Source organism: Mixophyes fleayi, chromosome 2 (genome assembly GCF_038048845.1).
Source record: "Mixophyes fleayi isolate aMixFle1 chromosome 2, aMixFle1.hap1, whole genome shotgun sequence".
NCBI lineage: Eukaryota > Metazoa > Chordata > Amphibia > Anura > Limnodynastidae > Mixophyes > Mixophyes fleayi.
In genome coordinates this window covers 64,229,964-64,300,718 of record NC_134403.1, presented here as the reverse complement: position 1 = coordinate 64,300,718, position 70,755 = coordinate 64,229,964, and the positions used below count along the sequence as shown (strand labels likewise).

The following is a 70,755-nucleotide window of genomic DNA, read 5'->3' as shown; positions in this document are numbered from 1 at the left end:
CTAAATCTGACTGTTAACCTTTCAACTTGCACCACAGGCTAATCCTGACTTTTAATTTGCACCACAGGCTAATCCTGAAATTATATTGTTGCACAGGCTGAGACTGAATTTAGAACACATATTTCCACAGGGAAAGATAATTACAATTACCTAGTCACACCTAACTACACAGGGCCTTATGCGCACTAGTGCTGCATGGGCTTAGTGCCTGATATGTGCTATGGGTCTTGTGCCCAACATGCCTAGCGGGGGTATAGTGAGCAAAGTATGAGGATAATAGTTATCTGCTCCACGCAGGAAACCAACCTTCTTTCTGGCGTTTCCGTCTCTTTTTGACCCTCCACCCAATTGTGCCTCTTCTCCCTTTCGGCGCTTCTCTTTTCTCCTCTTCTTTTTTTATCCTTTCTTTCTTTTCTTCTTCTTTTGCCTTCTGTCTTCTTTCCAGCGTCATTCCCCTGGAGCCCCATCCTAGTGCATCTCCGTCTTTACTCTGAACTCTCGGCACACGTGATGACTATAAAATAGTCATCGCGGAGGCGCAAAACAGTGATGCAGTGATCAATGATTGACTTGTGGCGGCACCCATAAATCCAAAGGCTGGTAGTGAGCCCTGATTGGCTCACCCTTACAGATAGTGATTGGCTGGCAGCAAAAAATTTCCTATCAGCTGTCACCAGCGCTGGGACCTGCAAGACCAAAAAAGAACTTACCTGCATCCAGCAGTCGATCAGGTGGGTATTATTCTGCTTCATCCTTCACCCACTTCTCAGGCTCCGGGGGGCACCCATTTTACATTTATTTGAAATACATTTATCTGGATGTTATTAATGCCTACTGTACATAAAATGCATTTTTACAGTTGGCGTTAATTGCAAACACATATTCTGGCAAGCATACATGTCGGTCAACACTATCCATCTGCACTCACACCTAACCTGTAGCTGGTGTAAGTGATATGGCTAAAAATCATGTTCCTGAGAAATGCCCTGAGCTTCAATTGGACAAATGTGTCTGCACTCCGCCTTGGCACGTCCTTACTGTGCATAAGCTGTTGGAAGTGTCATTTGCATTAAAGCTAGAATTTTGTGCACTTGCGTAGACTGGCGTAAAGTCCATTTCTGAGCATGTGCAGAGCAATTTCATGCAAAATACAGCACGCAATGGGACTCACGTTCTTTGATGAATCAGGCTGACAATGTCTAAAATTGTCCCACAATAACAAGAGTTTGGCTGCTGTTTAGATTATAAAACAGGTATATACATTTTAGTGGACTTCAAAGCAAAATACTGAACCTTTTCTATAAGAGAATTCTGGTGCAGGAAGAGTTATGCATCAAATTAGAGCAATACTTAGGGCAAATCGAGCTTTGCAGCAGATCAGGACATTTCATAGAGGTGCAAGTTTTTGTGAAACTTTTCTTGAGTTCTGTGTTTGCTTTACCATATTGTGGAATCCCATTTTGCTTTGTAATTGTAACACTGTATGTCGCAGGATGAATAGAACTTGCAATACTTAATCTATTCTGCTGTGTGTTTGGGTTAGGCTAGGACTGGGAGCATTTTTTGGCCAAATTATATGCAGTGAAATGTGTAACATTTTGCGTCCAAATGCAGAAAAAGGCAAACATTTCACAGAACTTGATTGTCACCAGCTACTATAGGATGTTTCAAGAAGTTTGCCTCAATTAACTTTTTGCATAGACTTTATGTCAGCATCCAGGCAACCGGTGTCAGACTGGGGCATGAAGGGCCCACCCAGGAAACCAATGACTGGGGCCCACCTAATACCATGTAGTGCTGCAAAGGGGGTGTTGGGGGCATATCAAATGCTTTGCAGAGAAGAATACATGAATGTCTAACCAGACTATGGGACTTAAGTAGAGTTGGATGCAAGTCCAACTGAACAGTGCAAAAATCACTATTAGCCAAGGATCAGATTTCATTCAGACTGAGACAGATCTCCTTCTTGCACCTCTCTGCGCTTAGAGACCGGGAAACGTGGAAGGTAGTGGGCGTGTCTAGCAATGTAAAGTCGTGTTCATGCACTTTACATGCTATGCTGAGTTGAAAGCAGCTGCAGACAGGTCTCTAGGAGATGTAATTTGTGTGTGTGCTTTCTGCTGGTGAAACAGAACTATTAAAAAAAAAAAAAAAATTAACAAAAAAGGTGTGCACCCCCTCCCAAACAGCTTAAACAACCCTATTGCTGTCTGGTGAGAAAAAACACAATCTTATTTTTTTTTTTTTCATTCATTTACTAATGCAGTAATCTTTATTACAAAGCTGCTCTGACTAGTACACTTAAGTGTATCATGCACACTGGCCCATAAGGTAGATAAAGAGGTGTGTTTGTAGAATTTGCATAGTATTCTGAGTTGCAGGGATCTAAAGATCCATTTGACTTGGAATACTGTGCAAATTATGAATTGTAATTTACATTTACGAGTTACGTGTAGATTGTGTCTGACTCTTAAATCAGGCCCTGTGTATGCAAAATCTTGGCAAATGCAAGGAATAGCAAAAGGGACAACAAAAACAACATATGCTTTTTATATGTTGTTTATGTGCCTATAGATGATTTTAATGTGTAAAAGTCAGGTGGCGTTATATAAAGAGTTATAAGAAACCAAAAGAGAGCGCTAAGCTTAAAACCAGATATTAGCACTTTATTTAAATATTCAATTGATACATAAAAAATCCTTAATATATAAAAAGACAAATGTGTATTCGTGTAATCTATTAAGTCATATCATTGGTGCTTATCACATTGTCACATTCGAGCTTCAGGGGACTTGGATTATTGAATGAAAACCCTCAGGATAAAGTCAACAACATCCATGGGGAAATTTCCTATGATTAATGTGGGATATCAGATTCAAAATACTCCGTGGCTGTACCACCCTTTTATTACAGATGCGTGTGTATCAGATCTTCATTAGAGAAAAAACACAGAAAGAAATAATTTCCAAAAATACAGTTGGCCATTTCTTCAGTCTGAAGAATGAGATATAATGAACATCCGTCCCTCGATCAATCCGGTAATAAGAAGCTTGAAGCAGCTGGAGGTGCTATTGGGTAATTAACCCCCGGGGATAGTGAGCCACCGGTTTCCACCAAATTAGCCGCTAATAGGTGACGTGTTTCTCGGCTGATAAGGAACCGTTTCACCAGAGGCATACCGAATAGTTCATATCGAAACATTGTTTATAGCACCTAGTCAAGGTCACATGATCTATATCCCCCAATAGTCTTTCCGACGATCACATGTTCCTTGGCTGCCAAAGAAACTAGGTCTCCATTCATCTGTCAAGAAAGTATGGCCCACATCAGCCTCGGTCTGGCCTGACGTGCAGCCGGGCTATCAACCGATAGGCCCGACCCGTTAAAGCTCTGCCCCCTCCGCTGTTAGGGCAGAGCTTATGTGGAACACCTGACTGGCGATGTCAGCGGCGGCAGTGTCGGCAACAAACACACTACCAGGTGCAGAGAGCTGTGCCTGGGCTCTCTGCACTTGCGCGGTAGTGGGTTTTTCATTTCAGCAGGGGAGGAGGAGTTTCTATTGCGGCCCCCCAGAGGAGCAGGATGCCAGAGCTTTTCACAGTCACAGGTAAGTGACTAAGTGCGCTCCCAAGCCAACCTGTTTTTTTTTTTTAAACAGAAAAGAGCATTTCAGAGTGAGAAGAGGCAGAAGCAGCATGGCAGAGTGAGAAGGGGCAGAGGCAGCATGGCAGAGTGTAAATGGGGGGGCCAGGTCAGCATTGCAGAGTGTGAAGGGGGTCCAAGTCAGCATGGCAGAGTGTGAAGAGGGCCAAGTCAGCATGGCAGAGTGTGACGGGGGGCCAGGTCAGCATGGCAGTGTGTGAAGGGGGGCCAAAGCAGCATGGCACAGGGTGATGAAAGAGGACCATGAGAAGGGGGGAACAAAAGCAGCATGGTGGGCGCAGTGTGATCATTAGTAGGCGCAGCATGGTGATTAAGGTGCACAGTAGTGTGTGTGATGGCACAGCGGGCTTGTGGCAATGTAATGTGTGTGTGGTAGATGGTGGCTAAGGATTAATTGTGGGTCCTATTTATTTAACGCCGGGGCTGGTTGGAATTTTCTAAATGTACCCATTATTTTTTCCAAATAGGGCCCCCAACATTCCAGGATCCAGACAAGCCGCAACTAAAGAAACCAGCAGCCACAGGTGGTAAAAGTGACAAGAACAGGTTGGACAGTCTGTCAAATGTTCTGAGTCTAGTGCAGGCTTGGCTAACCTGTGGCACTCCAGGTGTTGTGAAACTACAAGTCCCAGCATACCCTTCCAGCAATAAGTTGCTATATATTGGCAAAGCATGCTGGGGCTTTGTAGTTTCACAACACCTGGAGTGCCAAAGGTTAGCCAAGCCTGGTCTAGTGGGACAATCCCGATTTTTGGTGACTGTTCTGCCCAATCTAATGGGCAGGTGAAGACTGTGTATTCTTTATAAACACACTGCATTCTTTATATACTACACTATGGTGCTAGCTGTCCTTCGTGGGCTGACCACTCCCCCTCTAGTGTCTGGTCTCGCCTCTATGATGGCTGGCCACACCCCCTCTGGTGGGCCCCTAGCATTGCAGTCCCCCAGTGGGCCCTTCATGCCCCAGTCCGACACTGGCCCACATAAAATTAGTGCTGCCACTATCATGGTTACCAGTAAAAATGGATTGGGACTCATATATATGTTTAGACCAAATTGTAGGATTGAGGATTGTAAACTGAAATATTCACATTCCATATGATGTTAGAGGAATAACATCCCGTTTGTATATAACCTTCTTAACATCCACCTTGGATTTTATTCATAGCCAAGGTTGGGTGTATTGACATATATTGCTCGCAAGCTTATGTAGATAGCACATAAGATCCAAAGCACCATAACAACACATAAATTGTTAGCAACTCTTTATCACATATAAAAAAATCAGGTATTATAAAATTATCACATATAAAAAAATACTAGTAAGATATTGACAAATAAAAAATATTTATACGTTGTCAACAAGTAATTGACTTACTAATATCTCTTTAAAAAATATTAAAAAAAAAGACAAAAAACAACCGGTCAGATATCAACGATAATATTGAATGTAAAATAAATTCCCATAATTGCTTCCATACAAATAAAATATTTCATTAATATGTCTAGATTTAAACCAAAATTAAGGAAAATTCACATAAAAAAAAGTGGGGAAAGGCAACCATAAAAAAAGTAAAGAATCACTCCCAGAAATAATCATCATAGCTAGCTAAACCATCATATTTGATAGAGCAACTTATACAGAAACCCCACAAAATAAGAAGCTAGTTAATAGTGGGAATCAAAAACTAATTGCCCCATAATGTTCATAATGTGACAAAATAAGGGAAATGAGAAAGACACAAATGGGAAACAATTTTTTGTTGTATATATGATCTTTTGTAGAGACTATAATCATCAAAATACAGTCAGAAGTTATTCAACTATATATTATTATTTAAACACTGTGGTATCAATGTTCTACATCTGAATATCCAGTAGGCCTAGCGTTCACACAAGAAGTAGAACCTATCACCTCCTCTCTTGGTGATCCCAATCTGTTCTTTGGTCCTCACCTTCAGATCTGCTAGCTGACTCCCTTAACATGGGTTGACATGTGCAGATCAATGGTGTGTTCTAACATTCTTCAATATGTTGCAACGATGTTTCTGGAATCGTACTCCCACAGATTGTATGTCCCACGTACTGGATACCACATTTGCAACTAATCAAAAGGTGGATTGACAATCCAAAGACTTTTCAATTGGAAACCTTTCACCTGATATAAATTAAGTAAAATCTGTACACTTGTGATCTGCAAATCCACAGGTAGTGCATTTTTATTTTCCACATCTAAAAACCCATTGGATCTCCCTAACCATCTCTCGATACTTGGTTTGGCAGTAAAAGAAATAGCTGACGTGTTAGTGTTCTTGAAAAAACTGGGTGCTAATTTTTCCTTTAAACTCGTAGATCTCCTGAACACTGTGATGATACATTTCTTAACCAAGGGACAAATATATTCATTCAATTCTAGCAAGGCAGCATTTCTTTCACAATACATTTAATCTCACCAGCATGACTATTGTATTGGGTTGTACAAACCATTGATTTGTCCTCATCCCTCCGTCTGGGAAGATGGGCAAACATATTGTGTCTATCCAACTCTTCCACTTCCTTGTAAGCCCTATCCAAAATGTGTTGGGGATAGCCCTGTTCCTGAAATGACTTGTATAGTTTACCAGAATGCAATTTGCAATCCTTTACAAGGATTCTTCTTAATTTGGAGGAATTTCCCTTTTGGAATATTATCCCACCAAGCCCTGCAATGACTGCTCTTACAATGCAGAAAAAGCAAGGTATCAACATCCTTAGAGTAGTTTTCTGTTACTATAGCTCCTTGAATTATCTTTAAAGTAATATCCAAATAATTGATGGTTACTGGATGAAAGTTGCTAGTGATCCTTAAATCGAACTCATTGGAATTTAAGTGAGAAAGAAGTAGTGAAATAGATTGAGGATCACCATCCCTAACGAAAAAAAAGGTCATCAATATACCTACAATAGAGGATCAGGTACGACCCAAACCAGGAATGCTATATGTACTGCTCCTTAAGAGCCCCATATATATATATTTTCATAGCTTGGGGCGAACCTGGTCCCCATGGCCGTGCCCAGTACCTGTAAATAAATTGTGAGTCAAATAAAAAATAATTGTGATGCAGAATGTTATGAATAGATGATAGTATGATCAATATCCTTCTGTTTTTCCAAACAGGTCTAATTTGTGAGGTATATTAGAATACAGTGCTTCCACATCACATGTGAGAAAGTGAAAAGTAGGTTTCCAATTGATACCTTGAATCAATTTAAAAAAAATGATAGTGTCCTAAACAAAAACCAAAACGTCTCTTTGGAAATCACCCCCTCTAGAAGGGCCACATCAAGAATGTGTCTAAGCTTTTGCTGATAGGTAAATGTAGGATCCCTATCTAGTTTTGTATAAAATGCTTGTTCATTAATTGTCTCATAGCTTCCATATAATGGTCTGACCTATCTTGGACCACTACACTCCTGCCCTTATTAGCCGATTTGATTATAATAGTGGCTTCTGTCATTAGATTTTTGAAAGCCTTCCTCTCTTGGGGAGTTAAATTATCTCTATTTTTCCATAGTGCTTTTGTAAAAGCTATCTATATATGAACCCTTGAATTGCAAGTGATAAAAATTGGATTTTAATTTAAATTTCCTAAAGGATGTAGAGGAGTTGATATCATACAAATTGATCACTGATGGGGATTCTATGTTCCTACTTTCAGCCCTCAAAGATTCTAAATGTGCCAGAGCTAATTGCTCATTCTCACCTAATATAATGGGGGAAACATCTTGCTTATACCCCATTCATACTGCACCAAAATCCCGGTTTTTACCCGGGTCGAGCTGTGTACATACATTTTTTGGAACTGAAGGTGACCTCTCAGTTTTCTTTATTCTTTATTAAAAGGGGAAAGAGTAAAATGTAGTAATTGGGTTTGGATTGTGAGAAAATTAAGAACATCAACCAGAATAGAGCTACAAGTACACTAAATTTGGAATATAAGTAGTATATAAAGGTCATCAACAATTAAAGGTCAATTAGCCAGTCCCTGCAGCTGTATAATGCTCATTCTTCAGCCACAGAGGGGTCACAAAGAAGAAAGCTTAATGTACATGTCAAGTTGCTGCCTCGTTTTATTACCATAGAGTAAAATTAAATTCTAAGCACCAATAGTTATTATCCCTGCACATTTAAATCCCAATATCTTGGTACACACCTTCTTACCATACCTTTTTGTAAATGTTGTGCAGGAATCCGAATGATAAGTTCAGTCGCTGAGTGATGAAGAAAGGTACTTAGATCCCAAATACTATACACATTATTATATTGATTGCGTGAATCATCACATCCCCAGATTATGAGACATATAAATGCTGTGTTCCAGCATTAACCAGTCACCTTTCAATGACATCACCATTTTTCAGCCAATGAAAACTGCTCTGGTGATGACTCCCACAAATTGCCAGGGCACAGACTTGTGCAGTATGAATGGGGTCAACCCGGGAAATTCCCGGGTCCGAGGTGCAGTATGAATGGTGTTTCTGAGCTGGGACGCTCCGAGACCCTGCAAAAACCCGGCTTCAAAAACCCGGGATATTGCAGGGGCGGCAGTATGAAAGTGGTATTAGTTTTCCTAATAGCTTTGCATGCAAAATAACGTTTTCGACTAAGAGTTCTAACGTATCTATTGAGATCTACAAATAAATTAGACAAATTCGGTTTAGCCACTGGGGCAAACTTGAGCCTCTTTTGTAAGAGTTTCAATTCGAACTGAGACAGTTTTTTTTAGGACAAATTAAATTCTCCCCGATTGATACCAGCGCATGTTTTTTAGTTGATTGGAGGGTCCCTCCTCTGGATCCTCTAATTCATCTTCTCTTAATCTTTTAGATGTATATAAATTTATTCCTTGGACCCTTTGTGAGTACGACGGGGGATAGTGGCCCCTCCCTAAAAAAGAAGAATTACAGGAGGTAGACAGAGCCATGTCCTTATTCAAGGGGGCAGAGTTTGCCAATTTAAACATGGCTTCCCTTCCATTGTAATCATTAGTCTCATGGTTCTCAAACAAGGATTTTCTATTTCTCACCAATTTAGTCTCAAAATCAGAAACATAACCCTTTCCCCCATTCTTCTTTCTCTTGGAACAGGTTCTTTATCAAAATGTTTCCCCCCTAAATCTCAACGGGAGCCTGATCTATGTGGGGAGGCAGGGGCAAATCTATTTCTCTCCAAATAATGATGTCCTCTTTGTCCAGACTCATGGCGAGTATATCTATAATTAGACCTATCTCTCCCTTTAGATTGATTCCTAGAATATCTATTGTATGTCCTAGCTACGTCCTTATTATAGTCCCCACAATCTCTCATTAGTTTGTTGTCTTTGCGTGCTATCCATCACTCTCTTTAAAGAGGAATTCCACATTCACAGAACTTTATTTTCCATACAGATTTGTTTATTTTCATTTGCCTTGGGTATGACAACAGATAAGCTCTGTGAATTATATACATTTATATCTACATAACAAATCTGTTGTTGTATTGAACGGCACCAAAAATAAAAAAATTGCCTGGACAATAAAATTCTCTGGCATTCCGCCTTTAAAATCAATTTAGACTGTTTATGTTAAACAGTTAAAGTACAGTGGTTAGCTACAATGATTATAGTTTATTTATATTATTATAAGAGTGATACTGAAATAAATAAATGACATTATTACAATTTAATCATTTATAATTATTAGAAATTCATTTAGGAACTTTTGGGTCTGTTTGCGCTATAAGTATCCATAATTTGGTGCCATTTGTAGCCCCCTGAATGTATGTGTTTAATTCAGAGCCAAAGTGTTCGTAGTTATAAATAAAATGAGAGGAGTTTTAGGCTAAATGACCAGAGATATATATTATATATCAATGGGAAGAGCAATATCATGGGACATCAACATTGGATATCCTGGGTATAATGGTGAATCAGGCAGCTTTGGATGAAAGTGTGCACAATCCACCATTGTACCTCATCTGACCACAAGGAGACACATAGCATTTCTATTTGAATGATATGAATTTTGCAGCAACTAATGCTCCATTAAATACTGTTGCAGGCAGCTGTCAAAAGCTTAGTAAAATACAGTGATGAACCTCAAAGTGGCACCCATGTATGTCTGCTAGGTCTATGCTAGAAGCTAACATAGCTTTGTTTGTATTTGAATTTGTCTGGTTTGTCATTGCTAGAAGCACTAGAAGGGGTACGTTTTCCTGCACTTTGGGAGAACTTACTGAAATGAAAGTTCTCATAGTTGAAGGAAGAAAAAAATTATAGTAAAGAAGTGTGTATCCGTGTGTGAGGCTTACACCTACGACTTTCACCTTGGACCGATGATTTAATAAAATCCATTCAAGATATAAGCCTGACAGTAAGTCTAGCAGTTTATATGTAGCTGCAGCAAATTATATTATCTGTGTATGTGAATTCTTGTTATACCATTCCTACTGAATTAATGTATGTCAGTAAATAACTTCATCTAAAGAACGTTCCATAATAGGTTGAATACCATTTGATATGAATGTAATGATGACAAGCATTCTCTGACATTATCACTAACTCTAACTTGTACTCTGCAATATTTGTCATTAAAAGGTATCTGGTAATTTTCCAAAGAATTGTGTCACTTACTGTCATATGAATAGCAGTTTATTGAGGAGCAGTATAAGGTAACAGATAAACACAATACGAGGCCATAACACACATGAAGCTGCTTAAGAGAAATATACAGCATGAAGTAGAGTAACAAAGCAGATGTCTAACAGTGATGACATAATACTATAATTAATGGCATTTTGCATATTCAATGTTTTCACTTCAGCAGTGATGCTTATGACCGGAATGGTGGATGCTTTTGTGAACATGGCTGTGGCTTCTCCCACTGCTTGAGCTGAATCCTCCTAGAGAATGATGATGATGATGTCCACCTTGGGACTTTCCTCCCGAGTGGTGTTTCCCTCCAGTGCTATCGTGCAGGACAGCTAAGTGACACAGAGGTTTGTTAGTATATAACAATCTGCAAAACACCTTGAACTAATTGTATGCATTTTAAAAATACGTATTATTTTGTTTCACTTACAGATGTTCACAGAGCCATCCGAAGCCAATCTGAAAAACACCATAAGCATTTACATATTTACTGTGTAAGCACACAATAGTGTCCTAAACTTTTTAAGACTGCAGAATATTGTTGTGTATTATTGAATTGTTATGTAAAATCTTATAGTATATCTACTACATTCACCTGCATTCTTCACCCTCCAGCATCTTCCTATACGTAGCAATCTCAATGTCCAGAGCCAGTTTAACATTCATCAGCTCCTGGTAATCTCTCAGTTGGCGAGCCATGTCCTGCTTGGCCTTCTGTAGAGCAGCCTCCAGCTCACACAGTTTGTTATTGGCGTCTCTGACAGCAGCTTCTCCACGTTCTTCAGCGTTACGTATAGCAGCTTCCAGTGCAGCACGCTGGGTAAACATTATACATTTATGTATAAGGGAAAAAGTAGACCAATCTGGCATGTCTATTTCATCAGTGATTGATAATTATTTAAAAGCACATTAAGGAAGCCCTTAATACAACACTTATAGCACCTCCACCACTTGGAATTCAACACTAGTTGACACCCTGGAAAGTGTTCTCTATGTCTCATGTCTGTCAGTTCACCATTGTCGCCTCTGTCCCTGTTTGGCCTTATGCTAAATTGTTTTTATTTGCCATGCAATTTGTTCTGTTAATTGTATCCATTCATTTATTATGCTGCTTATCTGTACCCATTGTACTTATATCTATGAACGTATGTAATTTTGTTGTATGTTTAACCTCCATATGTTCGGCGTTATGGAACCCTTCTGGTGGCTTATAAATAAAACATAATAAATAATAATAATAATAATAATAATAATAATAATAATAATAATAATAGTTTACATCTCTGACTAATGTGCAATATCCACTTTTTCAAGTTTTGCAACCAAAAAATAAGCATGAGTTCTCTGTACAAATCCCAATTCAGTATGTATACTATACCTAAGCTTTTCCTTTTACATGAGATTTACCTGAGATTTAGCACACTCAATCTCTCCTTTAAGTCTCTGAACTGCTCTGTTAAGTTCAGTGATCTCATTTCTGCTGTTCTGTAGATCATTCTCGTTTCTTCCAGTTGCCATGCGCAGATCCTCAAACTGTAGTTGAAAGAATGACAAAATGTAATTTAATATTAATCAGCTTTTGGTCTACACTGACATACATATTATATTGTATAAAGTACCTTCCTGCGTGTCAGACTCACCCTTGACTGGTACATGGCCTTAGCCTCAGCTCTGCTCCTATTAGCAATGTCTTCGTATTGAGCTCTGACCTCAGCGATGATGCTGTTTATGTCCAGGTCTCGGCTGTTATCCATGGAGACGACCACCGAGGTGTCTGAGATCTGAGCCTGGAGCTGACTGATCTCCTGCATAGTAGACAAAAAAACAATTATTGAATTTCTTTTGGTATTGGCTAATTTAAAACAAAGAAACAAAATAAACTGTTTCAAAGGGTAATATAACAGTGTGCCAAAATGTAAATGACTTACCATATCATACAGAGTCCTCAGGAAATTGATCTCATCAGTGAGGGAGCTGGCCCTTGCTTGCAGCTCGGCCTTGTTCTTAAAAGCAGCATCAACATCCTACAATAAGAAGGAAGGTAGAATGTTCGTGTCTTAACAATTTAGATTGTAACCTTCTAGCAATAACAGAAACATGGCTCACGCAATCAGACACTGCCTCACCTGCAGCCCTTTCACATGGTGTTCTCCATTTCAACCATACCCCCAGACCTGGAGGCAGACAAGAAGGTGGGGTTGGGCTACTTTTCTCCCCACAGTGCACGTTAACAGCTCTACCAAATGTCCCATCACTCACGTTCACATCATTTGAAGTACATACTGTTAGGATTTTTAACCCATTCTCTATGTGTGTTGCTGTCCTCTATCACCCCCCTGGACCACAACAACAATTTGTTGAACACTTCTAAGCATGGCTCCCTCACTTCTTATCCTCTGACATCCCCACCATCATCATGGGTAATTTCAACATCCTATTGCTAACCAACGTTGAAACGCTGCTTCCAAACTACTATTTAACATCCCAACTCGACCTCTCCCAGTGGATTGAATCCGCTTCTTACCAGGATGGCCACTGTCTTGTTCTTGCTTTCTCTAGACTATGATCAGTACCTCATTTTCACCAAACCCTAGCAACTGCCCTTGATCAACTGGCTCCAGCGACTCTACATACTCCGCATAGACTTCGTTGTCAACCGTGGCACACTAAAGAAACACAAAATCTACAAAATCTTTCTCATAAAGCAGAACATAACTGGCGTAAATCTTTTTTTATCTCTAATGATTTCATCACATATACTGGTATCTACCACTCCTTTAGGAATGCTCTGGACACTGCAAAACAAACATACTTCCAGTCTCTCATCTATGCTCAAGCTTTTTCCATCCCAAACCAGCTAACTTCCATCAGTGCCCAGGATCTTGCTTCCTATTTCAAGGACAAAATAGATAAGATCAGACTTGAAATGGTATAATCTCCCTCGACAAGCAATCAGCTTAATTTCTTTGCAGCACCCTCTGACACTCTCTCTTCATTTGATCCCACAAATGAAGAGGACGTTTCTACTCTCTTTTCATCTTCCTACTCTACCGGCTGTCCTCTTGATCCCATACCCTTACAAATTGGTAGGTCACTGTCTTCTGTGCTCATTCCACCTCTAACTAAAATCTGTAATCTCTCTCTCTCTCTCTACTGCTATTTTTCCATCACTATTTAAGCAAGCAGTGATTACTCCTATTTTGAAAGAACAAAATTCTGACCCAAACTCTCTCTCAAATTACTGTCCCATCTCTCAGCTCCCAAGCCCCTCCAAGCATCTCGAGAGAATTTCCTACACTCGCTTCACACACTTTCTTACAGCAAACAACCTACTGGATTCTCTTCAGTAAGGCTTTTGTTCTTAACACTTCACAGAGACTGTGCTGACCAAGGTTGTCAATGATTTGATCACAGCAAAAAACTGAAGGCCTTTATTCTCTTTTAATTCTCCTGGATCTCTCTGCTGCATTTGACACTGTTGACCACTCTCTCCTTATACAAATGCTACAATCCCTAGGTCTTGAAAGCACTGTCCTATCCTGGTTCTCATCCTACCTATCTAATGACTCTTCCAGTGTTAATTTCTCTGGATCCACCTCTGCTCCCCCTTCTTTATCAGTTGGAGTACCACAAGGCTCAGTCCTAGGCCCTCTGCTATTCTCTATCTACACCACTTCTCTTGGAAAATTAAGAAGCTCTTTTGGATTTCAGTATCATCTCTATGTGGATGATATACAAATCTATCTTTCCTCTCCTGATCTCTCACCATCTGTGATGTCTCGTGTTGCTCACTGTCTTTCTGCCATTTCATCTTGAATGTCTTCTCACCAATTGAAACTCAATCTTTCAAAAACTGAATTAATAATTTCCCCAACCAAAAACAAAGTCAGTTTCCTGCCTGACTTTTCTATTTCTGTTGATAACATGATCATAAATCCCACCCCGCAAGCTCACTGCCTAGGTGTAATCCTTGGCTCACAACTATCGTTTATTCCCCACATTGACTCTATATCTAAATCATGGTACATACATCTAAAGAATATTTCCAGAATACTCACACAGCTCACACAAGTCACTGCAAAAGCCTTAATTCATACACTCATCATCTCCTGCATCGACAATTGTAATTTCGTCCTTATTGGTCTTCCCAAAATCAGACTAGAACCCATACAATCTATTTTGCATGCAGCGGCTAGATTGATTTTCCTTGCAAACCATTCTTCCTCTGCTGAACCACTCTGTTAGTCCTTACATTGGTTGCCTGTTTTTCAATGAATCCAATATAATATTCTTCTACAAACATACAAGGCCACCAACAAAATTGCACCAACATACATCTCCTCACTTGTCTCAAAATATCTCCCAAGTTCACATCTCCGCTCTGCACAAGATCTGCGACTCTCTTCCACTCTCATCACATCCTCCCATTCCCGGTTACAGGACTTTTATCGGGCTGCACCCACTTCGTGGAATTCCCTCCCTTGCACAGTGAGACTTTCCTCTAGTCTTCAAACCTTCAAGCATTCTCAAAAAACCCACCTCTTCAGACAAGCTTATGATATTCCTCAACTAGCATCTTAATATTCCTAGGTTACCCTATTACCAATCTCTACAGCTAACACAAGACAACAAACCTCTGACCAACATTGCCGTGTGACTGATCACACAGTCCACTCAATACTTTTTACCTTTTGCATTCTAGCTGGTCCAATGTGCAATATGATGGAGCACATGCCCTTGTGTTTCAAACTCCCATTGTCCCATATATTGTAAGCTTGCGAGCAGGGTTCTCTTACCTCTCTCTCTGTATGTACTACCCAATATTGTTTTATTAATGTTTGTTTCCAATTGTAAAGCGCTACGGAATTTGCTGGCGCTATATAAATAAATGATGATGATGATTAGTAAGTTACATTCCAGAAGCTGATACTGTACATACCCTCTTTAGTAAGACAAACTCATTCTCTGCCGCTGTGCGTCGGTTCATTTCTTCTTCATATCTGTGAGTCACAACCAAATTATGTGAACATGTTTAGTTAGTTAGTAAACTAGTTAGTTAGATATTAAATCTATTACATTGTGTTACAACATTTGTGGATTTCTGGCCTTATTATTGCAGTACACTGATTACTCATCATTGATTAATATTGACTGTGACTGGCAAAGCTACAGAAACGATCACATAGAAGCACTGAATATCCTGTTTTTGCTTATTGTTAAGCTGCTAATATTTGGGTTAGATGCAAGCACATTTTTCTCTTAATTTTAGTTATAAAGATGCTTAATAAGTCTTCACGCTAGAGCTGGTTTTCTGTTACTTCTGGAATTTCAGCATAATTATTTATAAGAGGTAATTCTTGTGCCTTGTAATGAATTCATGATAACCATACACATCTTACTTTCTCCTAAATTCTTCCATTGTACCCTCTGTGCTGTTCCTTTCCGCTTCGAGACGAGTGCTCTCACATTCCAGGTTTTCCAGCTGTCTCCTGAGGTTGCTGATAAAAGTTTCAAACAGAGGTTCAATCTGAAATCTGGCTGTATTTTGGTCTTGTAGAAGAGACCACTTGGTCTCCAGCATCTTGTTCTGTTGTTCCAGAAATCTCACCTATAGACAAAACATAAAAACAGAAAGTTATAACAATAAAATATATTAAAAAGGTTAAGACTATGTGCATGATTTTGACCATAACTATTTTGTTCTGCTTGTACTAACCAAACATTTACTAACATTGCTTAAAAGGAACCTTGCGCTAGAAAGATAAATGAGGAACTGTAAATTTGCTCCTGTGAACAGTGTTTGTAGATAACTCACACTGTGCCCAAATATCTAATTCAGAGCACATTTGGACTTCATAGTTTAATGAGGTACATATACCTTAACCAAAGTTCATTAAAATTCACTACAGCTGATATGCCCCAATTGATATGATCAAATTATTCAAGCCAGATTAAACTCGGTCAAATTAACCAACCTTGAACTTTTGGTCAATCCAATGTCATAAATATAAAAATTATGCTAGTAAGATAATTCCTTCACAGTATACAATGCAGTACAATAATATTTCCAGATTAGAGTCACATTAAGACTTTAGACATTATTTGAACTGTAAGCTTCTGTCTCTACCTATTTTTTCCTGCTGAAACAAACCACACATTTACAAACATTGCTGAAAGAGGTGTATCTGCACCCAGACATTTGTTTTCATTGTCAAACTTGCAGTAGACATAAAACAACTTAAATGAGATCTTTGTGTTCCTTCAAGAGACACATTTTACACAATGTCTACACTCAGAATTGAAATCGGCATTTTATTCTTTGTCTTTATCTATGCATGTGATGTGAAAAGAAAGAGCAATATTGCTTGTGGTCCACGTCAACCTTTGGACGTTCCATGAAGATAAAGTGGGAAAATTTGTAATCCTTATTGGTAAACTAAATAATCAGGACCAACAACACTTCCATTAAAATTGGGAGTGATGCTGCCTCAAGTAGCAAAATGGGAGGTGATTTTGGCTGTTGAATTTAATACTGTTTTAAGTAGCACATTGTATAGATCGTCCCTGTGGCTCATTCAAGTGACAGGACTGATGGTAAGAGATTAAAACCATTAGTAAACAACATTAAAATTTGTCTCTTATATGACACCTTGGTTGTAATGTATCAAGCTGCAATTTTTCAGGCGATTGTAAGTAAAACAACGTACATCTCTGGTGATTTTAACCTCCAAAATTAAAATTATGTGGTCTGTAATATTTTATAACTATATTAAGGTTCAATATTATTTGAATGCTAACGAGGCCCCTAATTATGATGGTACAACACTTAATATTTCATTATAGGGAAACTATTTATACTTTATAATTTAGAATAAGTTCATATAACTGTTTTACCTTAGGCAGAATCTAAATGTAAGGACTGAACTTGATGTTCAGGTGACATGGGAGTCCTGATTTTTATTTTCAATGTATATAAGCCCTACTACTTACAAATTTGTGTGAATAATTGTTGGTCATCTACACATAGATACAGAGGGCAAGTAAAATGGTGCGTAGTCAAAAATCAGAAAATTTTAAATGATTTAAGAGTAAAGGATTTAAACATGTACAATTTGGAGTAGAGAGTGGGGTGATATGATTGAAGTTATTAAATATATAAATGGTTTTAACAAGGTAAAGGAAGACAAATTCTTATTAGAACTAGAGATAAACACAAAACAAATAAGAAGGGTAACATGATTAGGAAAAATATGAGGAGGAATTACTTTAGAGAAAGGATGGTCGTGGAAAAGGCTAATACCATATGGGAATTTCAACATGTGTGGGATTGACATATGGCTATCTCAAGTCTAAAAAGGTACAGGTAGATGGGTCGAAAGGTTCTACTTCTTATCTGAAAAATCTATGTTTCTATCTTTCTATGTTAACAGATTAAAGAATAACCTTATAGTAAAAGAGACAAAACAGTATTTAGATGACGGTTATGGTCGTCTTCTTCAAGGACCAATTTATGAACTTTTGATTTTGACAACAGCTCAAATAAATCATTATAATTAAAATCTCTGTTGCTTTTGTACTGTATTTCTAACTAAAGATCTGGGATTAGTGTGGCCTTAATTAATAGACTTAAAAAAACAGTAGAAGATGTGAGACCATGAATGGTAATTTTTATGTTATCATTGATAAAGCTTTGTATATAAAATTTGACATGACACATAGAGGCTCAATACAGGATAGGTATAAACATTTCTCACAACTAAGTTTGCAAACTTTCTCGTTTTCTAGTAAAATAAAAAACCTTAGCTTTAGACAAAGTAAATCTGTACGTAATTTATTTTGATTTCAACTCTATTATTGTGAACAGCGCTGCAGATTGTATGAAGCATAAAAAATGTCACCTTGTCGATGAAAGAGGCAAACTTGTTGTTGAGGCCTTTGATCTGATTCTTCTCATCTGTCCTAACTCTCTGGATGTTGGGGTCAACCTCCAAGTTAAGAGGTGCCAGGAGACCCTGGTTCACAGTAACAGAGGTGATTCCTCCAGAGCAAGATGATCTCCCAAAACCACCAGTGCCAAAGCCAGATCCATGTCCACTTTTTCCTACATGAAAACTTCCATGTGAAATTTTATGTCCTTTTGATCCAATATTGTGGGCACTTGAACTGCTAAAGCAATGCTGAGCCTTGTGACCATGTCCTGCATGTTTAGAAGAGTTTGAGAAGATGGTGTGGGATCTGGAATGTTTAGGTAAAGCAACAGAACAAGAGCTAAAGCCCTTGTGTCCAGAGGAGGAGAGGATGGAGTGATGAGACATGATGGTTCTTCTCCTGGAGGTGATCTACAGAGGATGTAAAGTCAAGTTGGCTGTTTCCCTGTAAAGATCTTACATGCTGCTTTTATACTTGAATAGGTTATTAACAATCAAATAAAATGTGCTCATAAGTATTGTTTCGTAGCATCATCTACTTGAATTTATAGTGGGCAGACCAGAAACACGCCTGCATTATCAAAGCTATAATACATATGTTATTAGCTGCTCTCAATTAAATGAATAATGTTCTTAAATGTTCAAGACAAACTGTAGACTAAGGAAAAACTAGCACAATGAAATCTCCAAACCTTAAAAATTGATTTACCTTTCAAAAATCCTCTGCAGCATATAGAGGGTGGAGTTCTAGCGCGTCAATACCTCTTGTTTTCGATCAAGACAGTGCAATTATTTTTGGATTTGGCCCCAACACTGACTGTAGTTTAATATCTGGTACGCAGCTATCTGGACTGCGTAGTGGAGTGGCCCCAGTACCCAATTTGGTACCGGGGCCACAATACCTCCTCCAACTGGTCTCAATTCCCCTGCACATATGGCTGCTCCTACCTCCTCCAACTGGTCTGAATTCCACTGCACAGATGGCAGACACTGGATGCACGTCTAACACCAACATAGCTGTTAAGGCCACAGTTATCCGCTTTGCCATAGGATGACTACTGTCGTACTTTGTGCTCATGGCAAACGACTGTTGGACGGTCACATAATGCCAAAAAAAGAGGTGCAAGATAGAATTGTCCTTGGGCCCTCCCACCCACCCTTATGTTGTTGAAATAGGACATGCACACTTTAACAAACCAATCATTTCAGCGAAAGGGCCTACCAAACAACTGTGGCTGAAATGATTGGTTTGTTTGGGCCCCCACACCAAAAAAGCTATTCATCTCTCCCTGTACAAACTAAACTGGCTCTACTAAGGCAAGATGTCGTCCTCATCCTCTGATTCCTCTCCCCCTTCAGTGTGTACTTCCTCATCCTCACACATTATCAATTCGTCCCCGCTGGACTCCACAACCACAGGTCCCTCTGTAGTATCTGGAGGCCAGTGCTGTACTTGATTGAGGAATTGATAATTCATTTTTATGAACATCATTTTTTCAACATTCTGCGGAAGCAACCTCCTTCGCCGCTCACTGACCAGGTTACCCGCTGCACTAAAAACCCTTTCAGAGTAAACACTGGAGTGGGGACAACTCAGGTAACTTGAGACTGCACAAACAATGAACGTAGTAATAGAAATGGCAGTTCCTCTTTTTAGGGGACTGCAGAAACAATGAACGTAGTAATAAAAATGGCAGTTCCTCTTTTTTGGGACTGCACAAACAATGAGCGTAGTAATAGAAATGGCAGTTCCTCTTTTTTGGAACTACAAAAACAATGAACGTAGTAATAGAAATGGCAGTTCCTCTTTTTTGGAACTGCAGAAACAATGAACGTAGTAATAGAAATGGCAGTTCCTCTTTTTTGGAACTACAGAAACAATGAACGTTGTAATAGAAATGGCAGTTCCTCTTTTTTGGAACTACAGAAACAATGAACGTAGCAATAGAAATGACAGTTCCTCTTTTTTGGAACTACAGAAACAATGAACGTAGTAATAGAAATGGCAGTTCCTCTTTTTTGGGACTGCAAGAATATATTGCTCTATAATATTTTTTATACTTTTTCAATTATTTTTTAAAAAAATGTTTTGGGGTATTTTTTTGGTATTTTTTTTAACATTTTTAAATGATTTTTGGCTAATTAACAGATTGCTATGGACTTATCAGAAACAAATACAGGACAAAAGCACCACTGGACTCAGCAGCACAGACACTGGCCAAAACACCACTGGAATCAGCAGGACAGGGCACTGGAAAAAGTACTACTGGACTCAGCAGGACAAAGCACCACTTGACTAAAGTAATCAGCAGGACAGAGCACTTGACAAAGTATTAATGGACTCAGCAGGACAAAGCACCACTTCACTAAAGTAATCAGCAGGACAGAGCACATCAACCTCCCTCTTCAGTAACCACAGGGAGAATGAAGATGGCGGCTGCGAGCAGGACATTTATGAGATCCGAGTCTCGCGAGATCCGACGCGAGACTTGGATGCATTCCTTGGGCGGCCAGAAGTACCCGAACAGTGCTCGGATCCCGTCGGATCCGCACTGTTCGGGTGGGCTCGGATTAGTGAAATCCGAGCCCGCTCATCTATACTTATAAGCTGCCCAAAGTGGAGGTACTCTGTGTCCATGGGATGACAGGACCCTTTTACCTATTGCTATAGATCAACAGTCACAGTAGTAGCCCCAAAACTGCCATACCCTCTAATACTGGGCAGATATTTCCGCTGTTCAAGCAGATCTTCCAGGAGCGAATCCAGTCGGACACAACGGGAATTGAAGCACCGGCCATAGGTCCAGCCTCGATGCAGAAGCTTCAGGGATGAGGAATGTTCAGGAAAATACACTTCCGCCAGTTTAGTTGTTGGAGAATAGACACGTGCCAATGCAGAACCAATTCATGCCATCATTTGTTGGCGAGACCTCAGGTAAAGCGGTCACGCCTCTCAACGGGGACTCACATTGGTCAGGGTTGTCTAACTTATTTCCACTAAGTTTTTTTGGCCAAGACAAACTTGGAGATGTTACCTTAGCTAATGTCTATAAAAATATAGTTGAGATTGAGAAATGTGATTTTGCTAAGCTGACGTCATCTTGTTGCCTTATAGCCATTTTGTTCTGTTATAGCTTAAATACAATTAGATGCACCTGTTTTGTAGGAGTAATTCATTATTTGCAAAGCTAAGCTTATAACCTTGAACATACCAGACATGAGATAAGCCATCCCCCCTCCTGGGGAGTTCTAGTGGGGAATGAGAGAATTTACTAACATCTGTGTGAAGGGAACATGAGTGGTTAAAACCTTTTGGGGCGTAGTTTTCTGCAATACGTGATTTTTGCTATATAGATAGGAACTTGTAACTAAAAAAACAGAGTTTATTTGTACACTCAAACCATGCAGTGTATTTAATTCTCTCCAGCTGATGAGCTCTTAACTGATAATCTGACACTTACAGGTGAACAATCTGATATAGATTCGACAAGATAAATGGGGTAGAGAAGGCTGATAAGCCTGGCGAAGGTTTTGCCTATTATATGGTAAAGCATGATTTGTTGAATAGATTGGCTATAATACAAGGTAGAATTTTAGAGAAATTGTTAGTACCACAAATCCATACACCACCTGTACTCATAGCTGCTCATACACATTTGTGTGGGGGACATTTGGGGGAAGACTAAACATGGGAGCGTATCTTGCTCAGGTTCTATTGGCCGGGAGTATGCAAGGCAATAAAAACATTTTGCCCCGCTAGCTTCCACCCCCATGGTCCACACCCCATTTGAACATATTGGGATGGATTTGGTAGGCCCATTAGAGAAATCAGTCTATGAGGAAATATGAGAGAGGCACAGGAATATGCATGAGACACAGGCGAGACAAAAGAAGAACTACGATAAGTCAGCTGTAATTAGAGCTTTCCAGCCAGGTAACAAGGTTCTTGTCCTGGTACCCACACAAGAGAGTATGCTCTTCACACTTTGGCATCTACCATATGAAGTGATTGACGCTGTGGGGCCTGTTAATTATAAAGTCAGACAGGAAGGCAGAATAACACCCATCCAGACATATCATGTCAACTTGCTGAAACCATGGCATGATAGGGAGGAGTCACAAGCTGCGTTAGTAAACACAGTTGTGCAGGAAACCAAAGTTCCCATAAGGGATCATCTGTCGCTAGTGCGTAGACAACAGATTGAGGAAATGGTTCAGAGGAACCTTGACGTACTTTCTGAGGTACATGAACGTACCACGCTCATAGAATACGACATAGTTACACCTCCAGGGGTGGTGGTGAGAGTAAGACCATACCACATTCCTGAAGCTAGACGTGTAGCAGTGAAATAAGAGACTAAAAAGATGTTGGTCCTCGATGTCATTGAGGAATCCAATAGAAACTGGAATAGTTCTATTGTGTTAGTGGTTAATTCGAAAGGGAGTATTTTTGTTTGTGTAATGGTTTTAGAAAATTAAACTAAGTTTCCCAGTTTGACACTTACCCAATGCTCAGAATTGATGAGCTGGTGGAAACCTTGGCCAATAGTCGGTACCTTACCATGTTGGATCTAACCAAAGGCTACTGTACTGGCAGACAGCCTTTTCAAACCCAGATGAGTTACTCCAGTATAAGGTACTGCCTTTCGGGCTACATAGGGCTACCGCCCCCTTCCAAAGGGCCATGAATTAGCTCTTAAAACAACACCAGGGGATAAATGTATCAAGCTGAGAGTTTTCCAGCGGGTTTGAAAAACCAATCAGATTCTAGCTGTCATTTATTTAGTACATTCTACAAAATGATAGCTAGAATCTGATTGGTTGCTATAGGCAACATCTCCACTTTTCAAACCCGCTGGAAAACTCTCAGCTTGATACATTTACTCCCAGGAGTATGCAGCTGCATACTTAGATGACATAGTCATCCAATTTGTGGAAGTCAAATAATTGGATGAAGTCAGCTAAATGAATTAATTTTGGTTTCCCGTGCGATTGCGATCAGTACTCCATGTGCAGTGACGCAAGTGCACGGATTCATAACACACACACTTACATTCACACTTACACTTGTAAATAGTACACATTTTTCTAAAAGTTCCAATGTACACTCGATTGTTTAATAAATTAATTAAAGGTTATTTATAGGATAATATTATTGTAAAGGTGTTTATGGTTCAGATCCTCTAAAATGCAAAGAGTTTGGTCTCATATTAAAGTATATTTCACCAGCAGTAACCCAGTTTCAACAGCTTAGTGATCGTATTCAGCGGTTGCTAGTTATGGGCAATATGACATTAATACTCAAAAGCATTCTTCTTATGGGTCAGTTTGAAACGGTTCTTCGGCGGGAAGACACGTAGGCAACGTAGGCAACAGTTTGAGTGAGTTGCCCCTTCCTTTAGGAAAAGCTCAAATGAACTGACTTATGACCTGCAGTCTACTGGGATATCGTTAATCCTGGATCAATAAAGAACTCTCTTAATGTTTTCTGTGTATATTTTGTGACATCATCAGTGTTTATTCTAAAATTAATATAAAAGCAGCCTCTGATACGAGAAGACTTTCTCTTTGCCAACATTAGGATTGAAGGGCTGTTTATGGATCCAGGACTGCACAGCGCATGTATCCGTTGTATTTTGTACTATTATTGTGTTCTGCTAAATTTTGCTATAAAATCTCTTTTGTTCTTTTGGAACCACATTAATCGCATTGGACAAGATTTAGTTATAGCGACAACACGAACATAGCAATTACTGGATTGGGAGACACATCTACCCAAAGTGGAGGCAGTATTAGCCTTACTCAGGTAGGCAGATCTAACCTCCAATCCTGAGAACTGTGCATTGGCCATGTATACTTGGGGTATGTTGTGGTACAAGGTCAGGTCAAATCTCAAGTTGACAAAGTAAAGGCTGTCGGAGATTGGTAAAAACCTGTGCGGAAAGACCCAGCTGAGAACTTTCCTGGGTCAAGTTAGGTACTATCGTCGGTTTATGCCTAAATTTGCCACTAGGGCTGCTGCTCTTACCGAGCTCCTAAAAAAAAGTCTTATTCAGACAAGTTAGTCTGGTTGGAAGCACCAGAAGCTGCCTGCCGGGATCTTCGAGTGGCTTTGTGTTCAGCACCAATACCCCAAGCACCGGACTTCAGCAGGAGATTGTATCTCCAAATGGATGCCTCTATTTGGGTTCTGTGCTCTCACAGAGGTTTGATGGGACAGAGAAACCCATCCTTTACTTCTGCCTAGGGGAAAGAAATACTCCACGGTGGTACAGCAGTGCCTAGTAATCAAATGTGCCACCAAAGCTCTCAGGTACTGTCTGCTGGGTAGAGAATTCACCTCGATCATAGACCATGCACCACTGAAGTGGATATGTAGGAACAAGGAGGTGAATGCCCGGGTAACTAAGTGGTTCTTAGCACTCCAACCCTACCATTTCACAGTGAATCATAGGCCATGGAGTCTACACAAATATGCAGATGCCCTTTCTCACCTAAATGCGCTCTCCGCAGTGTCAATGCCACCGAGGTTGGCGACGCTAAGAGGAGGGGTTTGTGGCAAGGAGGCTTATTTGTCACACCTCTTGTGATGAAATGAGTTTGATAACACCTTAACCAGCCTGTCCCTCCTTTCTCACAAAATGGGGACTAAAGCATGTACTTTTTATAGCACTTGCTTTTGTTCCCCAGCTGAACAGAGTACAACTACAGTGTCTAATTATATGTGGATAAGGGGACATTGTAGCTCATTGTAAATATGTATATTATTTATTGTATATTGTTAATATTGCAGTGAAGCTGTTATTAATTGTTCTTAATGTAAAACCAGGTGGGTTATGGGTAAGGATGAAATTCCAGAATACAGATGAAGGAACTGTAGCTACATTCATTCTACCCTTCTGTCTCTACAGGAAGCAAAGAACAGCTGGGGACCCTGTGACATCACAAAGTAGTGCAAGGGGTTAATTTTAGGAGGGGCTGACTGCTACTCTATCTTTGGAAGTGTTGGAGACCAATCAGTATCCATTGTTCTCCCTAGGACTAGTTCAGACATTTTGTCTGCAACAAAGCAGGGGGCTTCTGTGGAAGCACAGCTCATCTCCACTCCCCCATTCAACCCCCTGATCCAGAACCATCCAATATTTAAAGAGGGAGAGAGCCAGGGGTTTGCCCAGGAAAGGGAAAACACATCCCCCCAGTGTGTGTGTGGGGTGGTGGTGTTTTGATTCCTGGAATGTGCAAGATCTGGTGTAGAGTTGCCATTCTCTACCAGTGAATTACATCGGCAGACCCATGGGCTGTCAAGTGCGGACAGCCAGGTGACTGTAACTCCTTAAGTTAGTGGTGTAAGGGATAGATAATGTGGTGAACCTGCCTGGCATTTATTTACTGTGTATATAATATTCTTGTAATTGTTTTTGTGAATGTATTGTTTTACTTTCTAACTGCATTTTCCTGAGAGACTATACGAACCTTAAAAGGTAGGCTTCCCTGGCTTAGTAAGCAACCCCTGGGTGGCCAGTCAGCGTGAAGTGGGTAGAATTGGGCCAGAAAACCCAGTATCTTCACACCTCTCCTATAGGGATATAGGTAAAAACAAAATTAGTCTGCAGGAGCAGGCTACAAACTGGGTTAGTATTCCATGGGCTCCACTTTCAGCATATACACACACAGGTGTTCCACATGTGTGTAATTGAAGTGCTATTGCTTTGTAGTGCTGGGGTGGAGGATAAAAACACTGTTTGCATTTGTGGGCAGGGCCACTGATGCTAGTTAGTGAGGGAACTACTGTTTAGCCAGACGTAGAGTTGTGGGAGAATTGTGATGCTTTACTGTAAATGTCTGCTGTAACCACCGCTGAAACTGTTTAAGCCATCCTGACAACTTGCAATAAACAGTGAAATGGTTCAGCCAAGATGTGTGAGACTCCAGTGAATGTCGTGCTTTATCACATTAAATAACAAATCTGTTCTTGTATTGAATGGCATAAAAAATAAAAACAATTTGCCTGGACAATAAAATTCTCTGACATTCCCCTTTAACATCAATTTAATCTGTTTGTGTTAAAGTCAGTTAAAGTACAGTGGTGAACTGCAATTATTATAGTTTATTTTATTATAAGCGTGATATATAAATAAATAAATTACATTATTACAATTTAATAATTTATAATTATTAGAAATTCATTTAGGAATTTCTGGGTCGGTTTGCGCTATAAGAATCCAAAAGTTAGGTGCCAATTTTACCCTCTGAATGGATGTGTTTAACTGAAAGCCAAAGTGTGCGTAGTTATAAATAAAATGAGAGGAGTTTTAGGTCAAGTGACCAGAGCTATATATAAATGGGAAGAGCAATATCATGGGACAACAACATTAGATATCCTGGGTATAATGGTGAATGAGGCAGTTTTGGATGCAAGGGTGCATGATCCACCATTGTACATCATCTGACCACATGGAGACACATAGCATTTCTTTTTGCATATGAATGTTGCAGCTTTATTAAATGCTTTATTAAATACTGCTGCAGCTTCTGTCAAAAGCTTGGTAAAATTCAGTGATGAGCCTCAAAGTGGCACCCATGTATCTCTGTTGGGTCAATACTAGAAGCTAACCCAGGTTTGTTTGTATTTTAAATTGTCTGGATTGTCATTAATAGGAGCACTAGTAGGGGTACATTCTCCTGCACTGTACGAGAACTTACTGACATGAAAGTTCTCATAGTTGAAGGAAAAAAAATGATAGCAAAGAAAGTATATTCCTGTGTGAGGCAAACACCTATGACCTTGGCCTTGGATCAATGATTTAATAAAGTTCATTCAAAATATATGTCTGACAGTAAGTCTAGCAGTTTATATGTAGCTGCAACAAATTATATTATCTGTGTATGTGAATTCTTGTTATACCATTCATACAGAATTAATGTATGTCAGTAAATAACTTCATCATATAAAGTACGTTCCATAATAGGTAGAATATTGTTTTATACGAATGTAATGTTGACAAGAATTCTCTGAAATTAACATTAACTCTAACTTGTAACTTGTACTCTGCAATATTTGTTATTAAAACGTATTTGGTAATTTTCCCAATAATTGTGTCACTCACTAACATGTGAATAGCAGTTTATTGAGGAGCAGTATAAGGTAACAGATAAACACACTACAAGGCCATAACACACATGAAGCTGCTTAAGAGAGATATACAGCATGAAGTAGAGTAACAAAGCAGATGTCTAGCAGTGATGACATAATACTATAATTAATGGCATTTTGCATATCCAATGTTTTCACTTCAGCAGTGATGCTCATGACCGGAATGGTGGATGCTTTTGTGAACATGGCTGTGGCTTCTCCCACTGCTTGAGCTGAATCCTCCTAGAGAATGATGATGATGATGTCCTCCTTGGGACATTCCTCCTGAGTGGTGTTTCCCTCCAGTGCTAGCGTGCAGGACAGCTAAGTGACACAAGAGTTTGTTAGTATATAACAATCTGCAATACACCTTGAACTAATTGTATGCATTTTAAAAATAAAGATTAGTTTGTTTGACTTACAGATGTTCACAGAGCCATCCGACGCCAATCTGAAAAAAACATAATGGTTTACATATTTATTAATAAGATTTACTATGTAAGCACACAATAATGTTCTAAACTTTTAAGACAGGAGAATATTGTTGTGTATTATTGAATTGTTATGTAAAACCTTATAGTATATCTACTGGATTCACCTGCACTCTTCACCCTCCAGCATCTTCCTATATGTAGCAATCTCAATATCCAGAGCCAGTTTAACATTCATCAGTTCCTGGTAATCTCTCAGTTGGCGAGCCATGTCCTGCTTGGCCTTCTGTAGAGCAGCCTCCAGCTCAGACAGTTTGTTATTGGCATCTCTGACAGCAGCTTCTCCACGTTCTTCAGCATTACGTATAGCAGCTTCCAGTGCAGCGCGCTGGGAAAACATTATACATTCATGTATACAGGAAAAAAGTAGACCAATCTGGCATGTCTATTTCATCACTGAATGAAAAAATATTTTAGCAGCACATTAAGGGAGCCCATAATACAACACTTACAGCACCTCCACCACTTGGAATTCAACACTAGTTGACACCCTGGAAAGTGTTCCATATGTCTCATGTCTGTCAGTTCGCCATTCTCGCCTCTGTCCCTGTTTGGTCTTATGCTGAATTGTTTTTATTTGCCATGCAATTTGTTCTGTCAATTGTATCAATCCATTTATTGTTCTGCTTATCTGTACCCATTGTTCTTAGCTCTATGAACTTATGTACTACTGTAATATTGTTATATCTTCCACCTTCCTTTGAACGGTGGTATGGAAGCCTTTTGGCAGCTTATAAATAAAAGATAATAACAATAACATTATTAACAATAATAATAAAAAGGCTTTGCATCTCTGACTAATACCCCATTCATACTGCACAAAAATCCCGGGTTTTTGCCGGGGCGAGCTCAAACGACCCGGGTCTTGGTGCAGAATGAATGGTACAAGTCAAAAATTCCGGGTCTAAAAACCCGGGTGTTCAACCCGGAATTTATCGAGGGGTAATTCCTGAGTCGGACCCGGGTTGCCTGCACTATGAATGGTGCAACCCGGGTTTTTCAACCCAGGTTGCACAGAAAACAAGCTGATTGGCTGTCTGACCTGTAATGCTCACAATATTTACATTAACTGCATACATAAAACCAGGAAAAAAAAACTCGAGAGGAAAACAACAGTATGGACTGAAACAACTACTTCTATCATCCACACTATAAGAAACAAGCGAAAGAGAAAGGTCGCACATACTTTACATAGGTGACTAAAGTAAAGTACGGAGCGGTGAGCAGTACAGAACGGAATTGGTGGAAACACTGAAGAAATGTCTGATTGTTTACAAATGATACAATGGAACAATAAAAATTAAAATATCTTATAAGATACACTCACACATCTTTATGGACAAAACAGCAGAAAAGCAGACTATTAGAAAAAAAAAATGTTTTCAGCCAATGAAAACTGCTCTGGTGATGACTCCTACAAATTGCCAGGGCACAGACTTGTGCAGTATGAATGGGGTCAACCCGGGAAATTCCCGGGTCCGAGGTGCAGTATGAATGGTGTTTATGAGCTGGGACGCTCCGAGCCCCGGCAAAAACCCGGCTTGAAAAACCCGGGATATTGCCGGGGTGGCAGTATGAAAGCAGTATAATGTGCAATATCCACTTTTTCGAGTTTTTCAATAAAAAATAAGCATGAGGTCTCTGTACAAATCCAAATTCAGTATGTGCACTATACCTAATCTTTTCCTTTTACATGAGATTTACCTGAGATTTAGCACACTCAATCTCTCCTTTAAGTCTCTGAACTGCTCTGTTAAGTTCAGCAATCTCATTTCTGCTGTTCTGTAGATCATTCTCGTTTCTTCCAGTTGCCATGCGCAGATCCTCAAACTGTAGTTGAAAGACAGATAAAATGTAATTTAATAATAATCAGCTTTTGGTCTACACTGAGATACATATTATATTGTATAAAGTACCTTCCTGTGTGTCAGACTCACCCTTGACTGGTACATGGCCTCAGCCTCAGCTCTGCTCCTGTTAGCAATGTCCTCGTATTGAGCTCTGACCTCAGCAATGATGCTGTTTATGTCCAGGTCTCGGCTGTTATCCATGGACACGACCACCGAGGTGTCTGAGATCTGAGCCTGGAGCTGACTGATCTCCTGCATAGTAGACAAATAAACAATTATTGGATTTCTTTTGGTATTGGCTAATTTAAATAAAAAAAATAAAAAATAAACTGTTTCAGTTAAAGTGTAATATAACATTGTGCCAAAATGTAAATGACTTACCATATCATACAGAGTCCTCAGGAAATTGATCTCATCAGTGAGGGAGCTGGCCTTAGCTTGCAGGTCGGCCTTGTTCATAAAAGCAGCATCAACATCCTACAATAAGAATGAAGGTAGAATGTTCAATTTAAATTGTAACTTAGTAAGTACCATTCCAGATGCTGATACTGTACATACCCTCTTTAGTAAGACAAACTCATTCTCTGCCGCTGTGCGTCGGTTCATTTCTTCTTCATATCTGTGAGCCACAAGCAAAAGATGTGAACAAGTTTTAGCTAGTTAGTAATCTAGTAAATTAGATATTATATCTATGACGTTGTGTTACAACGTTTGTAGATATCTGTCCTTATTAATGCAGTACAATGAATACTCATCATTGATTAAGATTGACTGTGGCTGACAAAGCTACAGAAACGATCACATAAATGCACTGAGTATGCTGCTTTTGCTAATTTTTAAGCTGCTACTGTTTGCAAAGACATTTTTCTCTTAATTTTAGTTATAAATATGCTTAATATATTTTCATGCTAGAGCTGGTTTTCTGTTACTTCTGGAACTTCAGCATAATTTTTTATAAGAGGTAATTCTTGTGCCTTGCAATGAATTCATGATAACCATACATTTCTTACTTTCTCCTAAATTCTTCCATTGCGCCCTCTGTGCTGTTCCGTTCTGCATCCAGACGAGCGCTCTCACATTCCAGGTTTTCCAGCTGCCTCCTGAGGTTGCTGATAAAAGTTTCAAATAGAGGTTCAATCTGATATCTGGCTGTATTTTGGTCTTGGAGAAGATCCCACTTGGTCTCCAGCATCTTATTCTGCTGTTCCAGAAATCTCACCTATAGACAAAACATAAAAACAGAAAGTTAAGAAGGTTAAGACTATGTGCATGATTTTGACTATTCTATTTCCTTCTGCTTGAACTAACCACACATTTACTAACATTGCTGAAGAAAGATCCTTGCGCTAGAAAGATAAATGGGGAACTGTAAATTTGCACCTGTGAACAGTGTTTGTAGATAACTCACATTGTGCCCAAATATCTAATTCAGAGCACATATGAGGTTGATAGGTTTATGAGGTGCATGTACCTTAGCCTAAGTTCATTATAATTCACCACAGCTGATATGTCCCATTAGAGATGATCAAATTATTCAAGCTAGATTAAATTTGGTCGAACACACCCAGTTCGGTGACGTTGATGTTTTGGTTAAACCAATCTCAAAAATGTAAAGATTATGCTAGTAAGGTCATTCCTTCACAGTATACATTGTAGTACAATAATATTTCCAGATTACGGTCACATTAAGACTTTAGACATTATTTGAACTGGAAGCTCCTGTCTCTAGCTATTTTTTCCTGCTGAAACAAACCACACATTTACAAACATTGCTGAAAGAGATGTATCTGCAACCAGAATTTGCTTTCATTGTCAATCTTGCAGTAGACATAAAACAACCTAAATGAGATCTTTGTGTTCCTTTAGGAAACACATTTTATACAATGTCTACACCCAGAATTGAAATCCAAATTGTATTCTTTGTCTTTATCTATGCATGAGATGTGACAAAAACGAGCAATATTGCTTGCAGATAACACTACATTTCCTTTTGGACATTCCATGAAGATAAAGGGGGAAAATTTGTAATCCTTATTGGTAAACTAAATAATCAGGATCAACAACACTTCTCTTAAAATTGGGAGTCATGATGCCCCAAGTAAAAAAAAAATGGGATGTGATTGTGGCTGTTGAATTTAATACTATTTTGAGTAGTACATTGTATAGATCGTCCCCGTGGCTCATTCAACTGACAGGACTGATTGTAAGAGATCCAAAGCATTAGTAAACAACATTAAAATTCATCTCTTATATGACACCTGGGGTGAAATATATCAAGCTGACATTTTTTTTGGTGATTTTGAGTCAAACAACGAACATCTCTGGTGATTTTAACCTCCAAAATTAAAATGATGGAGTCTATATTATTTTATAATTAAATTAAGAGACAATTTTATTTGAATGCTAATGGGGAACCTAATTATGATTAGAAATGAGCGGGCTTGACTTCCGCTAATCCGAGCCCACCCGAATAGTGCGGATCCGAACGGGATCCGAACACTGTTCGGATATTTCCGGCGGGCAAAAAAATGAAAACGAGGCTCTGTCGTCCAAGTCTCGCGTCGAATCTCGCGAGGGGTGGGAGGGAGGGCCCAGAACAATTCCATCTTGTACCTCTTTTTTTGGCATTATGTGCTCAAGCTACCTCGGTGCAACCTTTTGGCCTAAAAACAATATTGTGAGGTGTTCAGAATAGACTGGAAAATAGTGGAAATGATTGTTATTGAATGTTATTGAGGTTAATAATAGCGTAGGAGTGAAAAAAAAACACAAAACTGGTTTTTAGCACTTTTTATGTTTTTTTCAAAATAAATCCGAATCCAAAACCTTAAATCCGAACCAAAACTTTTCGTCAGGTGTTTTGCGAAACAAATCCGAACCCAAAACCTCAAGCAAATCCGAATCCAAAACACAAATCACGAGACACCAAAAGTGGCCGGTGCACATCCCTAATTATGATGGCAACACTTATAATTTCATGATAGGGAAACTATTTATAGTGGATAAGTTAGAATAGGTTCATATAATTGTTTTACCTGAGGCAGAATCTAAACCTAAGGACTGAACTTGATGTTCAGGTAACATGGGAGTCCTGATTTTCCTTTTCAATGTATGTAAGCCCTACCACTTACACCTTTGTGTGAAGAATTGTTGGGCATCTGCACATAGATACAGAGGGCAAGTAAAATGGTGCATGGTCTAAAATCAGAAAATATTAAATGATCTAAGAGTAAAGGATTTAAACATGTACAGTTTGGAGTAGAGAGTGGGGTGATATGATTGAAGTTTTTAAATATATAAATGGTTTTAACAAGGTAAAGGAATATTAATTCTACAGAGGAAGAAAAGTATTAGAACTAAAGACAAACACTAAATAAATCTGAAGGGTAACATGATTAGGGAAAATTTGAGGAGAAGTTACCTCACAGAAAGGTTAGTGGTGGAAGAGGATAATACCGTATGGGAATTTAAACATGTGTAGGATTGACATAAGACCATCTCAAGTTTAAAAAAGCTAAGGAGCAAATAGTATTTGAGGTGATCATGGATAAAAAGAGGCAGACTAGATGGGCTGAAAGGTTCTTACCTGCTGTTAAAATCTATGTTTCTATCTTTCTATATTAACAGATTAAAGGATAACCTTATAATAAAATAGACAAAACAGTATTGAGATGACTCTTGTGGCCGTCTTCTCAAGAGCTAATTTATGAAGTAGTGATTTTGACAACAGTTCAAATAAATCTTTATAATTAATATCTCTGTTGCTTATGTACTGCATTCATAAGTAGAGACCTGGGATTAGTGTGGCCTTAATTAATAAACTTAAAATAACAGCAGAAGATGTGAGACCATGAGTTGCAATTTTTATGTTATTATTGAACCCTATATAGAAATCTTTAGAGTAGCTCAGGCTCCTCTAAAGCTTTGTATATAGGATTTGACATAACACCTAGAGGTTCAATACATGATAGATTTCTCACAGCTAAGCAACGTTTTACCATTTCATTGCAAACTTGCTTATTCTCTAATAAAATACAAAATCTTAGCTATAGATAAAGTAAATCTCTGTGTAATTTATTTTTATTACAACTCTGTTATTGTTAACAGCCCTGCAGATTATATGAAGCACAAAAATGTCACCTTGTCGATGAAAGAGGCAAACTTGTTGTTGAGGCCTTTGATCTGATTCTTCTCATCTGTCCTAACTCTCTGGATGTTGGGGTCAACCTCCAAGTTAAGAGGTGCCAGGAGACCCTGGTTCACAGTAACAGAGGTGATTCCTCCAGAACAAGATGATCTCCCAAAACCACCAGTACCAAAGCCAGATCCATGTCCACTTTTTCCTACATGAAAACTTCCATGTGAAATTTTATGTCCTTTTGATCCAATATTGTGGGCACTTGAACTTGTAAAGCAATGCTGAGCCTTGTGACCATGTCCTGCATGTTTAGAAGCGTGTGAGAAGATGCTGTGTGAGCTGGAATGTTTAGGTAAAGCAACAGAACAAGAGCTAAAGCCCTTGTGTCCAGAGGAAGAGAGGATGGAGTGATGAGACATGATGGTTCTTCTCCTGGAGGTGATCTACAGAGGATGTAAAGTCAAGTTAGCTGTTTCCCTGTAAAGATCTTACATGCTGCTTTTATACTTGAATAGGTTATTAACAGTCAAATAAAATGTGCTCATAAGTATTGTTTTCGTAGCATCATCTACTTGAATTTATAGTGGGCAGACCAGAAACACGCCTGCATTATCAAAGCTATAATACATATGTTATACGCTGCTCTCAATTAAATGAATAATGTTCTTAATTGTTCCAGACAAACTGTAGACTAAGGAAAAACTATCACAATGAAATCTCCAAACCTTAAAAATGTATTTACCTTTCAAAAATATCAGATGTAAAAATAAATAATAATATCACGCGCCAGGTGTTCGGGCAGTGCACCCGACACCCGGCAGACTTACCTTTCCTCGGCGCTCCGCTTCCTGCTGGGCGCCGCCATCTTGGATCCGGATCTGCGCATGCGCAGTCCCGGCGACTACACTGATTGTTCTGCTTCCTCCTCATTGGTCCTTCTCCTTGGCGGCAAAGTTTAAAAGGCACCTCCTCTCTTTCTTCAGTGCCTGTTCTTTGAGTCACCTCCTGGTGATAGAAGTGGCTTCCTGTTACCTTCCAGCTATTTACCTCCATTCTGGACTGCAGACATCTCCTCTACATTTGTCTTCAGAGCTGACGCTCACTCTCCCGAACTTTTCACCACATAGTGGTCTGCAGAGCTGATGCTCACTCTACTGGACTCTCCGCCACATAGTGGTCTGCAGAGCTGACGCTCATCTTCGGACATCTCCTCTACATTTGTCTTCAGAGCTGACGCTCACTCTGCCGAACTTTTCACCACATAGTGATCTGCAGAGCTGACGCTCACTCTACTGGACTCTCCGCCACATAGTGGTCTGCAGAGCTGACGCTCATCTTCAGACATCTCCTTTACATTTGTCTTCAGAGCTGACGCTCACTCTCCCGAACTTTTCACCACATAGTGGTCTGCAGAGCTGACGCTCACTCTACTGGACTCTCCGCCACATAGTGGTCTGCAGAGCTGACTCTCATCTCTGGACAACTCCTCTACATTTGCCTTCAGAACTGACGCTCATTCCCCCGAACTTTACACCACATAGTGGTCTGCAGGGCTGACGCTCACTCTACTGGACTCTTAACCACATAGTGGTCTGCAGAGCTGATGCTCACTCTACTGGACTCTCCGCCACATAGTGGCCTGCAGAGCTGACGCTCATCTCCGGACAACTCCTCTATAATTGTCTTCAGAGCTGACGCTCATTCTCCTGAACCCTACACCACTTAGTGGTCTGCAGAGTTACACCGAACTGCATCATCTTCATTGCCATTACTTATCGTATTGACCGCCCTTCCTACGGTACTACTGCCTGTAGTCTTCCCAGGGACCTCCGTACAGTGCTCCAGTAGGGACCGCGACCTGCGAGGTAGACGCAGCTAAGCCCATACCGCTTTGCGGCGGTTCCTGGTGAATACCGTCTCCTCGTTAGACTCTGCGCCCTATTGGAGTAGTGCTAAACTGTTCGTATCCCTTGGTCTTGCTACATCTGCCGAGTCTCCACGTAAGAACCGTGACAAATAAAGGGAAAAATGTTACTAATGTTTTAACTTTTCCTAAACTTTACATGTGCATAAAACGTCAATGTCTTTCTCAAATGTGGAACTGTACTTATTAGGAGCCGGCGAAAAAAGGGCCAAATAAAATCACACTGGCAGTATTCAGCTTCTTCTTTGTTTTAGTTTGGCATAAAATTGATAAAACTAAATTTGTGCTCCACATGTTTTTGTTTATTAACTTTTTATGTAGCAAATATGAAATACAGAGCCTGATTCATCAAGGAACGCAAAAGTGAACACAATTTGCTCTTATTAAAAAGGACAGAAATTTTACACACGTTTGCCTGTGTTCAAGTACAAGACACAACACACTGCTGAATACGAACAATGCATATGTGCAATATAAAGTGTCATCAGGACGCATATAATAAATATATTAAATACATTTACACCTATTAATACTATAATTATTAATATTTTTATGTAACTAATTCAGGGAATGTACAAACACACAAAAAGGTTTTACCTTCGTCACGACTGGTCCACCTACCACTCGTATGGATCCCTCAGCATGGCTCCACACCTTTTCAGTCTAGGAAGAAACCACAACACATTACTGAAGGGTATGGATACAATGTGGTAGGAAGTGGGTGTATGAGTTGACGGCCAGGAGCAGAGACTCTGCACTCTACCCCTATCTTCAACACCTCGATTTGCTCTGGGCCTGGGCATGGGACTATGGCTATTCGGGACAGGGAAGTATTCTGCCCAAATATTCCACTCACCGATGTACTGGTGAGGACCCCCACCAAGAGAGAAAGATGAAATGGAAAGATGATTCTCACTGGGTAATTGTAACCTCCTCCTGATGGTCGACTGCATTCCCGGGATTGGCATCTCGACGCAGAACGCCACAAGACAGCCCACCTACAATGCTGTCTACCGGTCTAGTATGTTCTTTCCATACTAGTGCTAGCTGCAATAACACAAAACACAGCCCTAGTCCTAAAAACCAAACTATGTGTCAAGATGCCTCCCATTTTCCCCAACATAAAAAACATTTATTAGTAGGTAAAGAATGTCTACTGTACATAAAATGCATTTTTACAGATTGCAAACACATGTCCTAGCATGCATAAACGACCATCATCACAAGTAATCGACACTTACACTCGATCTGTAGCTGGTACAAGTGATACAGCAGAAATAAATGTATCTTTGAGATGCCCAAAGCTTCAATCGGATGTTGCTGTGTGTGCTAGAACTTGCCACGCCTTTACTGTACATTGACTATATGTATATGCCCATTCCCCTCCCTGTTCTGCCTCTGAAATCATAGGCTGTAGTAAGTGTCCTTTGCGCTTGAAGAGGATTTAGATGTTGCTGTGTTCACTAACGTATCGCCTGATTCTTGGCATGATTCATTTTACACAAAATACAACACGTATCAGCATTTGTGTTACTTAATGAATCAGGCCCTTTATATTTGTCACTGCATGCATTGGAGCTGCATAGATTTCTAGATTATTGCACTCCCTAATTTTAAACTTTAAAATGTTAAATCTAAAAAGCAAGCTTATTTAATATGAAAATTATTATCACCAGAGATGTGTGGTTCTGGTTCTATTAAATCTGACCTTTATGCGTTTTACCAGTTCAAATTGACACTTGAATTTAATTGGAATTTCCTGCTCATCTGAGATCTGAAAGCCGAAACATCACTTTCCTATGAAATCTGCATATACCATTCCCTCATGTTAATGGTCATCATTCTGAGTTGGGAAGCGGGTGGGAGAAGGTCTAGAGCTTGGATCAATCTGAGCCTGCAGCAGACAACAATGCAACCAACTTCAAATAATAATATTAATAATTAGTGAATATTAAATTATTTAATTTGCTTCCCTATTAGACTGGGGTTCACTCTCTCGATCTCTCTCTGGTAGGCAGATGTATAATGCTACTGTACAATGAAAAGTGGTACCAGTACTAAAAATAATTGTACTACTTATACTTCAGTTAGTGGAAACTGTTTATTACTCTGTAGCCTGCCATGTTTAATAATTAAATAATACCTCTAAGGCATAGTTAAAGCATTAGTTAAGCAAAATACTAAAATACGTTTATGATGTTTGTGTGTGTATGTGTGTGCCAGTGGCAGAGCAAAATTGTTAATCCATTTCATGGCAAAATTTGTAAATTGAACAAAACATCAGCTCTTTCAAGCCTTAAAAGAAAGCATAATGGTAATTGGGTCTGATTTATTAAGGAAAATTAAGATAAAGTAAGTAAGGAAAAAACACGTTGCATTGAAGGGGGAGGTAAATTTAAAATGTAGGGACAGATTTATAGTTGGGGTAGGGCATGTCCTAGATCAACTTTAAACTTCAGTGTACAAATAAGCTATCAAATATGTGTGTGCTATATGAAAAAGTAGACAGTATTTTCATTATGTGCAAAATAATGAAATAGTGCCTGATTCATTACTGATCTCATCTGCCATTTTTTGAGGTTCTTAAGAAAATATTCTCTGAGCATAAGCAGAAACGGGAGATAAGTAGGAAAATCTGCTATCTAAGTTAAGAATTTCTTAAATTAAGATGAAAATCCTTCTTAACTACACTTAAGAAGTTCTCCCAACATTTAAGAAAAGGGTATTGAGAAAGGGAGGGCAATTGGCGGAGAATGGGAGAAGATTATACTGACTTAAGAAGAGTAGGCGTTAACCTCCAGATAAGTAGAAATGCTTAGAGTTTTTCTTAACTTCTTGCTTACACTTAAGGAAGCTCTGCGTCATGTTTAAGTCCAAAACAGCTATAGCAGCAGTGCTGAATAACATCACTAAACTGTTCAAAAAGCATCGTTCTTAATACATTTTACTCAATTTTTTTTTCTTTAATTTCATTTTATATTAATATCAAACATTAAACATTGTACTATTTTTTAAAAACAACCATGGTGGATGCACAGTTGTAATATATTGCAATGTAAAGAGGTTGATTTGTAATATGTAATAGTTAGCTTATACCTTTTTTGATATTTTTAAAAAATGGTTTATAATACGGTAATATAAATGAAAGACATAACTGCTTAATTTGTTAAAATTGTGCAAAATTAAACCATACGTACTCTTCCATAAGTGGACACATAGGAAATCCACACAAACATGGGGAGGATATATAAATTCCACAGAGAAAAGACCGTGAGTGAAGATTCGAACTCAGGACCCCACTGTTGAAAGGTGGATTGTCTAACCACTAAGCCAACGTGCAAGTGGAAAAAATGATATAGACTAGAACGAAAAGCTCAGCATGAATTTCTCTCATAAAAAACTTTTTCTTTTATATTTTTTATTAATTTCAATAATTATACAATGAAATTTAATAGCCCTAAAATATTGGTAGATGCATAGTTTAAATAATTTGGTATGGGAAATCATTGATGTATAATGTAATAATAGTAATAATAATAGTTGGACTTTAATTTGTTTGTCATTTTTTGCCTTTTTTGGGGTACTTAGATGTTTTTTGCTTTTATCTGTGGATAAAAACAAAACAACAAAAAAAGATATTTGTTTGTATTCACTTTATCTGCAACAGCTGCTTGTCTGTGTTGTAGTGCCACAGAAATAGGCAGAATATAGGCATATTCCACAAAATGGGTCAGGAATCGAACTTATGGCCCCACTGATGAAAATTGGATTGTCTCTCCACTAAGGAAACATGCTGATTGAGCATTACACACATTGTATAGACTTGAATGTCAAGCACCATTTTTGAAAGTCCTATTAGGTAAAAATAAATGTGAGTATATAAACCATAAACCACATACAACACAACACAGGCACTACTGCCAACATGAAGGTTTAAGGGTAAACAATAAAGAATTACACAAACACATTCTCTTGTTGTCCGACATGAAAAATGTGTCATGTGTAATTTTGAATTATAAATAACTGTGGATGCAAATTTAACAGCTGGTAATTCACAATCATATATTTACATGCACAATACAATACTCTATAGACAGAGGAAACATCAACACATACTAGCATACTCTTCTATAAGTGACATGTTGGAGTAAACCCACAGAAACATGGGGATATACAAAGTCCACACTGATACAGGCATGACTCTGAAATTGAACTCATGACCCTACGTTGGCAACTGGATTGTCTAACTACTAAGTTATAGTTCATATTGAGGCAGCACGGTGGCTTAGTGGTTAGCACTTCTTCCTTACAGCACTGTGGTCATGAGTTTAATTCCATAATGCCTTATCTGTGAGGAGTTTGTATGTTCTCCCCGTGTTAGCATGGGTTTCCTCTGGGTGTTCCAGTTTACTTCCACACTCCAAAAACATACTGGTAGGTTAATTGGCTTTTAACAAAAAAATGACCACAGTCTGTGTGTGTGTGTGTGTGTGTGTGTGTGTGTGTGTTAGGGAAATTAGACTGTAAGCTCCAATGGGGAAGGGACTGATGTGAGTGAGTTCTCTGTACAGCACAGAAGAATTAGTGACGCTATATAAATAAATGGTGATGATGATGATGATATTGTAACAAACATACAACACAACACAGATACTAGTGGCAACCTAAAGTGTTAATGAGCATAATTAAATGAACAATTGCATACACCTTCTTAGTAACAGACATGAAGGATCATGTTTTGTTTTATAAAAAGTTAAATAAGAAAGTCTATGCAAATGCATCTCAGAATAATTCACAATCAGAAATAAACGCAAACATATTTTAATCAGTATATAACTAAACAACAGATTTCCTTAACCAGTGTTGCATAGACCAAGCATCAGATCTCATCATCTGATACCACAGTGGGCCATACACCTGCAACTGCTTGTCTTATTACAATCCACTATAAAAGACTGTTTCATGGACACTTGAAGTTGGTTAGGACTCTATACTGAAGTTTTCTGGTATGGTTATGCAAGGTAAAATCTTTTTCTAATATGGTTTATATGACACTTTTAAAATGCTCTAACATCCTAAAAATACAATTGTTTTTTGCTAATGAAAGTAAAGGCCTGTTTCATTTTTTAAAACATATGCAAATGCATGCACCAGACCGTTTGGACATAAAAAAATGTTTACCTTTGAAATCTGAAATTTTGTAATCATGCTGTAAGGGCTGCCTCTGCCCCTGCTGAGATTTTCAGATGTGAGTTTTATAGCAATAGTCCTTATAAAAATAATGATGAAGCTTGATTGTTAGAGTTTAGGTTAAAATAGACCAAACGAAAGGCTTTCATTGAGATACCACCAAGCCTTAGCAGGCTTTCATTGAGATACCACCAGGCCTTAGCAGGAACATATCTGCCTCACCTGAAAAATATTCAGTAATCAAGCATAGTCTGTGCTAATTATATATTTATGACTCACTATAGGAATGTTCTATTCTTCCCAGGTAAAGTACATAAAGTAAGTGTTGTCTATTGTTTTTAAGGCACTGATTTGTTTTCTATTGACGATACCTTAACTTCTCTTTAATTTTTAAGGATAAGTGAGAAACAGACACCATTTTAGTAAATAGCTAAATGTTTGTAATTTATTCTAACAGACCTTATGACCCAACTGTCAGCTGGAGCACAGAGGAGGTGGGGCAAGGATCATTTCATGGAGGAAGCTCAAGATATGAAGAAGTTACCTTTGTAGGCATGTAAGTATCTATAGTTAACAATGTTATTCCTTTTAGGTCATTGGGGGACCTGTGTTAGAGTTAAGGCATCAGAAAATGTAGATTTTGCAGCTTGAAAGTACAGGTGTGTACAAAGTACACACAGTCAAGTAATTTTTTTGTTTTTTCCAAATGGTCTAAGGTTGATCTCTTTTTCTTTAATATTTTAAACAGATAAAGAAGACAGTCATTATGGGTTTCATCATGACCTGCCTTGCAACACAACTCTAACCAATGGGATAAAACCAACATGCAGAGTTTGTATCTACAGTTTGTTTTATTTTGTGTTTCATATTATTACTGCAATTGTGTTTGTAAATAAATACTCATTTTTTATTTTTGCAATACTCATTCTCCTGTAACTCTCTGCTGCTTTGAACACTGTTGAACACACTCTTCTCCTACACACCATTCATCCTATGTTGTTGCCTATTTTACATTTGTATATAAAAAAATTGTGGGTGTGTCTTTTACAATGTAATGATCAAACATGTATTTATGTCACTTTTGCAAATAATGATTGTACATTTATCACATAAATTAAGCTTTATTTTTCATGGATCACAACAGGGTTTGGCAAAGGTTCAAAGTTCCTGTTTGGTTAACTTGTTTCCCTTATTCAAGGGCACAAAGTTGAGACAGAGAAGGGCATGGTTGAGATTAAACTCATGACCAGGGCCGGATTAACCCGAGGTCTAACTGGGCTATAGCCCAGGGGCCTCGGGCATCCAGGGGGCCCTTCAAACTCCTCAGCAGCATTATTGATCGGTCGGGGGTGGGGGCGCCCCCGGCCCGATCGATGCTGCTGAGTACTGTCAGTGCAGTCCTCCGTCCCGGCGCGCTGTAGTCTGCTTACTGAGGATATCTCGCGAGAGTTCATGAACTCTCGCGAGATCTCCTCAGTAAGGAGCTTACAGTGCGCCGGGACGGAGGACTGCACTGACAGGTAAGTGCTTGGGGGGGTCCTCGCGGGGGGTGGGGGGCGGCGGACGGCTCACATTGGGGGCCTCGCGGGGAATGGAGGGCCCCTTAGCCCAGGGGCCTCCATTCCCTTAATCCGGCCCTGCTCATGACCCGAGTGCTGTACGGCAGAATTGCTAGCCACTAAGCCACCGTGATTCTGGATTATGATCTGCATAGTTTTTTGTACATAACATAACATACAAGCCATAGAGGAAGAAAAAATAATGTTTTAAAACAAAATAAAAATAGTTACATTTACCTCAAAGGAGCCTGTCCCCTCCAAATCAACCCACCTCCCTCCGAGTCTTAGGCCATTCATAGTTATAGATGTTAGCATACACATAATAATGTGAATGTGACCTGTGGGCCACAATCCTTTTTGAAAGTAAAACATTGTAATAAATTAAAAATGCACTTTGCCCTAACAAAGATGCATTTGAGGGGGAGATACATCTAAAATATGAGGACAGATTCTGTGACAGATCATTGTGGTAGAGCGTGTAGTAGATCACGTTTGAACAACAAAGTAAAAATCAAGCTATCAAGTGTTTGTGTGTTACATGAAAACAAACCATTACTTTACTTATTAGCTAAATACTATCCTAATACTTGCCCTTGAAAAAAACAAAACATAGGCTGGTTTGGGCAAAGTTCCTCTTGTGTTTCTTTCATTAATGAATAAGGGCCACAAGGTGCACACAAATGCTATAGCCATGCTTGGTAATCAAACTCATGTTGCCAGTGTTGTGAGACAGAAGTCCTAACCACTAAGGTACCCGTGAAGATCTTAACTGGCATATATTTTTGGGTAATAAGGTAGAGTGGCTGTGTTGTGTTGTATTTTTTCTTGAAGTACTATTATCTAGCTCTTACATCTGTTGCACACATGCTGTATTGTTCTTGCTCTAGTCTATAGAATGTATTTTTTTTCTAAATGCATGTTGACTTAGTGGTTAGCCAATCCACCTTCCACCAATGAAGTCATGAGTTTGATTCCTGACTCATTTTGTTACGGTCAGGATACAAATTTTTAGCATATATTAATTTTAATATTTATATGCATGTTTATTTATGCTAGGGAATTAGATGCATTTGCATCCACATGCGCTCAGTTCAACTAAAACACATTATACGATCTTTCATGTCAGTGATTAAAAAGGTGTGTTGATTTAACTGAGTAACACTTTAAAATCATTTGTGAAAGGTAATCTAATTATATAAATGCTAAGGCGAATAATAAGGTTACAAGAATTCTATACAATATACACTCAATTGATTGTGTTTTAACATTTGTAAACTAACTCTTCGCACTTCTCACATTTGCCGTTACGTAATACCACCTTATCTTTAAATAAGAAGTGGATCTTAATAAACGGATCTTAAGATGAGGATCTTAAGATGGACTGACTGCTTAAGATCAGTTGCATCTTATTTTCCGTTGCTTAAAAGACTAAAGACGGGCTTGTCTTTGAACTTCTCTTCCTTGTTGAATTGCAAATTTCTTATCTCCCCGTTTGTTCTTAAAATACACATCGCAACTTACGCACAAGATAAGATCAGTAATGATTCAGGCCCATAATTTGCACCCCTTGCATTGCAACATGGTTTTGTCCAGAAATCTTGAGTAAGAAAATTTACTAAATATTTTGCTTAACTTTCCTTAATGAATCAGGCCTAATAATCAATAAACAATGTTATAGCCACTTTTCTCTTAAAAACTAGTACTAGTTCTTAATGTAAAAATATATGTAAACAAAAATATATAAACAAAACAAATATGAGGAGATATCTTTTAGATGTTATGAGATATGAGTTTGCTGGTACTTTTAGCAGATATGCTCTCCTAGGCATATTTCGGATCTGTCGGATTTCTCTAAATCCAAACTGCTCATCTCTAGCATAATGTTAAAATGCAAGGCTATCTGCCAACCTGTGTCCCCCGCACTTTGTACCTTGTGTTCCTATATTACCCACATTTCCCTAATGCCTCCTGTGTCACCACACCTCTCTAATGAAAGAGAACTTAAAGGAGGGATTACATATAAAACAACCACATGTACATTATATGGACAAAAGTATTCAGACTCTTGATCATTACACCAACAGGAACTGTAAAGATATTGTATTCAAATACATATACTTTAATATGGAGTTGGTCCCCCTTTTGCAGCCATAACAGCTTCCACTCATCTTGGATGGCTTTCTACAGGATGTTGGAGTGTTTCTGTGGGAATTTGTGCCCATTCATTCTGTAGAGCATTTATGAGGTCAGTCACTGATGTTGAATGAGAAGGCCTGGCTCACAATCTCCGTTCCAGTTCATCACAAAGGTGTTCGATGGGGTTAAGGTCAGGGCTCTGTGTGGGTCAGTCAGGTTCTTCAACACCAAACTCATCAAACCATATCTTTGTAGTCCTTGCTTTGTGCACTGGGGCACAGACATGTTGGAACAGAAAAGGGCCTTCCCCAAACTGTTGCCACAAAGTTGGAAGCATAGTCCAAAGAAACTTGGTACGCTGAAGCATTAAGAATGCACTTCACTGAAGGTAAGGGGCCCAGCCCATACCCAGAAAAACAGTGCCATACCATTATTCATCCTTCACCAAACTTCCCAGCTGGCATAATGCAGTCAGGCAGGTATCGTTCTCCCAGTATCCGCCAAATCCAGACTCGCCCATCTGACTGTCAGAATTAGAGCTTTTCCTCTACTCCTCTTCCTATGCGTGTATACTGATGTTAAAATAAAGTCTGTAGTTTGTAAGTGCATTTTGTCCATCTGGACAACTGTCCAGTTGGGGGTATACATCTGCAACAGCTTAAAATAAGTACATGCCCTCTCTTTTCACTTACATATCTGGTTTGCATGATGAATTAAACAAACCCTGTATAATTACCTTAGAATGCATCTGCATAAAAGGAGTCTGTGAGATCTCACTTACAAAACAAAGGAGTATAGAGGAAACACATGTATAGTAGGGGCACTCAATGATTATAGAAATATAAAACTTGTATTTTATTAGTTCATTTAAAATATCTGAATAGTCCATAGAGAATACCTGAATCACGCTAGTAGCGAAATAAAAACCAAAATTATACAAAAAGTGTTTGGATGTGAAAAAATAAAGATAATATTAAAATTGGCAGAAAAAACACAACAGCACAGAAGGGATTAAGCTCTCCTATAGCTGTGCAATCTGTTGAATGATCTCTCAGCCATCAGTGTTACATTGTTGCTTCTTCCTGCAGTTTTAGAATCTGCTGCCTCAGACTTGCTGTACTACACATTTACACACACATAGCTATCTCCCATTATAGCTGGGAGGGGAAGGAACTGTGTGTTTGTTTTAATATAGGGGGCTAGTGCCTGTACTACAGTGACAGATTTACTAGAGATCTGCACATAAGTTTAACCAGCTAGCTATGAAAAAAGAGAGACAAACTTTTAACCATAATTGCTAACCATTGTCTGCCTAACCGAATTCTGGGTAAGCAGGCAATTCTCTCGCATCCTGCCCACTTCCTAGTGAAGTAGGCAGGAGAGGGAGCCTCAATGACGCAATTTGTAGTGAAGGCATCAATTTGGCCCCTCCCCCCGTGACAAAATGTCGCTTTCGTTGCGGGGGCCAAAATGCTGTGATTGAGCCGCCCCCTCCCACCCTCCCACCAAAATGGTCAATGTTGGCAAGTGTACTTTTAACTGCTGCTGAGGCAGTAGTGACTGTGACAGCTTCAAAGCAAGGGGAAAGAAGTGCGCTATGTCATACATCGCCCTACTTCGATCACTGATCTGCTAAAGAAAATGTGCAGCAGGAGTTTGGCACTTAAAATGTGTCACGGTTATAGACATGGTAGGAGGCACCAGCTGGTATTTTGCAAAAGAACAGGGAGGCGCGGAGTCTAACTCACCCCCGGTCTTCACCAGAGAACCCCGCAAGAAGGTTTGGTCTTCGCTGCGTGGCATGTGCAGGTCGCGATTCTCCAAGCCAGTTACCAGCACGGTGGGGTTGTAGACAGGAATAGTCAGACAGTCCAGGTCGAGCCAAAGAGTAGCGCAGGACACAGGGAGAAACAAGAGAAGTGTCAGGGACGAACAGAAAGTCAAAACCGAATGGACTGTGTAGTATCAAATCAGGATCCAAAAGAATGAGCCAAGGTAGAAGCCAAAAGTCAGTAAACCACAATGGAGCATATAAACAGCAAGTGCTGGAGCTGGAGTGAACCAATACTCTGGCACCCTAATGGTGCCAGAGTGTTCATTAAATAGCAGGGAGTGAGGGATGATTTGGCGGTCAGGATCAGTTGACCGCCGACAGGAAGCTAGAGCGTGCTACCCGTTGCCTAGCAATGGGACGCGATCATTTCTGCGCATGGTTACACAGCGAGTCCGCAAAAACTGGAAGTGCAATGGGACACACCTAGCGGTGAGGAGAGGCGACCGTCCCCTGCACCCAGGTAGAGAGGGGGGACGTCGCCTGACAAAATGTGTATATTCTGGTTGCAACCGTGCTGGTTTTCTGTGCTGGAGGAAGAGGAGCGATTGACGATTATGTTTTGTTTTGAACATTGAGATGACCTCGTGTCCAGCATTATTTGTTTTGCCCACTCACTAGTGTCCTCTCCACAAATAAACTGTGTTAAACACCCGTCTATTCAGGTGGGAGGGTGGGGTTCTCTGGTATTGTTTGCCACCAGGGGCACCCGTCACAGAAGGATGCACAACTGTCTCTCCAAATGGACATGTTTGGATTATCCTGTAAATGATCCTCTGTTGTTAATTTTATACTTTTTATAATATGCATCTCTCTTTAAATATTGATAAAAATGCATTAAACAATGATGCATTTGAAATCACAAACATCCTATTCATATTTATGATTGATTCCCCCTTCAGAGCTATATAATTTTGTTAGCTGTTTATCACAGTGATTACAAATAATTTTTGGCTATCATTTCTGCCTACAAAAATTGCTGACACAGATGAGTAATGCTAAGTGTTAGCTGGATATATGTGTATCCCCATTGCTCAAGCTCTAATATAATGGACAATTAAAAATAATGCTACAGCAACTGTTGCCTAGCAATGCTGGCCCACTCTATTGTTACAATAGAGTGTAACAAAAAGAAACATACACACATAAACAATATATAAAATACAATTTATATATAATGTTGCCTTTTTAACATAAATGAATATACACTATTTTATTTTATTCAATGACTAAATCAATGTTTTTAAAATATCAATACATTAAAAATGTTTATTCTAAGATGCCTTAGACGCTTTCCTTGTATTAACAACATCCAGAGAAGGGTTTAACAGAGCATGTATTCCACACAATTACCGCCATAATACACTAATAGACAGCCCCATGCGTGGCCTGGCAAACATCGAGGATAGACTAGTTGGAGCTCCTCACATTGATAGCCAAATCATCGCTAATCAGCATTGTGTTGCCACCCTAACTGTTCATACTGGCCGCCACACACGAGGAGAGCACTACCAGCCTACCAGTCTGCCTATTGTGACAGGCACATCTTCATGTGGTCTTCTCCTAGTTACAGATACTGGAGTGGTGCCACGATCCCCCATTCGCAGCTGCATGTGGGACATTGTGACACGAGATTTACCTGAAGGTCGGTCCTCCGCTGAAGGCCCTACTACTTGGCCCGGCTTGATCGGTCCCGATTGCTCTGGACCATAAGTTGCGGGCGCCGGCTTCATTTCCGGTAATGAGTTTGGCGAGGTGCATACTGGGAGCTGATCAGGGACTTGGCTGACAGCGGGGAGCAGCAGGGAGCAGTGAAATAACCGCAGTGGATGGGGTGGAGAATCAGGGGATCCCCAGAGAACACCGATCGGACCCCTCACCTGCACTGTTTACCCTAACAATAGGCAGGAAGCTGCCTTCTACCTCCCGGCTGAAGCACGCATATTCTGATGCCTGTCAGCAACCACCTGGGGGTTGTTTAGCGCTTTCCTATCTAAATCTGTCCACGTGGCTGGATAGTGGAGAGGCCCCCTGCAAGCACACATCTCGACTTAAGACCTGCTGTACTGCAGGGTCTGTGTGGAAAGCACTCCCCTCCCTTACCAACTGATCAGCTTTGGCTCCAGCAGGTAGTCTCTGGACTGGACCCCGTGCTTTCTTTAATCAGCAGCTGATCCAGATTCACTCTGGTCCCCACTGAGAGGAGATTGTGTGCAGCCTGCTTCTGAGAGAACCCACAGGTGAGCTGCCTACTATAAATCTGCATTAATCCATACTAAATTGGGGCTAAAGGTCACCCACACTGGCCTTCGCCTACTATTTGCTGCAGGTCTTGTCCAGTTAAACTTACCTACCCTGGCCAGATAAATCAACACCTTCAGTGTCCACTCTGTAACTTCTTCATAGATCCATGCTCAGTTTCACCTGCAGGTGTCTGCTGCCACCTAGTGGGCACAAGATTTATTGCAATGTAATGGCTATGTGACAGTTGTTGAATAACAGAGAACTCCAGCTAAAATATCCATATGATGTTCTGATCACCGCCCGCATGTGTCCTATTCTGTCCGACCGAGCATGACCAGTTCATAGAATCAAGCCTCAAGTTGTGTCTATATGATACCATTGAAAGTTCACCCTGAATTTAAGTGACCTCTTTATCTACAGTAATACGGTTTACCATCTGGATATTTTATTCTTCTTCACTGTTACGCTTCTACCAGGATAAAGCCGTCCATCTGTCAGCTATTCACATATACCTAGGTGACCTGATAATTCACCCAGATGGCTCCCAAAAAGATCAAAAAGATTAAAAACCTCAACCCGTCTAGCGCAACCTCGCAGCTTCTCTTCTTAAAGCAAAGTAAGAAGCGAGCTTCGCTTCCCCCCTGGGAAACGGGGAGTGGACGGGGAGACGATCCTGAGCAGCTTGATATGGTCTTAGCATCTACCCCACCTCCTGAGTCTTCTATCCACATGATCGATCCTGAGGCTCCGATTTCCTTTAAGTCATGCAAACTTTGTTAGCCACCTTGAAAGCCGACTTATCAGCGCAGTTGAGAGCCTCGATGAAAGCAATCCAATCAGATGTTGTGTCACTGGGCTCCAGGACGGTACATCTTGAGAATAATTCTGAGGAATAGGTCTCTTCGCACAACAAACTTATTACATCTCATGAACAACTTGAATCAGAAGTTATCATCTTGAGAGAAAAATTGGCGGATATGGAAGACAGATCTCGTCGTAATAACCTCAAAATCCGGGGAATACCAGATCGGATCTCAAACGCAGATTTACTATCCTTTGCCACCAATCTTTTCCAGAAACTTCTCCCTTCGGCTTCCAAGCAAGACTTAATCATCCATCGCATACACCGTCTCCCTAAAAATAAGAGGGCACCGGACACCGTTCCCAGAGATACCTTATTATGCATTCACTTCTTCCATATTAAGGAACGCATTCTGCGGGCAGCCGGGGAAGCGGAAGGCACTGATCTCCTTGAAGACATGCAAGTGTTTCCAGTTTTTTTCCAACATATGGTGGCGAAACGAAGAGCTTTTCAAACAGTCACAAGAATCCTAAGAAGTAATGACATTTCCTACAGATGGGGGTTCCTAGTTAAATAACTGATCCACAGACATAACGCACTGCATATCATAAATTCAGTTGAAGAAGGGACAAAGCTTTTGGCATCCTGGAACCTTCCGGTATCTCAGCCTGACCTTCAAAGTCAGAACCCATATTTTGAATGACTGGTCTACTCAGGGGGAATCGGGTCGCAGAGAATCTCTGATTCGGGATGTGCCACCTAGCTCGACCTGAGTTCTCTCTTCTTTGGGCCACGACCCAAGAATATATTCTTCTCCAAATGTTAGAGGCAGCTGAGAGTCAGATTTCCACAAGTTCTCTTTGGCCTCTCAGGAGGGTCCGATGAACCAAGTGCACATTAAGATCATCTAAACAACTTAAGACCTTGGGCGAGTGTCTTTAAGGTTTATCTAAAGACTCTGGAGACTTAGACGAGAGTCCCCAGAACTTTTTACAGTACATTGAGTGGGTACCTCGGTTGCAGTGTTGAGTTGTTGCTCGTTTTTGGATACCCCTCCATTCCTATGTGTATTTGTATTGGTTGATGCCTTTGTTCTTAGGTCTAACACACTGATGCATTGACTTCACAGACTCCAGCGGTTGATCTCTAGTGGAGCTGACTTAAAGGATCCTGAGCTGACCCACTCTTCGGACAAGGTCCTACTTGATCTGTTTCTGAGCTCACCTGTATTATGTTTACTTTTTACAGTGTTGCTAGAGAGAGTTATAATTGAATGTAGAGTTAGTTCCTTCATTGTTCTATAACGGTTGACTGACATTTGTTTCTCCCCTCACTGAGATACAGATCTACTTGTTTACCCCATATATGGGAGAGGAGAATTGATAGGTTCTTATATAAACAATCTCCCTTTTGATAACCTAGTAAATGTCATCTCCTCTTGACTAGGGAGTTTATGAATATTGTATATATGTCTGCTATAATATGCATAGTCCGTGATTGAATCTTTGATATGTGCTCTTACCTACTTACTTGATTTTTGATACGTTAATGTTTAGGTTATACATGCGGGTGGAGGTGCCAGTTGGCCTAGGCCGTGCACCCCAAGTTTGTGATTTTGCCAGTATTTCCCCTCTCCGGCAAAAATGTTAATCCTATATTTGGGATTATTTTTGTTTCCCCACTCTCAGAGGGGATATGTAAAACTCCTTCTCTTGCCCCCCCCCCTTACCTTTTGTAACACAGTACCTGAAAATAATTACATTGACCCCATTATGTGGCCAGGTCAATTTCGACTGGAGCCTCCCATATCGCTTACTAATTGTAGTGCCTCCAATCCCTCCTTCTAATTGATGGATACATTTCTGTCTCAGAACACTAGAGGGCTTAACTCCACTACCAAACGGAGGCTTGCGTTAACCTTAATTCGTAAATCCAAAGCCGATATTATAGCAATTCAGGAAACACACTTTGCAGTCAAAGCCCCACCTGTATTTAGAGACCAGCGTTTCCCTATATGTTATACTTTGAATGGGCCCCACAAAAAGTGCGGAGTTGCCATATTATTTAGCTCTAAATGTCCCTTTAAACTTTCTACAACAGTGGAGGATAATATGAGTAGATACCGGATAGTTATAGGCCACCTGGATGAGAAATAGATAACCTTGGTGTCACTTTATGCCCCTAATTCCAGACAACTTCTCTTTTTGAAAATTACCTTAGCCCTGATTGAAAAGGTCAAAAGAGGCAGTTTGGTGACAATGGGTGATTTCAACCTAGTAATAGATCCTAAAATAGAAAGATCTCTTAAACCGGGATCTAAACAGCCGCAGCCCCCTACTACCCCGGACATGGCCCCTGGTGTAGTCTCAATCCCTAAGGATAAAAACTACACTTACTTTTCTACAGTACACAACACCTACTCTAGAATTGATCTCATCCTTTCAGACAAATGGACTTTACAAAATACCCATAAAACACAGATTCTCCTCATGTCATGCCTCTTTGTATTGTAGGGAATGTTGTCCTATACTGCTCCAATATATTCCAAGTTAGAAGGAGCAATAACTAAGTAGCTAGCAAGACACGCTAGGGATCATTGCTGTATACGGCTCCGTTAGATCCAAAGTGAGAAGGAGCAATAGCTAGGTAGTTAGCAAGACACAGTGCTTTATTTTAATAGAAGGCTTTTTCTCTAGCAGAACCTGCCTATACCTATCTATATATATCTGTAACTTGCTGCATCTAAAGTGGTTATTATACCGGGATCTATTTACAATAGTGTATAGATAGACAATCCTTTATGCAGCACTATCATACTGTATTATATTAGCAATTCCCCCATGATACTACCTAGGACTAATCCCTTATAAATACAACAAGAGGCAGAATCACTCTATTAGTGGATTTTAAACATACACAATTGTTTTTAAATGAGGATAGTCGGATTTATTTCGCTTTTTTTTGTTTGTATTAATAAAAGTTACGCTTTATGTACATCTCTCTATTCCCAATCTTCAAATAATAGAGAGTATTGTGCACCTGGGCCATTTCCTTTTGTTTTTGGTTCACAGCCTCTAGATTACGTAAGGCAAACATATATTTACAGACTGAACTGGAAGCGAAACTTTAACTTTTAGACACCCAGAACAAAGCACATCCATCTAAAACACTGAATCTTGAGAGAACACGGGTCAAAGCTGAATTGCAAAAACTACTTATGAAGTGAACCCAAATGGCACTATCTAAACTTTGCCAAAAATACTATATAGCGGGTAATAGAGCGGGTGGATTACTAGCCCGTAAACTTTGAGGACTACAGGCCTGAAATTGTATTAGAGCCATCACAGCCTTCAAGGGCACTAAGATTACCAATCCAAAAGCTATTGCAGACTCCTTTGCGGCCTTCTACACAGATCTATATTATCTGCGTGATGACCCCTCTACTTACCAGCCAACAGAACACGACATTGCCACCTTTTTGGGAAATCTCCCCCTTCCAGCTATATCCCCCTCTCTTAGGGTAGAACTGAATGCCCCCTGGTCCTTAGATGAAATCATTAAGGTCATTAAACAACTTCCCAAGAATAAAGCACCTGGCCCAGATGGATATAGCAATTCATTTTTTACCACATTTTAAGATGTGCTGTCACCTATCCTTCTCCAACTGTAGGAGGCCGGAACTCATTTTGGTTCCTTCCCATTTGAGATGTTAGAATCCCATATAGTGATCATCCCCAAACTGGGAAAGGACCCTACTGACTGTAAGAATTATCGTCCCATAGCCCTTTTAAATACTGATGTCAAAATATTCGCAAAACTTATTGCTAACAGACTTTCTCCTATCATTCCGGAATTGATCCACCCAGATCAGGTGAGTTTTGTGACAGGTAGACAGGCCCCTGACAATTCGAGACGTATCCTCCACTTAATAGAACAATGCCATAAAAACGATGATAACATGTTATTGCTATCTCTAGATGCCATAAAGGCGTTCGATAGGTTACATTGGTCTTACATGACTCAGGTTCTCCATACTTTCGGGTTTGCCGGTAACAACCTGAATGCCATATTATCCCTATATTCAAACCCATCAGTTCGGGTATATAGTGACAGGTTTCTCTCCATAAACTTTTCAATTACTAACGGATCCCGACAGGGTTGCCCCATGTCCCCCATTATCTATTTAATGGCTATAGAACCCCTGGCAGTACGAATAAGACTTGACCAAAGATGCACTGGACTAGAGGTGAGAGGGTCGTCCCATAAAGTGTGCTTATTTGCTGACAATGTTCTCCTGTTCGTGACTGACCAGCGATACATGACCTTCTATTTCAGTTCGGGAGAGCTTCTCTTTATAAATTCAATACCTTAAAGACAGAGGTACTCCCTATAAATGCCCCAGCGGCCAGATTGCAGGCCTTAAAAGATAGATTTAGTTACTCTTGGAAAACTACTGGACCCACTTATCTTGGGATTCAAATAACTCCCCATCTAGATTTAATTGTAGATCATAACTTTTCTCTACTAAACCAACAATTATTGAAGCTCATAGGTTCGTGGATGTGCTTCGAGGTCTCTTGGCTAGGCAGGATCTCAGCGTTTAAAATGATGCTCCTCCCTAAATTAATGTACCTATTCCATATGCTCCCGTTTTGCCTTTCCCCGGGGGTTACTAGCCAAATTGACCTCTCTGATGAAAACATATGTTTGGAAGTCCAGACCCCCACGTATTGCTATGGGGAAAACACAATGGGGACTGGCCCTTCCTCACTTGACAAAATATCATGAGGCTTGCATTTCATCCCAAGTGCGGGATTGGTACCTTCCAAGGGGTGTGAAACCCTGGGTAGACCTGGCATGTAACTCAGAGTTCTCTCTGACGGATCTTCTGTGGGTACCTGGTCAGTGGAGACCTCCCGCGGAGACCTTGCCAGCCCTTACTAGGGACACCCTGACTGTGTGGGACCGCCTGTGCCAGGGTACACCCACGACGGGTGTGTCGTTACTGGTGGTCGTCAGACAAATAGCAGATTTAAATCTCTCTGGTTGGGTTACTAGGGCCATTCAGACTCTAGGACGCTTGTTGGACGCGGGCGAGCTTTCCTCCTACTCGAATCTTAGTTCCCTGTATTCGCTGCCCAAGGGTGACTTCTATAAATACCTCCAAATTAGGCATCTATTAGCTTCTCCACCGTTGAGAAAACTGGCGATAGGACCTCCCCTGGCCAGGTATTACTCCCTGTTAACTAAAGGTAGTAGTAAAGCCAGCATTACCCTCTGGTATAATACCCTATTGTGCCTAAACACTGCATATAAGTCTAAACGTCAGATCCAATGGGAAACAGACCTCCAGTTAGAATTGTCAGAAGAAGACTGGGAACATATCTTTGTCAAGTCTTTTAAAATGTCTAAGTGCCTTAACCATGCGGAGATGTTGGTAAAACTACTTAATAGAATGTATACCACCCCAGACAAACTCCATAAAATTTGGCCCTCATATCCCCACTATGTTGGCATAATTGTTCAGAACGTGGTGACATTCCCCATATATTTTGGTCATGTCCTGTGGTACTTCCATTATGGAACAAGGTTTTCCAATCCTCCTGCTCTCCCACGTTGGGATCGATATGTGACAAGTCAGGTGTTGATAGCAACCAGAGCAGCTATCGCTCAGGCATGGAAGCAATCTCTCTCCCCCCACCCCTGGCCAAAGTGATATCTAAAATTAATTTTAACTTTGAAATGAAAACCCTAGGTGTCCCATACTCTATGTCAACATCATCCCCGCTGGTTAAGTGGAGAACTTGGCATAATTATGTTACCGAAGGGGAGGGAGCCCCGTCACATTCCCCACTCATGCCCACTAACGATACTGGTGAATGAGCTTCTGTATGTAGCTGGGTCTACCATATATGGCAAATAGTTAGATCGATATTGCTCTGATTTTGTATGCTTTCAGGCTCATTGTGTTCCATTCCCTTTATGTACCCTTCCCCTTTTTTTTTTCCTTCTGTAACGCCAGAGCAAAAACAACCATTTTCACTGGCAATATGGCTATTCTGCCTCTCATAAATTAACCCAATAGTCCTATATAGTGCAATATAAAGTATGTTCCTTTGGATATCCTGATCTCCTACTTTGCAGTATCCTTGGATAAACCACTTGGCATCAGCACAGTCTCTCTCCCACCTCAAGGCCCTGTGGGTTAAATAAACAAAAAGGTGTCCCTGCATAAGCACCACTGAAGTAGATGTAGTGCATATGCAGCTGTATATACAAGTATAGCTATATACAAGTGTTGCAATGTATGTGCCATCTTGTCATTGAATAAACCACATTGTATCTTTATTTAAATGTAATTGTTTCCTGTCTCATCGCCAGCATAGATCACGTATTTGCAATTGGCTTCAGTTCACAGTGGAGTTGTTTTATATCACAGTACCGGTTGCCTTAATACAACAGTAATATGCACCTTTTTATAAATTTCAAAAACAGAGATGGTGCTGCCAATCAACAATCTTATACTCAAAAAGAATATACATTAAAAAAGTGTAATAAATATGAGCCAAAATCAAACTCTCTGGGAAAAGTATTGAAGCTACAAAAACAGCAAAACTTCAAATCTACAATGTCCAAAATGAACAACTGTCCCAAAGTTCGTGCAGCGATATAGATATAAAAAATGAAATAAAAAAAACAACATAGCGTAATACTATAAATAATAATTGATAATAATTCACGTAGATATGCTCCCAAGGTAATCGTCTTCTCTCAGGTGATTAATAATAGTAATGAATACCACCACGTGAACAACTCAACACCCCCGTTGGGAATGCACTCACAGAAAATTGATAGTTACATTGCATTGTATAACAAAGATGTGTCAGCTTCTTAAAGCCAAATACGTGCAAAATATTATCCTTTAAGATCAGCTCACTCCATGTATAGGAAAAAAGAAATGCCACTAATTGTGCATTATCGTTTACACATTTCTTAAAAAAATAAAAATAATTATAAAAATAACAATGATCCCCAGATGGAGATTAATCCACATGGAAAAAAGGTGGACTCTTACCCCAATCACATTAGATATCTGCATATAGAAATGTACTCCCCACGATGGTATCGGGGTGGCTGGCCTTCCTTTTTGCAGATATCAAGGATGGAGGAAGAGTTCACTGCCATGTGTAATCTCCAGCTGTACTCGCCACCAACGTGTTTTGATTTTGAAAATCTTTATCAAGGCATATGGGACCTCCTCACATGAGAAACCATGTGTTGAAAATCTTTGTCCGGGCATAATATTTTGTTAAAGTTTTGTTAAAGTTTAAAATTGCATTAACTCCAAACTTAGAGGATATACATCTGGATGGTAAATATCTGATGTAATATATCAGACATTTCGTTGCCTGGTCAGAAAAGTGGGCTGGTTCACCCCCTGCCAGAATTTGTGTCAGAATCTGTAGGAAGAACATCCCTTCTTCTTCTTCCCCCTACAGACCGGGTGGCAAAGTAAGCCCATTCAGTCACACTCACATACTTACCAACTTTTTGATATGGGAAATCCTGGAGGGGAGGTGAAGTGGGAGGACGGAAGGGGGCAGGGTACAGCAAGTTGCATAAATTTGGTGCAATTCACCGTGAAGCGTGTCATGGAAGTTCCCATCCTGCCCAGAAATGCCTGCTATCCTGGGAGTCCTGGACATTCCGTGAGTGTGGGCAAGTATGCGGTAGCCACATTCAGCTCCAATCTCACACCCCAGCTTGTCTCCTATAAAAAAATATACATTTTTTCCCGTAATATAGCATTAAAATAAATAAAAAATACTAAAATAATGGGGGTCAACTAATAAATGCTGAGCATATGGATTTGAAGGTATTGATGTGACATGTAAACAATGTTATTGGGCTCACTTGCATATATTCTGTGCCTCTTTATTTATTAAAATGATATTAACACTAACAGTGGAAATGTGGCACAACAAAACTGGAAAATTGAGGTATTCATGAAATAAAATGCAAGAAACAACTATTAATTTATAAAATGTATACATAGCATACAGTAGATATACGGCACATATTCAAATACTCTGGCATAGTTTCTGCAATTCCCATGCTGCTTGTCTCCACTATTAATGTCACAGGATAGTATTAATGTATTTGTTTAGCTGCTTATTAGGGAGGCCAGAAAACAATCTATAAAGATATGATAATGTAGTGTAATGAAATTACTGAGGTTGGAATGTTGTAACTATAAAATAAGATCTATCGGAGGCTAAATAGCCTGTTTTTTACTCTCATATACGTCAAAGTAAAAACTATTTGGAACCAGCCTGACTAGTCAGTTCCTGTATTGTGTTTAATATAAGTACTAAATAAGCAAAGGAATGAAGCTTTTGTTTCTCAAATCTTGGTCTCATCCCAAAAGTCTATGACTGTACAATCAAGAGAACATCTAATCTAGTCCATTCACATCTAATGTGATAAACCAGCGCATAACTAATAGAATACCAGAAATTGCAAAGATGCCAAGGAAAACTTTTATCATCTCTACATTATTTTGTATTTCATAAATGCACTGTACTTTTCTCATTTATAATATAAAGAATGTAATGTCTTTGACTTAATATGCTTATGAATAACATTATTGAATTCAATATAGTATTGCTATAAATATCAATAGAAATTAGAAGTGGAAATATATATGTATAAATCTAAAATTAAATAATTTCCCATTTGTTGCAGAAATTATGTGCTATTATCAAGGAAGAGTGCTGGACCATCATCAGAGCTCTTCTTGATCTCAGCCTCCTTTTCATTTTGAATCATGACAGCTGAACCTCCTAGAGGAAGAAGAATTTTGATCGAGAATAAGCTAAGAGACATGATGCACTATTTTGTGGGTAGCTACCATTGCTTTCCAAGGTAATCCCTTCTAACCCCAGTACTAGACTGTATTCAGCTCAGTAACACACATATTTTGCTGCATATTAGTGTCAAATAGTGGATTTCCTTAACAGGAGAATACAAAGGGCCTGTACAAGGTCCCATTAGACAGACAGGGCACAAGGCCCTTACAGGTAGAATGGGCGTGAGAACTCTGAGTTGGAATAGGGCGCAGGACCCAGAGGTGTAAGTAAATCTAGGTGATAGTCCTAAGCAACAGTTGAGCAGAAGGCTCCTGTTACTGCTATACAATCCAACTGGTTAGGTAGCAGAGGTAAGTGTATCCCGTTGTCAGCCTTCCAGATATAGCAGCAAAGGTTATTGCACCTGTGTGGTGAAATACAGTATTGTGCATTGTATTTGGTTGTGCTGTGTATGCTTATTTACAGGTGCAAGTCGTCAGGCCCCCAGTAAAGGTAGGCACTTGTTTCCTTACTGTGATTCTGCGATATTCTGTGTCTGTGAGGACAAGGGGTATATAGAGCACACACGTAGTGCGGGTTAGGGCACACAGTAGTCTTCCCGTCCCGGGGTTACAAAGGAATTCCTGAGGCAGTGTTTGGGCCCCTCACTGGCAGTGCGGCACAGCCCTTTGGAGTTCCAGGGGTGCGTCCCATGGTTCCAATTGGGTGTCCCAGTCTGAGTTCTGGCAGGTTCCCTGACGGTTCCAGATTGGGGCGGTGTTCCACTAGGGTGAACGCGACCGTCTTGAGTTCCTTCAGTGGCCACTGACGGTTCAGAGCGGAAGCCACTACCCTGGTGGCGCGTTGCATTCAGTGAGCCCTGGTCGTGCAGGTGGCAACTGGTCCTTGGGATTCTGTGAGTAACCCCATAGTGAGAAGATAGACAACCTGGGTGAGGGACAGGGTCAGCCCCAGAGTAGAAGATGAACACCTGCTGGTGTTCCCCACAGGTAGAGGGAGGAGGTCTAGGGAGTGAACTACACCCAGTACTTAGCAAAGTTGCGTTTACCTGACCATTAGTTGTTTGTTGTAGGATCAGGGATCCTGTTGTTAGCTAGTACCAGTTGTGTGGGCGGTACATTTAGCATCACTTGTAGAGTAGAGGGAGGACGTGTTGTGTTCTGTCTTCCACAGGTGACAGAGAGGAGCAGGAGAGCAGGGACCAGAAATTGGAGTGTCCTGGTTGAGTATTTTCTGTTTCTTCCCCATAGAGAAGGGGAGTGATCTGACAGAGGCACAGTTGTTGGCCTGCCAGAATGGGAAAGAGCAGGATGCCAAGGCGGAGAGCGGCTGGGGTGAATCCGAAGCGGACAGAAGTTGATCATCGTTCGGAAGGTAAGGTATCTGTGTGCATCTGTCCTGTTCCCCCGCAGGTATTACCTTTACATAAAATACATTCATACGGATGTTATTTATGTCTACTGTACAAAAATTAAATTTTTACAGATGCTCTTATTTGCAAACACATGTTCTAGCATGCGTACGCGACCATCATCACTATCAATGAGCACTTACACCTGGCCGGTAGCTGGTGCAAGTGATACAGTTAAAAATCACGTACCTGAGACATGCCCAGAGCTTGAAAGAGATGGATATGCGTCCGCTCGACCTTGGCACACCCATACTGTACATTGCCTACGTGCATATGAGCGGAAGTGTTCTTTGTGGGCAGCACGGTGGCTTAGTGATTAGCACTGTCTCACAGCACTGGGGTCATGAGCTCGATTCCTGACCATGAGCTTATCTGTGTGGAGTTTGTATGTTCTCCCTGTGTTTGCGTGGGGTCCCTCCAGGTGCTACGGTTTCCTCCCACACTTCAAACACATACTAGTAACTTAATTGGCTGCTATTAAAAAGTGACCTTAGTCTGTCATGGTCGGTGTGTGTGTGTGTGTGTGTGTGTGTGTGTGTGTGTGTGTGTGTGTGTGTGTGTGTGTGTGTGTGTGTGTGTGTGTGTGTGTGTGTGTTAGGGAATTTAGACTGTAACCTCCAACGGGACAGGGAATGATGTTAGTGAGTTCTCTGTACAGCGCTGCGGTATTAGTGGCACTATAAAAATAGCTGCTGCTGCTGATGTTCGAAAATGAATTGCATGCACTTGTGTTCACTTTTATGCAAAGTACGATATACAAGTATCAGTATTTACTTTCCTTATTAGATCAGGCCCAAATTGAATAATAAAACATTTGCACAATTTACAACAGCAACAGGCTGTCAATGAATTAATCTAATTTCAAATAAGCATTTGGTGTGTCCTCATATATTAACCCAATCATCATCTTCAACATTTATTTTGGCACTTAGAGGCATTACTTTCCTGCACAAAGCAGGCAGTGTAGGTGCTAGGTTCCTGCCGGACAAGCAGTGATGTCCTCTTAAATGCTGAGTGCAGCATTTGTAGATCATATTAGTGATTGTGATTCCTTGCACAAGGAACAAAGAATCATTCTAATATGCACATAATTGTATTCAGTGGTCGAAGTGGAAAATTTAAAGTGGCGGTATGAAAAATGTAATGGGAATGTAAGTAAGTGAATGAAAATTGATAGGTTTACAATGGCGGCAGCATAAGAAGTGGCGGTATGGCATACCAACGAATACACCCCTACTACACAGCTTATGGTCTGCACCTTTCAATTTACATGAACTGTACCTTCTTATCTGTAACTTATTTTATGACAGGCTATCTAACACAGACTGAAGCTGGGTACACACTACAGAAAATTTCTGCCAATGCAATATCTTTAATGATTTTACAAATGACAAACTCCTAATCAGAATGCAATTTCATGCGTACACAACTACAGAATTTTCCTTCAGATCTTTGCTCTACATCTGTCATAACCATCTGCTGCTATGAACATGACTCTGCACACTCTACAGGTATCAGACTGCACTGCTAGTCAGGAGTGCATTAACACTTCAGAAATAACTCAACACCGTTCCATCGTTCATAGGGATTTTTAGTCAGTTTATAAAAGCAAATGAAAAGATCCAATGTGCTTTGGTATGATAAAATTACTTTTATTTGAAAAAAAAAAAAAGATGTAAGCATCCATTGACGCATATTGTCACGAACATGCTCCCAGCTACTGTGACTTTGGGTCTTTGCTGTATGAGGTTGCACGCGATTCCAGGCCGCAGTCTCTTTCACACAGGTTATAGACCTACTGAATCATCCCCCAAACAGCTCTCACACCCCCAAACACTTGAGGTTTGCCTCCACCTAATGAATACGAGCAATAGGACCCCAATATACTATCCCACACTGGCAAACAAGGCTTCTAGTTACCACAGGCTAACAAGGCCCCCACCAGAAAACAAAGGGTTAACTCTTTACACCTCCAGACTGTTAGACAAATGTAAATGCAAGCGCACACTAAGCTTGTTAATCAAATGTATCAGCAAATCACACACCGGCATTCAAAGGGTTAACTTGGTCAAGCTATATTCTTAACAGGCTAATGGATTCGTTAGAGTATCAAGAGCGCCACATATTAAATTATGGATTTAATATACAAAAGTACAGGGCATTTAGATATAAAGAAAAACAATTAACAAACAACTTTCCCACCTCCTGTGAGTTGTGGTCTGTAATACCTTTTTTTTTTCAATCAACATTTGCATGTCTAAATTACTACCCAATTCTACTTTTCTGTGGAGCATCACACAGACCCAATTTTATTATTAATAAATCCTCTATGAATTTGTCCATCTTTTGATATCAAACACGTGTACATACAGTTTACACTCATTTCCTTTAACTTGTCTGTGGGGCAGAATTCTTAATTTGACATATGAGATGCCCTTCATCATACTATTGAGGAATATGTGGTTGATCCCTACTTTTATTGATTTTAAGTGGCATATTTTAAAACTGAATTCTTTTTGTCTATATCACATATAGCCAAGTCAGCACATGGGCTCTTCGAGCCAGACATCATGCGGAGCAGTTCCTAAAAGTTTATCCCAGGCCAGGATATATCTCACAGCAGTGGCTCTTTGAAGCTGTCACAGGTGACACTCCTATCTTCTCACACTGGAATGTGCAGAGACTTCAAATATACATACAACAGACTTTCTGTCTTCACATTTTACACTTTAGTAGTTCAACTTATCAATGGATTCAATTAATATACCATATTTACACTGTGTCACGGATCTCAAACAGAAGTACAGCTAGGAGTCACGAATTTGGTGAAAACACTCTGTGTTTATTTGCAGAGAGGTATTAACAACAGGTAATAAGGAGCAGTGATAAATACCAGGTTCCAGCTGATGCAGAAAGTAGCATGAATGTCCAGAAACAACCAGGTAAACGGTAATGCAGGGTAGCAGAGGGTAGGTATTAACAACAGGTAATAAGGAGCAGTGAAAAATACCAGGTTCCAGCTGATGCAGAAAGTAGCATGAATGTTCAGAAACAATCAGGTAAGGACAACAGAAAATTACATCAGGATTGGACAACAGGAAAGGACATCACAGGATGGGACAACAATAACCAGCCATGTGAGCTGGGGGGGGAAACAGGTTTAAATGGACCACACCCAGGTGCATAGAATGATTGGTGAACAGGAAGCTTAACCCCTAATGCACACAATAGCAGCACCTCTGGTGAGTGGAGGTACTGCCAATACAATACAATAATAGGACAAAAAGGCAGGAGCTGCCATGCAAAGCAGCATGTAGCGCATAAGCTGAGGGCAGATCGTGACACACTGCAGTTATGATTTAGGCCTTATTCCCCACAATTATGTGATGGGTTAACCCTTATAAATAACTGTATGTTCTCTATGTTCATGACACATATTTTACATACTTTTCAAATAATAGATCATAATGTTATAGAAGAGGACAAGGCTAACATTTTAATGAAAAGCTGTCTTGAAAGGTTGGGGACACTCATGTCCTGTCTCTAAAGCAATGAACTGATTATGCAGAAGTGGAATAAGCACTTTTGGACAGACATGTTCTTGTTTCCGACGCTTGTAGGCTTTTCGGAATCTCACAAAATAGTCACAATGGGCCTGATTCATTAAAAAAATAGTAACTTTGCACCTTGGCAAAACCACGTTGCATTGGAGGGGGAGGTAAATTTAAAATGTGGGGCAAGATTGATAGTTGGGGTAGGGCATGTCCTAGAGTTTAAATTTCAGTGTAAAAATAAAGCTATCAAGTATTTGTGTGCTACATGAAAAAACAGCCAGTATTTAACTTATGTGCAAAATAATAAAATGATTTCACCCCTTGAATTGTAACATGGTTTGTCCCGGAGAAAACATACTCATTTTCTTTGCCTTACTTTCCTTAATGAATCAGGCCCAATATGTATTTAGAATTGGTAATAAACGTAGGCTTTGAAAAAAGGTGACAAAAAAAACCTATGCTCAACAGAACAATATGTAGACCAATGTACCACTAGATTATACAAGTTACATTGCAAGGGACAAAAGGGAAAGGTAGGTGCATCCTATCAAGCTGGAGGAGAGGAGCAGAACAACAAATTTTATACCTACTGATATGCCTCAGTCTTTCTTTCCCAACCTGATTTCCTTACCAAGACCAATAGAACTTAATTTTAATGTGGTTCCTTAGGGCACCTGTCCTTTAAAAACAACTTACATGGAGCAGTGTGACAGTGAGCAGTGTGACAGTGAGCAGGTCACACTACTGCACTACCTCCGCCACACCCCACCCCCACCAATGACACGGATGTGTCTGTCCCAGAACCCCCACCAATGACACGGATGTGTCTGTCTGGCCCATCGTGACTCGCGGCGCACCGCTCCCACCCCTTGCATGGCTTGCAACTCTAGCGCAACACCATCCACCCCCCTAACACCTGACCCACTCCAACAAAAAACAAAATAACGATCGTCAGAGCCTTGGTACTACCCTGATACTAGAAACTGTCTGCAAGCAACATCCTTGCTTGCTTATTGTTGAGGACAGTTCCAGAGTAGAAGTGCACTGATTGTATTCAAATGCATAAATTAAGCCTCTAATAAGCATCTAGAACAGGGGTGTCCAAACTTTTAGCTTCCCTGGGCCACATTGGAAGACGACGCACATAAGATACACTAACAATAACGATAGCTGATCATCCAAAAAACCATAGAAACCATAGTTAACATATATATATATATATGAGAAAAAAAGTGATATATATATATATATATATATATATATATATATATATATCACTTTTTTTTCAAATCCCCCTATACTTACCTTTCAATCACCCTGTTCAAAAAATCCTCTCTAGTTATTATACTATAATCACTTTTTGTATTGTTTCGATGCAATATCAATAAAGTGCATTTAAGCCAGGCATTGTATATCAGGGTGCCCTGACCAGGCCTGCGGTACCTGACATATACATCACTGTGACCCCAAACTGTGACCTGTTTTGCTAGTTACACCACTATGTTAGTTAAGGGGTAACAACTTATAATGGGCCAAAGAGAATAATATATAATGCCCCATTAGTATTACAAGTAGAAGTATGTAGCAGGGAGATAAGGTCCATGATGCTCCAGGACCAGGTGACTTTTATTCACTGGTCAGCGTCCCTTGAAATAATAAAAAAAATCCCCCTTAACTTACCTTTTAATCGGCTTGTTCTCCTGTCCTCTTCTCTTCTTTTATCCAATTCTGTGCTGCTGATTGTTCTTCTCACGTGGGTCACTCCTCTGTGCTGCACTCCGTAATGGATGTTGGGCGTGATGACATCACGCCCGACATTCACTGCGAGCACCGCACGAAGGAGGAGACAAGGGAGGGACCCAGAGTACCAGCTGACGTGACCGCAGGTAAGTATTTTCTTTTCTTTTTTTCCAGGATTTTTTTTTCCATTAACAGTGCTGCCCTCTTGCCACAACCAAAACTCCTTCTGGGCCACATTTACAGGCGTGCTGGGCCACATGCGGCCCGCGGGCCGCGGGTTGGACAACCCTGATCTAGAATGAAGTTCTTTATTTGGAAAGTGTATACGTAATGTTGAGAATATATATTTATTTTACAGTTTATAATCCACCGTTTTAGTCACCAAGTAATTCTCATTGGGATGTAATTTCAAATTCTTGCTTGAGTAATGTATAAAGTCAATTCCTATATGTAATTCTTAAGCTATGTTTATTTTTGTCTGCAGATAATAGAGTATCACAATGATTTCAGAAATGTCAAAACTGCAAAAATACACCACTGCAATACATATCAATGTGTGTAAATGTGCCAAGTTATCCACCTCACACAAACAAAGGTGGACACCCACATACTTTTGCATCTAGCTTATGGCTTGTTCTAGCCTTATCTCTGTCTAACATTAGTCATGGCAGCGAGGAGATGTCGTAACTTTCTTTATTACATGTATTACTTTTGGGTACTTGAGCATTTGCATTACGGAAGTACTTGTGTATATATAACTGCTCATACCACATCAAATGCTACTGATTGGCGAATGAAAGCTGTCCTATTGAAAGTAACTTCTAATTACTGGCAGCTCCTAAACGCAGAATAAATTCCAGGGAGAGAGATCCACAACAATAAATACACCTCCACTTTTAAATCTCATTGAAATATTTTGTCCCCCAAAGCAAAAAGCCTCCCTTTTTGTATGTGGGCATAAATTTATGTACTTTCATGTGATCAGCCCATACTTAGCTTGAGACACCCAAATTCTCCAATATGTAAAATGATGAACATACTGCACACACCCCCATGACCGCCAAGGGGAATTTGGGGCCCCAGAACAGCGACTTTCTGGGCCCCCCTCCACACATAGCAGGAGGTGTCTGCGCGCCTCATCGACGGCAATTGAATTCCCTCCATTATGTATTAAAATTGTGTTGCTCTCACCTACCGGTTTTTGCAGCTTTCACAACCTGGTACTGGATTCTTATATGGATCCTGGAATGTTGTGAACTGTTTGGAAAATGTATATGTACATGAAATAATTAGTGAACACAGTACACAACACAGATCACACAATATATAATTATATAACAAGCAAAATACGCGTGATAAAAAAAAAAACACAGATATCTATATGTTTGGACATGGTCAGATAATGAAGCACTATTGTAACTATATGTCAGAATGATGGCCCCAAATAAAATATTAAATTGATAAATAGAAATGACCATGATTTTCCCTCAGATAAAAGTTTTGTTTCCTTTTTAAAACATTTGGCCAATTAGCACAGTGGGAGGTAGTTAGGTTGAGCAGACCTTCTGTGAGGAAACCAATTTAAGATATGCAGATTGTTGGTTATACCGGCGGTTCCTAAACTGTGCGCCGCGGTTCCCAGGGGTGCCGCGGCACTGTCACTGGGGTGCCGCGGGCCAGCCATATAAAAAAAAAAAAAGAACACAGTAACTTACCAATCAGCCAGGCGCCGGGACCCAGCAGCCTCCTCTCTCCTGCAGCAGCTGTCACTGACGTCGATATTCAGTGACAGCTGCGGGAGAGAGGAGGCTGCTGGGTCCCGGCGCCTGGCTGATTGGTAAGTTACTGTGTTCTTTCTTTTTTTTATGGCTGGCCCGCCGCAGAGGAGTGAGAGGGATCGTGACAGCGGGGCAGAGGAGGGTGACAGCAGGGGCAGAGGAGAGTGACAGCGGGGCAGAGGAGGGTGACAGCGGGCAGAGGAGGGTGACTGCAGGGGCAGAGGAGAGTGACTGCAGGGGCAGAGGAGGGTGACAGCGGGGCAGAGGAGGGTGACAGCAGGGGCAGAGGAGAGTGACAGCAGGGGCAGAAGAGGGTGACAGCAGGGGCAGAAGAGGGTGACAGGCAGCAGGGGCAGAGGAGGGTGACAGCGGGGTAGAGGAGGGTGACAGAAGGGGCAGAGGAGAGTTACAGCGGGGCAGAGGAGGGTGACAGCGGGGCAGAGGAGGGTGACAGCTGAGCAGAGGAGGGTGACAGGCAGCAGGGGCAGAGGAGGGTGACAGCGGGGTAGAGGAGGGTGACAGGCAGCAGGGGCAGAGGAGGGTGACAGCGGGGTAGAGGAGGGTGACAGAAGGGGCAGAGGAGAGTTACAGCGGGGCAGAAGAGGGGCACAGTGGGGCAGAGGAGGGTGACAGCGGGGCAGAGGAGGGTGACAGCGGGGAAGAGGAGGGTGACAGCGGGGAAGAGGAGGGGCACAGCGAGGCAGAGGAGCGGGGCAGTGGAGGGGGACACAGCGTGAGAGGGGCAGTGGAGGGGGACACAGCGTGAGAGGGGCAGTGGAAGGAGACACAGCGCGAGAGGGACAGTGGAGGGAGACACAGCGTGAGAGGGGCAGTGGAGGGGGACACAGCGTGAGAGGGGCAGTGGAGGGGGACACAGCGTGAGAGGGGCAGTGGAGGGGGACACAGCGTGAGAGGGGCAGTGGAGGGGGACACAGCGTGAGAGAGGGCAGAGGAGGAGGACAGCGTGAGAGAGGGCAGAGGAGGGGACAGCGTGACAGAGGGCAGAGGGGGCAGCGTGAGAGAGGGTAGTGTGTCTGGATGCAGAGGGGGTAGTGTGTCTGGATGCAGAGGGGGCAGAGTGTCTGGATGCAGAGGGGGCATTTTTACATACAACTAAATGAGTATTTCTGTCCTTACCTAAATACTTATTACAATTTTTGACCCAACTACTTCTAAAACAGGACTGCTCAATAATTATTTTGGAGGGGTGCCTTGAAAAAATTTGGAGACTCTAAGGGTGCCGTGAACTGCAAAGGTTTGGGAACCACTGGGTTATACCTTTTGATGTTAATAAAGGTGTTCAGCAGTGGTGATGCGGATGTTAAGCCACAAGGCTTTTGTTTATTAAACAGGTTGTTGTTTATTAAAGATGATAACAACAGTAGAATGCAGTTACTCACAGTTACTTGTAGTATAGCAGTATTCAACAGTAGTAACAGGCAATACAATCAGGCAGTAACAATATTATGCAGTTCACACTTGTATATATACAGATGCTGACTGGTAATGCATTCATATATATATATATATAGAGGTTAAACTTATGCAGGCTTGGTACACTGCATGTCTGTACAGGTACTTGTGTGGGCAGACAAACTCTTCTACTTAACATTGTATATATTGTGGGGAGCCTCCGGTCACCTTCTACATGCTTTTGGGGGACTTTTGGGTAAGCAGCATGCAGCTACTAATTAGTGCGTCCGCTCTCTGCTGTGTCTTAATGGAAGTCTTGGAATGAAGCGGAACTTACGGTTCTCAGCACTGGCCGCAAATTCGCAGTAGCGCTTTTTGGCCAGTGTTCCTCTGCCCCACTTCCACCTCCACTAAACAACTGGGGAGATCGGGCTGCAGTTGCCATAGAGACGAAGACAGAGCGAAAGCGTTCCATATACTAACACAGATCACAGACATCCATTGTCTTTGATTGTGTATTCCATTTCCTAATTAGAGTAGATTTACTTTCAGTAGGTATACTACTACCACCAAAAAAACACTAGGTGTAATTAGAGAAAGGTGAGATCCTTGCAGACAGAGGCAACACATGAAGGCTATCTATGCAGGTATATAGAAATATGAACTTCAAGGAAAATTCCTTCATATTTTATATTTTGAGAAGTCCGTGTGCCTCTCCATACTGAGGGGCAGAAACCATACCAGGGTTGTGAATTACAGGTACTAGCGGTACCAGGGAAAAGCTGTAGTCACATATCTTTGTGAAAGGTATGTCATATTGTTATAATTCCATCATGTTTGCTAGTTAAATGTGCCGGATTTTATGACGGGTTTATTGATGGGGGGGGGAGTTATGTCTCTGTGATATATATCTGACAGAAGTTAAGACAGGTCAACACTTAGGAATAGTTTTGAGCAAACCCTAGTTGACACCCAGGGGACATTTCCGCCCCCACATTAACATCCACACTGCCCTGTGAATGCTGTCCCATTTGATTTTGCTTAAAAACCTGTGTTGTGAATGGACAAAAAGTTAGTTTTGGTAAATCAATCATCACTGATAAACTGTCCATCTTCAAGCCAATTTTCCTTGGCGCAGAATATACCACTTATCTGTAAGATATATTCGGAAGTTAATCCCTTTATTTTAAACTGTTTTCCTTGTGCATGTATGTTAATGGCGTATTATTTATTTTTGTTTTAACCTGTAAGTATTGTACTTTTTGTATATATTAAACTATGAACCTAATAAGTGATGTCCTTATTGCTCTAAACAAATTAATTGCCTTTTTAGAAGAGAGAGATTGCTTGATTGGGTTAACTCTTTATATACCAGTGTGTGCAGAGTTAACTGTTTAGCCACCAGAGCACATAGTGTGCGCAATTGGGTGATTAAGTCGTAGGTTTGCTACAGGCCTCATACGTAGCTGGTGGCTTTTGCTGAGAGGTGTGAAGCGCATATCTATGTTGGAAAAGGGATCCGCTAAATCTGTAGCCTAAGAGAGAGAGGCAAGTGTGAGGTTTAGGCTGGAATTCTGTCTGTTCCCTTATAGTAAGCTTCAAAGTCACAAGTGCGCATCGTCCGGTTCGTGACTTGTAAAGGTAGTCAGGAGAGGTTTCCTGACAAAATAGAGGTGATAAATTGTTTGACTGAGTGAAAATAGGACAAGATATTAAATCAGGGAGTAGCTAGAGGTGCATATTCCTGACACTGTATAATAAAAATGGGGCTCTGCTACCACATACAAAGACAAATACACAATAAAAATTAAGAGGCACTCAAAAACCCTTAAACATAAATTCAATAATCAAGAGAGAAAATTACATAACTCCAAACTAATTTATTCATAAAGTAACAATAGGTGGAGATTAATTTGTCGGCGATGTGGCACGCGAACATTGTGTTACGCAATTACAGTAAAAATCTCTCCCGCAAGGTATCTCGTGGCCTTTCCTGAGACACCATGCATCTAATTGAATCTCCCCCTATGTCTCACAATCCCAAAAAAAATATATATATATATATATATATATATGGGTTACTGGGCGCTTCTTAATTTTTAGCATGCAGTATATAATACATATTTTATAATAAAACATAACATTTAACACACCACCCCTGCAGCCACATCACGCCATCCCCACAGTCACGTTACAACCTCCCGACCCAGCATAATCCCCCCCTAGACACATAATAACTCCTCCGGACACAACATAGGCCCCCCCAGAGCCATCATAAACCCCCCAGCCCAGCCTAATTTACCCAAGACACATCATAACTCCCCAAGACACATTATAGTCCCCACACACATATCATAAGCCCCCCCAGACATACCATAACCCCCATACACATCATGAACCCCCCCAGCCTAGCATACTTACCTAAGCTGAGC

General features: G+C 40.3%; 2 protein-coding genes across 2 annotated transcripts; both read right to left on the bottom strand.

The window, feature by feature from the left end:
- Positions 1-10,499: 10,499 nt before the first annotated feature.
- On the bottom strand, positions 10,500-18,646 carry LOC142139810 (keratin, type II cytoskeletal cochleal-like). Its single transcript, XM_075197678.1, has 9 exons — positions 18,230-18,646; positions 15,731-15,939; positions 15,271-15,331; positions 12,260-12,355; positions 11,972-12,136; positions 11,739-11,864; positions 10,927-11,147; positions 10,762-10,790; positions 10,500-10,663 (listed from the first exon to the last, which is right to left on the bottom strand). Exons 1-9 carry the CDS (start codon positions 18,644-18,646, stop codon positions 10,500-10,502), a joined length of 1,488 nt encoding a protein of 495 aa, XP_075053779.1.
- Positions 18,647-27,509: 8,863 nt separating this feature from the next.
- On the bottom strand, positions 27,510-34,290 carry LOC142140119 (keratin, type II cytoskeletal cochleal-like). The gene is made up of 9 exons (XM_075197976.1): positions 33,874-34,290; positions 30,744-30,952; positions 30,292-30,352; positions 30,115-30,210; positions 29,821-29,985; positions 29,588-29,713; positions 27,991-28,211; positions 27,815-27,843; positions 27,510-27,716 (listed from the first exon to the last, which is right to left on the bottom strand). Exons 1-9 carry the CDS (start codon positions 34,288-34,290, stop codon positions 27,553-27,555), a joined length of 1,488 nt encoding a protein of 495 aa, XP_075054077.1. The 3' UTR covers positions 27,510-27,552.
- Between the last annotated feature and the right edge of the window lie 36,465 nt (positions 34,291-70,755).

What these genes read in the sequence shown, in the direction of transcription:
- LOC142139810 (XM_075197678.1), bottom strand. Translation starts at nt 18,646, where the DNA reads ATGTCTCATCACTCCATCCTCTCCTCCTCTGGACACAAGGGCTTTAGC. An exon ending in TTGCCTCTTTCATCGACAAG is followed by an intron (nt 15,940 to 18,229) that starts GTGACATTTTTT and finishes TTTTGTCTATAG; the next exon opens with GTGAGATTTCTGGAACAACA. An exon ending in CTGGAGGGTGAAGAATGCAG is followed by an intron (nt 10,791 to 10,926) that starts GTGAATGTAGTA and finishes GGTGTTTTTCAG; the next exon opens with ATTGGCTTCGGATGGCTCTG.
- LOC142140119 (XM_075197976.1), bottom strand. Translation starts at nt 34,290, where the DNA reads ATGTCTCATCACTCCATCCTCTCTTCCTCTGGACACAAGGGCTTTAGC. An exon ending in ATGGAAGAATTTAGGAGAAA is followed by an intron (nt 30,353 to 30,743) that starts GTAAGAAATGTA and finishes TGTGGCTCACAG; the next exon opens with ATATGAAGAAGAAATGAACC. An exon ending in AGGCCATGTACCAGTCAAGG is followed by an intron (nt 29,714 to 29,820) that starts GTGAGTCTGACA and finishes TTTCAACTACAG; the next exon opens with TTTGAGGATCTGCGCATGGC.